At 42.3% G+C, this 60,948-nt stretch overlaps 2 protein-coding genes and 2 long non-coding RNA genes across 53 annotated transcripts in view; 3 read left to right on the top strand and 1 right to left on the bottom strand.

The window, feature by feature from the left end:
- Positions 1-764: 764 nt before the first annotated feature.
- On the top strand, positions 765-21,116 carry LOC116653857 (uncharacterized). Its single transcript, XR_004308427.2, has 3 exons — positions 765-864; positions 1,304-1,399; positions 20,989-21,116. It is a non-coding gene; the product is annotated as an uncharacterized LOC116653857 (long non-coding RNA).
- GOLIM4 (golgi integral membrane protein 4) lies at positions 9,022-35,175 on the bottom strand. 6 transcript variants are annotated; one of them, XM_085513352.1, is made up of 17 exons: positions 34,314-34,937; positions 24,237-24,311; positions 23,425-23,474; positions 22,574-22,627; positions 21,918-22,089; positions 20,691-20,773; positions 20,147-20,230; positions 18,467-18,505; positions 17,185-17,343; positions 16,522-16,854; positions 15,363-15,601; positions 14,825-14,904; positions 14,259-14,371; positions 13,153-13,320; positions 12,351-12,419; positions 11,255-11,335; positions 9,022-10,894 (listed from the first exon to the last, which is right to left on the bottom strand). In XM_085513352.1, the coding sequence occupies exons 1-17, from the start codon at positions 34,498-34,500 to the stop codon at positions 10,733-10,735; spliced, it is 2,148 nt and encodes a 715-aa protein (XP_085369478.1). In that variant the 5' UTR covers positions 34,501-34,937; the 3' UTR covers positions 9,022-10,732. The 6 variants fall into 6 exon arrangements, with proteins under 6 accessions (XP_085369478.1, XP_015727503.2, XP_015727504.2 ...); XM_015872017.2 differs by having other exon boundaries at positions 21,918-22,068; XM_015872018.2 differs by lacking the exon at positions 18,467-18,505 and having other exon boundaries at positions 21,918-22,068; positions 34,314-35,175.
- On the top strand, positions 35,064-45,810 carry LOC146758876 (uncharacterized). The gene is made up of 3 exons (XR_014933405.1): positions 35,064-35,202; positions 42,880-43,036; positions 43,451-45,810. It is a non-coding gene; the product is annotated as an uncharacterized LOC146758876 (long non-coding RNA).
- Positions 45,811-58,139: 12,329 nt separating this feature from the next.
- LOC107318346 (uncharacterized) overlaps positions 58,140-60,948 on the top strand; it is a 183,110-nt gene continuing 180,301 nt past the window's right edge. For 41 of the 45 annotated variants that reach the window (XR_014933380.1, XR_014933377.1, XR_014933378.1 and 38 more), the window contains exon 1: positions 58,547-58,665. Coding sequence is in view for 2 of the 45 variants with exons in the window: in XM_085513310.1 (XP_085369436.1) it covers positions 58,577-58,665 (89 nt within the window). In the remaining 43 variants the exon portion in view is untranslated. Of the gene's footprint in view, positions 58,403-58,546; positions 58,666-58,763; positions 59,152-60,948 lie in introns of those variants that run through there. The other 4 variants (XR_014933382.1, XR_014933374.1, XR_014933376.1 and 1 more) reach the window with 3 other exon arrangements.

The following is a 60,948-nucleotide window of genomic DNA, read 5'->3' as shown; positions in this document are numbered from 1 at the left end:
GGTCTGGTTAAGGAGCAGGTTAAGGACCTCAGACCTGCTGCACTTCACTCATCTTAACATTTTACCACTGATTATAATTTGAAGTATTGATATTCTGTTTTCCTCTGCTGGTTTGGGTTTGTTTTGTGGTTTTTGTTTTTTTTTTTTTGTTTGTTTGTTTTTTTTTGTGTGTGTGGCTTTGTTTGAACACTACAACAGATACATCCCCGAAAGCACAGCTTAAGTTTGGAAAGTATGGATCCGTGCCTGTAGAGAAATTGGAATATAACATCAATTTAACTACAGAGAGAAGCAGTTGTGATCATGTCCTGTGCTTCACAGAAACATTCTAGGTAGCAGAGTGCCTAATTATTATGATGGCAATGGGTTGGTGGTTGGACTTGATGATCTTAGACATCTTTTCCAAACTCTGTGATTCTATGGTTGTATTTGTCAGCTTGAACGTGCTGGAATAATTCTGAGACAAATTTCTCTCCTGATAGAGTCCTGTTTATTGTAGTTGGATGTATTTATCACACAGATGTCTGCTTGATATTGAAAAGCTGAGCCCAGCCTAAACCTGCCTTTAAATCCTAGGTCTTCACATTCCTATTTAAGAGAGTAATATTTGAGTGCTGGAGGAGTTCAGGTGTTGGCTGCAGGATAATTTCAGCACAACACAGGTGAGTTCATCAGGACTAGCCTGCCTGAGTCCATACATAGCTGCAGAGGAGATGAGGAAGGGGTGGATGAGCACTGAAGAGGTGTTTTTGCTTTGTAGTGTTATGCTTTGATTGCTCAGAAGATGTACTACATGTTTTCTTTGTGTTTGTGATGCAGTGTTCAGTTATCTTCTCATTTGCAACCTCAGAAGTACCTGAAAAGGTAATGTCTTCTGTTGTATTAACAGTGGGAAGAGTTGAGATGAGTAACTAAAGGCTCAAACATCTACTGTCACAACAAAATATAATGTGGTACAGTAAGTGTGTATGTATTTAATTAACACCAAGCAGCTTCTAAGTATGCGCAGCTGGAAAGGGCAGCTCGTAATGCAAGAACAGGATTGGGGCCTTAGGAATGTGGGGTGGATTGGTTAGTAAAAGCATATAAATAGTTATTTATGAAAGGAAGAAAAATGGTGTTTCTGTAGCTAACTGTAGTGGGAGGTATTATGTGGCAATATTAGGAGAAAAAAATATCTGAGTTTCTGCTTCTAACACAGAGCAGATAAAGGGTTATGATGTGAATGACTGGTAGGGAAGGGGATTGAAGGGGCTTTGTGTAAGTGCTTGCTCATGGTGCTTCCTGTGCTCTGCTCTCTCAGTCTCACTGTGGTTGCTGAAGTTCTTCCTGTTGGTCTGGGAACAACTATCAGCGCTCAAATGGAAGCAAATAAGGAGGCAGTATGGTGCTATAACAGGTGAGCAAATTATCACACACCTTCTCATAGACTGTAAATCTTGGGTTATTAATTACTGAATGTGACTTTGGTGGAGGAAAGCAGCTGGAAAACAAGTTTCTTTACAGAAGATATATTGCTGAAGGTTAGCATTCTCCTTGCATTTATCTGCTTTCCAGTAATGCAGTCTGCTTCTCAACATGGGACAGAATGCTGATACACCCTTTTTGGCCATTGTGATGGGAATTAAGGCTGCATTTTATGCTCTGCAAGTATCGCCTCTTCTGTCTGCTGCAGCTCTAAATCTTTCAGAAGCAGGCGGCTGCTGCTGTGTTCCCATTCAGGCTTAGCTTCTTTTTGTTTCTAAATACAAACTGACTTTGTAGTGAGTGATTTCTGAGCTCAGGAAGCATGCTGTGGTAAAGAGGTGCATTTGTGAAGCCATCTACCTGGAAAAAGTTGTGCCCTGGGAATAACAGATGGCTGTGCCTGTGCTGGTGATGGATGGTCATGGAATGTCTTTTTTCAAAGCACTGCTAGGGTTGGAGCTCCCTTAGGAGTGGTCTGAATTAATCCTTCCTTTTCCAGCCTTCTTGTGTAGTTTTAATTAAGTTACAATTCATCACTTCCTTTAAAATAAATTGTTTTACTAATTTACTTGGAGGTGCATCCTTTAGCCTAAGATAGGGCTGCACGGATGGATGGTGTGCTGTTTGCAGTAGAGCCAGGGTACAATCTTTCAAAGAAGATGAATGGGGTTTCTCAGATATGCTTAGCTCTTGTTCTTGTCTAGAGACTGGCAAAGGGCAAACGTACGTATCACCAGCCCCTTCAGGGCTCATTCCTAAAGCAGGAGGCTTTGCAACTCCCTCAGTACTAACTGTAGTTATTCGCTATAAAATCTCCTTTTATTAGTTTCAGTGCATAACTCTGTTCTGACAAAACACAGTGATTGGAAGTGAAGATATTCACAGAATTGGCTTACAGTGAGACAGATATCTGTGTGAGCACTGAAAATTGACGCAGCAATTAATATTTAGGGGGGTAAATAATATGATCTAAATTCTCCACCAATGGAAACAAGAGAGAGTGGAGCTGCAGGTGCCGATGAGCATCGTTGTCAAAAGCTGAAATGAATGAGAAAATAAAAGAGGTTTGTTTTTTTTTTTTCTTGTGGATTGAGCTACAGCAAAAAGAAGCACTGACTTCACAAAGAAATCTGTCTTTCTTTTTAGCAATAATAATCAGCTGCAATTTTCTGCTCTTTATTTCTTCCTTAAGCCCCTTTGGATCTCCCAATTGACTGCACTGTCAATGGCACATCTTTAAATGGAACATCTAGTTAATTCTAAGAGTATCCGGACTCACAAGGTGCCATTTCTGCCCAGAGATACTCAGCTCTCAACAAGTACCACAGAACTGAGGAGTGCCACTGAGGGTGATCGTTAAGGGTATGGGCCTCTCTGGTCCAGCCTCACCCAGAGAAGAGCAGGTTCCATGCTGGAAGGACTTCTGGTCTTGCACCTGACTAATGCAGCTCACAGTTGGTCCTTATTCATGACTGGTTACACCCAGGATCTCTATTTTCATAGAATATACAAGTGTATTAAATACAAACTGCACAGTGCAGCACTAAACTGTGATTGGAGAGCAGTATTTAAGTGATAATGTCAAAAAAATAGAAAGGATATGCTATTTGTTCAGATATCAGCTGACAAGCTGGAAAGGCGTTTAAGACAGTTTTACCCACTGCTTTTCCTTGATGTCGTGACAACCAGTGTAGGCTTCTCATCCACTCAGCTGCCAATGGGGATCACGTTGTTATATACAGGGAAAAGTATTTATTGTAGACTGGTTTTGAGGGCTTTTGTACTTAACTTGTACCACATAACAGAGATTCCAGCCTGCTTCTCTGTTTCATAAGCCTCTCACAGTAAAGCATTCACATATATATTTTCTTTATTGAGAGACACCAGAAATTCCACGTACACTACACAGCAAAACAAAACAAACAACAAAAGAAAAATAATTATTGCAAGCTTAAATTGAATGCAATAATACTGAGAAGGTGTTTCAAAGATGGTGAATCACATACAGGAAAGTTACTCAACCAGCAGCTGCTGTCTGAAAGAGCAATTTTGAAGTATTTCCACGTTTTCATGCTCTTTTCTTTGACCTTTAGTTCAAGGCCATCTGTGCTGAGCTACTGACTTTTCTTGGTCCCTTGAGTGGCTGCTGAAGATAGGCTTCAGTGTACATAATGAGGAACAAAACCTGTTTTTAGAGCTCCCCTCTTCCAGATAAAGTGTGATAAAACTAATTTAGCCCTTGAAGGAGCAAGTCTATTAGCCTTTTGATAGCTAATTTGATTCCTGATAATTTATTGTGCCACGTGAACTGGGAAAACAGATTCAAATGCCTTTTGGAGGGCAGTAAGAAATCATTATCTGGGAGAAACACCATGGAAGAGGAAAATAGTTGAAGATCAGGCAGAGATGGATGAAAACACTTGCCCAGCTGGGGCTGCATGTGGGTTTGACAGACTGAAGGAGGGAGCTGAAGGCAAGAGCAGTGTCTGGGGAGAGGATAAGGCTGGGAACTTGGCTGTAAGGGAAGTGCATTCGTGTTTTGGGTTCATCTGTTGTGTTGAGACTTTGGAAGCTCATGTTTTTCTCTGTCAGATAAAAAGATCTCCTTTGCACAAGGAAATTAGAAGAGTAGGAGGTGAGCCTTAAATCTTTTTTAATATTTTCTGAACCTCAGGGATTTGTGTAACTTACTTAATGCTATCTATCATCCCTGTGGACCTTTAACTGATATGGCCATAGAGTTCTAATTTGTGTAGATCCCCTGCTGGCTTTTTACTGTTGATGAATCTGGAGGATGGCACTATGCTGCTGAAGCTAGCAGCCAGCATCAAAATGAGCCATTTGTATGGTAATCCAGAAAGAGAATTCATTGGCACGTGCTCGGCGTCTGGCATACGAGGGCAGAAAAATATTCTGCCAGCAAGTCAAGGGAGCAGCAAAGCTACTCATGTTTGCAGGACATCTTGCATATTAACATGTATTTTCCCCCTGATTCAACCATCCCAGCAGCTCAGTGAGCACAGCACAGCCTCCAAACTCCCAGTCTTTCAAATATGCATCTTCTCTCATAATGTATTTTGTAGTGCTGCAGTTACTGCCAGTCTTATTTAATGGCTGCCATGTGTTAACACTTTCCCTAACACAAAGCCAGCTAGAAGTGCCCCATCTTTCTGCTTTGGTTAGGATCTGGCCTGGGACACTAATTTCAAGGCATGTGGGAACCCTGGTCCTATTTCAGCTTGTTGCCTTGTCATAAATTTTGTTTTCAGGCACGTTGCCTCCCTTCTCTGTTCCTCCTTTGCAGTGCAGCAGTGATGTTTTAGTGAATAAATTGTTTGTTTGAAGCATCAGGTGATCCCCACAACTCAGGTATTTGTGCAGCTTGAGCAAACGATGCCATGTTCCCCCCTGTATCCCCACATACTGCAGTGTGTGAGGTCAGCCCTCCAAGCACTGCTGTCAGGTCTGTAGCATTGCATCCTCGCTTATGAGCCATGAAATAAAGCCCATCTCCCTGGCAGTTTACTGCCATGCTCTGCCATTGATTTTTATGGGAAGTGCCTGTTGTGTCATCTTGGAATCTAATTCTGTTTTCTTTCTCAGACATCTATGATCTGCCAGTCCTTTGTTTAATGGCTCAGTCAAAGGCCCACAGAGTGTTCCATGGTATTTAGATGGGAGACATTAGCATAGCATGGTTGCTTTAATGCTCTTATCTATTAATCTTTAATATGTTCTTATTGATCAAGGGCTTGTATGACAGCAAAGTGCTGTCCCACCCATTTATAGAAACAACAAATTGAAGCACAGAAGGGAAAATAACTGCAAATGTCAAGCAGTATTCAGCAGCAGAAACACAAAAACATTTACTCTGATCCTGAAGTTACAACATTCTGTTCATCCTTTTTCCTTTTGAGGTCTCTTTGGGTGGAGGTGTTCAAGCCACCTGTATAGGAGCTGCATCCCTCCTGCAGCATGTTGCTGGGCTGGGGAGGTGCAGCCCTGTCTGCCCTGAGCCTTCACTTACAACCAGGAGAAATGCAAAGGAGCTAAATTAGCTTCTAGGGTTAAAAAGCCCTAAGGCTATTTGTTAATTCATGAAGGTAAATTGTTGGTAAGATTATGTGAGCATGTGGGAACAGCTCTTGGGGTCATTAAAAACAAAACCAGATTTATCAGCTGCTCAGATGTCAGTAAGCTTCCCTTACAAGAGTGGACATCGTATCCTGCGAGGGAGTTAGAACGGGCAGGGAAGGTATCAGCCTTTGCTAATGCAATATTAAAGAGAAATCCTCTCTACTTAATCCTCTTATTAGGTATTGCATTACGTTGGCTGTTGGCATGCTTGCTGCCAGTAGGTAAAAGCAAGTCCTGCAGTGATCGGGTGTTTTCTGAGAATGCTGTAAGTGGTTTTTATGGGAAAAGATGGTGCATCAATCCATTGGCATTGATGCTGTATGAGAAATAATATCCATATGGGCCCAAATCTTGTGAGGGATTGAGAGTCTGGTGACTGCTCTGCCTTGTGGAGGATGGATGAGGTCAGTGGTTCCGCTCCCTGGAAATGGGGCTGTTGAGTATTAGCCGGGTGATACCATGTGTAGAAGGGCTTTGTGGAATCAGGATTCGAAGCCCCTTCATGAGGGTGGATGCTGCTTTCTCTGTGCTTTCCTTGTGTGCATTTACCGTAATTCTGCAGGTTTTAGAGGCAGGGAGGTGTTTGGAGTCTGAGCTCTGTCAGCAGCTGATGCTCTGCAGTGATATGGCAGCTTATGGTGGTGCTGAGCCTCTCTACAGATGGGGCGTTAATTGGTGGTTGAATGATCAGCAAACAGAGACTGAGACAGAATTCTGTAGTGCCCTGGGCAGACAGATCGACAGCTGCCCAGCTCCTGGGTGGAGCCAGCTCAAAGAAACAGCATTGGAGAGGAAAATACCATCCTTGCAGGCATGTAACCAGAAAGCAAACTTTCTGAAAGCCAAGATCTGACTCTGTGCTGCACTCATGTTGAACTGTGCTCTCTCTGAGAGGAATGAAGCGCAGAGCTCAGCTGCCTTCGAGCAGGCTGAGATCATAGAAACATCAAGGTTGGAAAAGACCCCCAGGGTCATCAAGTCCAACTGATACTGAGCAGCATGAGCAAACAAAAGCAGTGAGGTTCGGTGTCAGTGTGTGCTTGGCTGTGGGAAGTTCTAATCGCCATAAGAAGTAGCAGATCTTTGGATTTGCAATTGATCTGTATCAACATGAACCAACTGAGTAAAGCATGGGCTTCTCATACAGAAAGAGGCTTAAAATACAGGCAGGCTGTGGTGGTTTGTAAACCTTGCATGTGTGATGCTGTACGCAGGGTGAAGAGAATCACACCTTTAACACACCAAGGAGAGTCAGGTGACTCTTCTTGGAAGCCAGGGCTTCTGGGTCTTTAGAAGCTCCCCAAAATACAAACAATCCTTATTTTTCTATGCTTTCCCTTCTAATTACCCCTTCTTACCTTCACTCCTTGCTGGGTGTGTCAGGGTAGATCTGAGCGTTCAGGTCTCGCCATCCTCTGACACCAGTGGCACAACGCTCCCCAGCCCGTGTGTGAATTAATTTCCTACTCTCATTGTTACACAGCTTTGGCTATTTTATTCTGATAACAGATAACAGTACAATTTGTTCACTAATTAAGGCTGCCTTTTCCAAAATGCCATCTCTGACATTTTGCTAGGCTGGCATCGGGCAGTGTACAAAATTCCCTGTGAAATTTAACCTTTCATTAAAGCTAACCTTCTTTATCTGCTTCAGTCCATGGCTGAGTTCTTAATTGCATCTTGCAGACAAATGTAACGCGGTCAGATTTGGCATGAGCAGCGGCTCTTGCAGCAGTAGAACTGTGCTAACTTACTCTTGTTGTCAGCCAAAACCCTCCATAAGGAGGAAGATGATTCCATCAGACACTATGTGAATTCATGGTTAAAATCTGCAGGCTGTAGAGAGATGCCAGCATAAAATTACACCCTGAGGGGGCCTTGTGTTGTCAACTGAACTCCCAAACATAACAGAGTTGGTGATTCCCTTTAGTGATCTAAAGCCCTAACGAAAGCTTAAAAATACATTCTTCATAGATAATGGAGTTATATCACTTCAGGAGTGATAATGATGAGGAAATAATGAATAACTTTGCATCTAAACCTGCAAGAACTTGGGAAGGACAGCCATGTTGGAGCCTGATGATGTGTCAAAGGCTCTGAGTGCAACTTTCTATCTTGCTCTGGACACTTTGCTCTGGGTTTCTCTGTCCTCTCTCTTTGTGATTATTTCCATTGTAATAGTATACATTTATTTCCTGCTGGTAGCAGAATAAAAAGAGTAAACACATCTTATGTGCTCAGACTTGAAAAGCTGCATGAAGGTCATATTGATCGGTGATGGCTCTGAAGCTCCTTTGTCATGGAGCTGCAGCCTTGGGGCATCTCCAGTTTGTTTTTCCACGCGTATCCATTAATTTGTTGATTAGCAAAATAGTTGCCATTCCTTGTATCCCAGAACTGTAGGGATAGCAATGGGGATAGCATTTGCATTCATACCAGCTGCTGATCTACCAAATAGGACCTTAGGGTCTGGTGCTGAGTGCTGTGTGTCAGGCGAAGGGGATGGAATCTGGCAGTTCAGGGTGAGTGGCTATAGATGTTCTCGTGTGGTTTGTGCTTATGGAAACTTTGGGAAGTCGTGCAGTGATGCTGTGAGCTGTGCCAACATCCAGCAGCTGGGCTGGGAAGCCCTAGGAAAGCCCCACCATGCTGTGCTGTAGTAGGAGCTGGGTGTTATGGGTTGCACAGTGTTGTTGTCAGCTAAGGTTAAAACACTGTTTAGAAAGTTGAGCTTTGGTCAAGTATTCTCTGCAGTGAATAGGCCCTTGGTGAAGGACAGAAAAAGCTTTCATTAAAATATTCTTGGCCTATTGACAGTAAATGTGAACTTGCTTTGTTTGCTGAAGTAAATATTGCATCTGCTGCGTACACTGGCTCATACAACATACAATAGGAGCCCTTATTCTGCAGCTCCCAAGTCTGGGCAGAGTTTGTCACTTTGGACTTTTGCTGGAGTGCCATGTTAGCCAAGCAAAGCCTCAGGGTCTGAAGGAAAACAAAAGGGAATCATCACAGCTGCTTAATAACCACACTCTGTCTATCCACCAGCATTAAAGCTGTCATATATGTCCTGTAACAGGTAATGCTGCTTCCATTAAAATAAATGAAGTATATATTGTGCGAGACAGAGCCCTTTGTATTCCCATGTTCAGCATTAGTTTAATAGTTGCACATCTACCTCCATAGTTACAGCCTTAACCTTCTGCCAAGGGGTAATGAAGGAGTCACAGGATGAGGGAGGACTCTCCTATTGGAACACACAGTACTGACTGGTTGCTACACCATGGGTTGGGCAGATGACAGCTGGTCATCTTCTTTTACTTGCTAGAAAGGTTAAGAGATGATAGAAAGGTGAAGAGATGATGTGTTCATCCTCCAGCACTTCATGCTTGTGAAAAATCAGTGACTATATTCTAGTTTATTGACTGCTGTCAAGTTTTATTATGCCTCAAATAATTAAATACTGCAACAGTGACATTAAAAATACAGGCCAATTTACCAAAATAATTGTATTCTGCAGATTATGTACATATTATACATTTTACAGTATCATGTAAACTTTTATTTATACATAAGGTAACTCTGATGTGTGGTAACTGGAAACCCAAAGTACTTGCTGACAAAAATATTCCTATGAAACATAAGCACTGTGTCTGAGATATTCAGGAATATTACCGGGAATGGAAACCAACTGTAAAACATAACGTAATTGAGTTAGTAGAAAAATGAATTAAATTACATTCATAACAGAAGTTAAACTGAAACGGTTGCTAAGCGTTGTTGTTTAAAAAGGGAAAAATCCCAAACTTTCTCCTTTTATATATTAACACACACTTCCTAAGGGGAGCTACTGCGTGCCTCATTTCCAGCAATGGGGCATGGCCTAGGAAATCCTGATTCCCACTCTCCTTAAAACATATATTAAATAACTACAGTCTGTACCAATACAAATATTGTATATATTCATGCACTGTGATTATGTTCATAGTAGCTCACACCAAGGCACCGTTTTTGTGTCATTCCCCACCCCTTTTCTGTTACATGCAGTGCTAGAGATGCTGCCGTTCAAAAAACTTCTGTGGGATTTGTCTCTCATCTGATTTTTCACACCGGAGGACACAGAAATTCTTCTGGCTTAGACTTAAAAATAATTAAGTAAAAGAAGGTAAAGGCTTCAGTCCAACATCTGGTGGTGAATCACACCAACTCATTTTGAATGCCTTAACCCTCTCTCCAGTCTCCAGAAAGCATGACATGAAGGTGATCTAAGTACAGTTGGTAGGTCACATTTTTAATATATTAGCTAGGATGACAGAACTGTTCCTTCTGTAAATCTTAATTCATGTGACAGCTGTAGTGTTCTGATTTGTCATGAAGGATCATCAAGTCTAAATCGGTTCCTAGCTGGCATCTCAGCATAGCACCATTTACGTTATCTGCTATGTAGTGCATGTAATTGAAGTACCTAGGCATGCTCATTAAAATAAATGCATAATTTAGCTGTATATAAACAGCTGCCAAAATGAACAGCTGTTAACCTGGCTGTATTTTGAAGGCTTGTAAAACTTGCATATTTTATAACTGTCCCGCATCTGTAAGAGGTTTGGTCCCACAAACAGCTGGGTATGTGCTCATCTCCAAGGATTTGAAGAATCCCATGAGGTTGTAATGAATGAAACTACCTGTGGGCCTTCAGGAGCACTGCAGGTTGTGCCTCGGACAGGTAGCTGGCCAGCCATTAGTCACGAGTGGTGTCAAGGAAGACAGAGCTGGATTGACTAATGCTGACTGGGTTTAGGCACTAGATGTATTCCTTCAGATGTTGAGCATATCTGGAATTAGACCAAGTGTTCGTCAGGCTTGGATAAAGTGGAAATGTATCACGGATTGGCCTCTTAAAACATGCCCTGAAGGATGAAAAATGAAACCTGCATGATGTCTGCTTATGTACATCTTTAATAGAAAAGAAATCCTAATCTAGAGTATCAAAATACTGTATTCATATAAACGTATGAGAGCATCTAATAGAAAAGTAACAAGAGTAAAACACAAAGTTCTCTTGGGATTTAAATATCCCAAAAAGGTTTTTCTTAAACTCAGGAATGTGTGTGCTACCAAAAAGTGAGGACTACATCTCCCCTCGTCTCCGTGTTTTTGCTGCAGCAGCTCCACGTTCCTCCTCTTCCTCTTCTTCCTCCTCATAATTTTCCTCATGAACTTCCTTCTGAGGGTTGTTCTCATCTTGCATTTCTTGCTCTTGATCTGTTTCTCCATTATTCTTTTCATCTCCCTGATTTATGACAAGAAAAATAATCAGATTCCACAAAAGTGGCAGTTTTTTCATAGTTTATTCTGGGGCAATGAGAGGAGGTTAAGGAGAAAAAAAAAGGAAATGAATTGGTTAGAGTTGCTGCTGCTGCTTTCCAGGTATAGGAAAAGCTTTCCATAGGTGTCCAAGCACCAACAGTGGATGTGGAGGTGGAAGGATGAGCAAAAGGAAATTCAGATAGAGTGTGAAAGTTTAAGATCTATAGCCTGAAGAAAGTTAAAACCATGATTATGCAATGTCACTGTGACACGATCACAGCTGTGTTAAGTGTTTAATCCTGTCATGTCACCCACTGAGTTTAAGGGTTTACACAGCACTTACGTTTTCATCATTTTCACCATATGGCTCCTCAGCATTGCGCTCCAGTTCTCGTTTCTTCTCCTCAGTCAAATCTTCCTGAATCTGCAGAGCACAGAAACGTTCTGTACATTTTAGTCTTTTATTTTTTATTTATTTTTAAAGAAGCCTATGGCATAAGTGTGCACATCTATTCCTAGTTAGAGCATCTTACCTCATTTCTGATTACCCATTCAGTTGCTGCTTTACAATTAATGCTTCCAGTAAGGACGCTGGTTCTAGTCCTTTAGGAAAGGTGCATCAAATTATTTCCTGTAGCCAAAGTAATTGCTAAGCGCCAGCCATTCCCAGTTCCTAATGACTGGTTTGATTTAAGTACTGTATTTTGAACTGTTGAATTCTAAGTGCATAGCAGCTAATCCCCATTAGTGAATAATGAATAGCCGTTTATATTGCTTTTTGTAAATCATTATGTATGAAGTAGAAAATAGCAATTGATTGGGTAAGTACTGAAGAACTGCAGAGCACAATGCAGGGTAGTGTATGTTAATGTGAATGCCATTCAACATATGAAGGAAAAGCTCCCTTTTCTCTCCTTCTATTTCTCCAGTTCAAAGCAATGTACCAACAGCTTCCTACCTATTTGACTCCAGAGCAGCAGGGACTAACTTGCAGTACTTAGAAGGAGCACAGATAAATCAAAGTCGGTCTTAAACAGTAAATAATTGACCAAGAAAGCAGTTTGCCCAGAACAACAATGTGTGATTAGAGGTGCAAAGTTAATGAGGTTTGCGGTGACCTTCAAAGGGTTTTAGGTTTGCAGGATTTTATCCTTGCATTGTGAATGGCTTAATCTTTTCAATTATTTCACAATTAATATTGTGTTTCAGGGAAGGCTAACAAATCACAGCACATAAGCAGGAATGACACTAAATGTGTCTGTGTCCATCAATGCACAGCAGAGTAATGGCAAACACTAGCAAGGTTTCATAAAGTCAGAAACTACTGTTGGCAACGTGCTTTGGGTTCACTTTGCAGTTATAAAAGATACCAGCCTTGAAAGTTAATGAACATTTGCTATGCTATCTGGTCCACATATGCCTTACATCTGTTTTCTTACCTCTTCCTCGCCCTCTTCCTGATATTGCTCATCCACATTATCTTCCTGCTGGTCAGGATTTCCTGCCATCTGCAGAAAGATTATGTGAAAATTCAGTTTTTGTGCACGTAGCCATTAATTTTAGAAGACAAAGGGTTAAAGATTCTCATTCTGGAACTAAAAACTTTATGTAAAGGCAAATAAAAATATAATAGGATAAGAAGTTACAGAGCGTTCATTAGCATTAATGATAGCCTGGCTGTAAGATTTAGACTTGCTCTAAATTAAAAGATAGACAGTAGAATGATTATAATAAAAATCACTTCATAAAATTAAGCAATACTTTCCATACTAATTGGGAATGAAACAGTCACACCAATACAGACTGATGTCGTAAAAATACAGATTATCTCTAACTAGAGGAGCTTATAGTGAGAACATAACTGAAAGGCGCAGCATTCACTGGAATGGCCACAGAGGTACAGGATGTCAGTTCTTACAGCTGATTGAGTGCTGATGGCATGGAGACAGCACAGCAAGGAAAAACAGAATAAAAGCATGGAGACTACATGAACAGGGACTCCAGCAGCAGTGGTTTGTGTGAAGGTCATTACAGAGGCCCCTAAGAATAAGGCTATGGAACCTTTCTGGGCAAAGCTAGTCATGAAAGACCTACTGATGTATCACCAGGAGTAATTTCATACTTTCACCTATGCATGGTTTACAATAGATCTTTACATTTGGAATTTAAGTGTTCTCTCATCAAACGCTACTATGGTGCTTTTACAGAGGACCCATAGGTGCTTCCTTTCCCTTTACTGACCACTAGGTGCTCTTCCACTCCGGGATGCCCTTGTTTCTCACTGTTCTGCTTGTGCTTCTCATTTTCATCTGGTAAATTTTCTTCTCTCTCTTGTTCAGCCTCCTCAAATTCATCTTCTCCCTGATTATTAGGGTCATCAGCAGGGTTCACATCTTCCATGGCTTCCTTCTGTATTTTTCAGATATGAAAATTAAATACATATTCATTTAATCTCACAGTCAAATTCCATTTCACTTGAAAGCTACCTTAGCACAAGGTATGTTAGAGCCACGTAGGCTGCTGGACTCATCTGTTTACTGAATATCTGAAAACTGACAGTGCCTTGAGGAAGACCAGGTTAAAAAAATAACTAAGAACTTAATATACACAGTTTAAAAGAGATCTCTTGGTATCAGTCTGTTTTATAACATTGACCTCATCTTTATTTAGTCTTCACCATACTTTGCCGTTCAAAAATGAACATTTTCTTTGTGCTTTTCATTCAGTCTTTCCAGTATCTTTATAGCCAACAACACAAAGGTCCTTTAGAAATATTTACTATACCACATTTGCTGATGGGGTGAGGAGGAAAGATGACACGTTTTATTTTCCACAATACCATGTATAAAAATTGAACTTGGGGAAGGCACGATACTGATTCTGCTGCATCTAAATCTCTGTGCAACCCATACTGGGACTGCTGGCAGTGCTGAAGTTATGTTCTCCTTTCAAGAACTCACACTTTGTGGTACTGACAGGATTTTGATCTAGTGACCACTGATTCCTGTGGAAAGGTTCCAGCTGGTTTCAGTGGTTATTAAGTTGGCTCTCCTCCTCTTATCTAATAGGAATCAATTTATCCAAAATCCTTTATTGTACCTAACGTGCGGATCAAAAGAATTTACAAAAGTAACTGGCTTCCAACAAGAAAGCTCTCTTTCATTTCCTCCCAAATTAGACACAGCAACCTTAAATAGATCACGGATGTAGTTTCAAACTGTCAGACTCGTCTTCCCAGCAGACCTCTGCTTCACCTTATTTCTGTAATGTGTAATTATGTTAGATGAGACTTCTGGGTTTTCATTTCAGTAGCAATTGCAATCCATAGCATCTTAATTCATACTCACTGCTTCATCAGCCTGCTGATTTTCTCCTTGATGTTCTGGTTCGTGCTGTTCATTTGCGTTGTTTTGATCCTCATCCTCACCTTCATCCCGGTGCTGGTTGTCATGTTCATAAGCTGACAAATTTTTGATATTATTGTACTACTGCAGTTTCTAGGTAGCCCTTTTAAGTGTCATATAGTAGCTTCCATATGTGCTCTTAGCAGTAGGCAGCTTCTCCCTGAAGAGCTTACCAAACAGGTAATGCCAACAGAGCTGTTTTACTTATAGAAGGAAACTAACACTAAAAGATCATTAAATTTGAAGACATCAAAGAAAATCATAAGGCAAAGCCATAAATGTAACAGAGACTTAAAGTCCAGTTCAAGGAGCTTAATCAAAAGGACACCTTTCAGAAATATGGATATGATCTTTATAGTGAAACCCGTATTTCAGTCAGTTCTGACAGTGTTACTTGAGCTTGGGGTTTTAAACTGCTTCTTTTTTCTTTGTTTATACTTCATTTGAATCTGAACTGAATGTAAAATAACATGAAAACCTTATGGAAGGGAGTTCAGAGGGAACCTTACCTCCTTCTTCTTCCTGAATACCTTGCTCTTCTTCCCCTTGTACAATATCATGGTCCATGTTATCATAACGAGCCTGCTGACTGAGAAAAGTAAATGCAAATTCATTACTTCAGCTTCAAAAAGCATTTTAGCTTCAAGAAACAAACCACCATACTGCACCTCTGTCTCTCCTAACTCCTGCCAGAACATTTGACACTCTAGCTTTATATTAGCTGCTACTTTTTAGAATCACCTTTCCTGAAAGACAATGCCCATTATAAGATGAGCACTCCCTATACTAACCTGTGTGCTCTCATTTCTCCAGATTTCAGAGGCTTTCATGGTAAAAGGGGAACCCAACCAACCCCCACTCTGAATAACAGCCATTATATTTATCCATAGAAAGGGGGATATAAAGCTAACTTCATTTAATTTCTGGACAGCCCAGACTTGTATTAGATTTGCCTCTTTTCAGTGATGGTGTGAGGGATGTCATAATGCCCAGAGCACATACCATGCAATGCCCAGTCCATTACAAACATACATAAAAGATTTTAACCTCAGTCGGTTCTTATAGAATTTTTCTCCTTGCTCTGCCTCTCTCTGTAGCTGAAGCTCTTTTTCTTGAAGCTGTTGCTGCCGTAATAGCTGCGTTTGAAGTCTTTGCTGGTGCAGCGATTCCTGATGTTCCCTGAGCTGATTGGCTTCCTCTGCTCTTTGGGCTGCAAGCTGTTGCTGCTCCAGCTGCTGTTCGTAGGCTGGTTTATATCTTTTTGTGACAGCTTTTGTTGGTGTTACCTGCCAAAGAAATGTTTTAGTCACAGGTTAAAATCCCATTATTCAGTGATCAGAAGCAGATGTGAAGAAACTTCTGACACCAAAAATAAGTGGGAAAATTATACAGATCCTATATGCAACGGAGAAAATTGTAACAAAGTTATTTCATTATTTGTTGTCTTTGTTTAAATTCAAAGCAATTTTTTTTAACAAACTTTGAGAGTTTTAGGGGTGTTTGTGGAGAACATGGTGAAGAAGATAAGAAACTGCAGGAAATTTTTCCTACTCATTAATATAAAAGGAATCAGTAAAATCTGTATTCCATTAGAGATCTGATCTAGAACATAAATCCAGCACTCAGTGGTTTTATATAGAGCTGCACAGAACAAGACTTGCCACTGCTCCACACTGATTTCCCCTGATTTAATTGTGTTCACCTTGCAGTTTGAATTCCCTCTTAAATGGCAGTGAACACTGAGTTGGAAATGCTCTTATAGAAGGAAGGTATATCTGAAAAGGAAAGGCTGTAATTTGCTAAGATTGATCAAATTAATATGGCAGAACACCTCCTCATCAAAGTGCTGATCACAATTCCCTTCCAGCTCAGGCTATTCTACAATTCACGCTCATAAACTGTCTACTTTCCATTACCTACCACAGGCTTCAAATTTAAAAGAGAACACAGGATTCATCATGATTTTCTTCCACCTGTTGCTCTTTATCAGCAGAATTAATGTTAATTAAGCTGCATTTGGCAAGCACAGCAGTAAGCATGTGCTGATCCTAAGCGTGTAAGTGCTTTGAATCCCAAATTTTCTATAAATGCTACACTAAATTTACCTGGGAACAGGCAAGTGAAGTACCAGGGCCAGAAAAGATGAGCAATGCCTCCATTTAAACAGTGAATTAATCAACCAGTAGGTAAGAAAAGCGCTCCATACCTCTGATGGAAGACTTTCACCCAGTATGTTGGTTTCTTCTTCTTTCTGTTCCTGTTTCTTCCACTCATGCTCTTCTGGTGCTTGGTCCTGTTCCTCTTCTAAGTGCTGAGGCTGACCTGCCTGCTCCATTTCTTCTTCTTCAAGTTCTTTTTTGCGTTCCTCTTCAGCCTGATCAACACGTTGATCGTCATCCTCTCCAGCTTCTTGTTGCTCCTGAATATTTAGTTCTTTGGCATGCTGGCCCTCGTTAGCCCTTCTTTGTAGATGAAAAGACTCAGCTCTGTCATCTCTCTCCTGGGTATTTATTTCTTCTCTCTCTTTTGGCTTCTCACTCTGGAAAACATTATACAAGTACAAGATATTAGGGATTTCATCTTTTCAGGAGAGCTAAGCACCAGATACAGATACCTGTATTTCCACCTGCAGTAGTGAAACTGTAGTCAGGAGAGCCAACTGGCTGCCTTAGCACATGCTGCCCTTCCTGCCAGAAGGTATCAGTACCTGATTCTTGGCTCTGCATACCTAAGCAAGTTGTTACACAATACAACAGCATCATCAAGTAGTCCTGTATGCATGTTTCCAATGGAAGTTAAGCACATAGCTAGTATTTTACTGAACAGAAACCATTTCCTACAGCTCATATAGGAAGTCTGCGCTTTATACCTCTTCATGCTCTCCAGCTCTGTGGTGTTGTGGGAGGTCACTGTGAGGAGATGGCGCCTGCACCTCTGGTTCTTTGTTTGGTTCCGACTTCTCAGATTGGCGGAAACTTGGTATTTTGTTCAGTGTGTCCTTCAGCTGTTTGTATTCCTCCACCTGGGACTGAAGTCAACACATTAATTACACCATGTCCAAATCAACTTCTTAATAAAACGTAGCGATGCCAGAGTGAGCTTGCTGGCAAGACATATGCTAGAAAGACTCAATATTCACATCACAGCAACTACTAGCAAGTAGCAGGGATGAGACCTTTTAAGAATGGTCATTTCCATGCGCTAAACAGCATTGATTCATCATAATCTTTTCAGCCAAAGTGCACGTGCATGAGAAGATTGTTGGAAAAATCCCCATAGGACAAAGGTGAAGATTTGTTTTTTTCATGCCAAGCAGGAGAACTGTCACAAGGAGATGATGCATTTTCCTTGGCAGATTAAAGCAAAGGGAAACAGAGCACCCCAGCTTCTTTACTGGTAGAAAGCAGCACAGTTCTTTTAGTACATATACACATCATGAAAATGCCAAATCCTCAACATTTAGACAGGTGTTACAAAAGACAACAGACAAGATACAGAACTGAGGCAAGGAGAAGTTACAGAACACCTTCTGTGAAAGGAAAAAGGAAAAAAAAAAGACCAAATATAAATTTCTTAACTCTTCCTAAACTGTAACAGTCGGATGTATTCTGATTTGCAGTTTAATGCTGCATAAGACCAGAATATTTTTCTCAAGCCTTGAAAACCAGCATGAGAAGTAAGGACTGGTCACTGCCTATATGACAGGCATAGAAGAGAGCTCGTCACAAAGTAAAATTTATTGAGAAATGCAAGATTTATAAGTGCTGACCAACTCTTATGTGAGAGGTAGTGCCCCACAGCAGGGTCCCTCTGTCACTCCAGTGGAGGTGGTGGGAGCATTTATTACTCTGAAGTCAGAGTTGTGCTTCGTAAGTCATTTAAAAACTCAACTTAAAATCTGGTTACGTTGTATGTCATTCAGTGTGTTATGTGGTATCATAGCAATCAATAGTACAGCAGACAGGCACGATGCATCGATGAACAATGCATAATACTCATACAAAACAATATCCACAGTGCTACAGATTGACATGATGCATTGCATTACAGCTCCGAAGCTAGGCGCACCTCGAAGCATCCTCAACAGACTAAGGCAGCCGTTACAACAGAGGGGCCTAAAAGCAAAGCAGAGCAGAACGCAAAGTAATTACTTTCATCATTCCAGAGGGATACTTCTCTGTCCTGATTAACTGTTGGAGAGTCCAATGTGAAATTTTAGAGGAAAACAGAGTATTTACTCAACATAAGACAGATACATAGGTCTTTGATTTTTATTTTTTCCCCCTATTCGCTGACCACGCAGAGAGACCAATGTGCTGGGGTATTTAAACTGTGCATGTCTCGATCAGACTTCAAGTACTCCATCTCACCATACAAATCATTGTAAGCTGAACATTGTGATTCAGGGCCACAGCCTGAAAGGTATTAAGGCTGGCAGAAAGACAGGATTTATAAAAATGTATAAAGAGTCTCTCTGGCTGTTTGAGCTATGGAAAAGGACAGAGATTACAATGCCTTGAAGATTCAGGTCACAAATACATTAGCGCTGTATTGACTACTGATGTTTAATGTCTAGAATACACCTAGAAATAGCAGGGTAATGTACAGAGCAGTATTTCTAAGAGATAATCCCTTGTGCACTTTCTGCAGCTGATTTGTAGGAGAAACTGTGAGTGTGCTGAATACCTTCTGTTCTGAAAGGCTGCAGGAGATCCTCCGCTTAAATGAGGTTCTCCAAATGATCAATGACACATTCTGCTTACAGACAGAAAGGCTTTGTGTGACACAAAACTAAATCCGAAACCAGGAGAAGTAAAAGGAGCCTCCCTTTGGCTTTGGTAGACCTTGGCTCTGGCTCTGCCCTGGGTGAGTTTCAGTTATTACAAATACATACCAAGTAACTAACAAGGACAGTGGAAACAGAGCTTACAGTCAGCTTCCAGCATGCTTAATGCTGGAAATTAAGAATCTTCATACAGTCTATGAGAGACTTTCCTGGTCTCTCCCTGTCTTTAAAATATCTGCCTGCAATGCACAAAAAAAAAAGAGAACCCCAAAAAAACCAAAACCCTTTTAATGCAAAGATTTTGTGGACCTTGAAAACCATTTAGATGAAGAAAGTTAAGTCAGGAATAAAAGTAACTTCCCACTGCCTCGTTACCTTCCCTCTCATCTTGCATCAGTCTTCCTTTCTCCAACATTACTCCCAATTTCCAGTTCTCTGTGACTTACACATGCTGTACAGCTGACTGAATTTGCCATAGCCTAGCAAAGTTTGGGCTACATGGGTGGTTCATTTGAAGCCAAGATTTAAGACAATGCTGCAGATTTTAAAATAAAAAGGAAACTAATTTGAATTTCAAATGGAGCTTGTATATCTACATACATATATACCAAATCTTTCTTGCACTGATGTACAAAGCCTTACTCGTATACAAAAAGAAACTTGATTAGACATCAGCACCAAGGTCTGTAAAAGTGATACATGTGAAATCAGAGAGAGAAAGATGTTAAACTAATAGAAGTTCTATCAGAGACAGAAAGAAAGGAATTCTACAGCTCCCGTAAGTGCAGAGATTCTCTTCTTCCCAATAACACATGCACTCTTGGGCCTACAAATACAGCTTTGTATTTCCTGAGAGCCCTGTAAGTTGTTGCAGCTTCTTTAAAGCAACCCTTAAACTCATGCATTTCTCTGCAGTGTGCAGTGTTGTGCTAATTGCAGATTCCCCATGCGAAAGGCTACATGCATAACAGTTACAGTCAGCTGAACTAGGAGAAACTAGCTGTAAGGAAGGTTAAAGCTAATACAAGCTGCTTTCCTTTCTGACCTGTGCAGCAGCTAGTGCACTCTTGTGGTCTTCCAATGTCACTACAAGCTGGTTGTGCTGGGAGAGTAAGTTCTTATGCTGTTGCTATACACACAAAAAAAAGAAGAGCATGACATGTTTTACAAAGTTTATTCTAAAGATAAGTCGAGTAGCCTAGGGGGTTCTGAACTACGGAGATCATTTGATGCACTGCAAAGTGCAACATTCTTTATGGCAAACACACAATCTGCTACTTACAAAGTCAAATTTCCAATTCTAATTTCTACACAAAACCCTTCTCTTCCAATTTAATCTCTTCTTAAATATATATATATACACACACACACACACACACACACATAAATATATATTTAAAATGATTATGTTCTGTAAGTTCAGGTGACAAAAACCAAGAAATGCAGTTCAACCATATTCCTCTCCCTTTTGCCACATTGGAGAAACGACAAGTCTCTGTCACAGCCCATTTGTTGCATGTTAAATCTTGGGATTTTTGTTCTATTTCCTAACTAACTGTTCTGGTAGCCCTCCTTCAAAACAAACCTACCTTTACATCTTGTAACTGGGTATGAACATCTTGGTGAGCTTTTCTCAACTGTCTGTTCTCCTCCCGTAAATTATACAGGGATTCTATTTAAAAGAAACAACAGAGGTTAAACCCGGTCAGGTTTATAATACTAAAGAACCACAGCAGGAACGACCTAAGAGTCTACACAATTCCAATACTAAATCTGGATCAGCAAAATGGTAGGATTTGCTTTCCTTACATGTCTCGCTTATCCTATAAAGAATCTTACATTTTCAAGCAAAAAATAACTGTAATATTTGGTTAAATTTTATTACAGTGCACCCAGCCTGCAACTGGAACTATGCATTACCACTCATTCCAGGGACTGCAGATGGCAAAATTCATTATGGTAATGTGAATCTTTAAAATGCAGAGAGGAAGCCACCCTCCCCTCTTCCCTCTTCCCCCACACTGCATCTGGTGAGTAAGAGTTTTCTTCCAAAGGACTAAGCTATTATTTTGGAAGAGGTGCCCAGATGGCCAGCATATTTAAGGAGCTTTATGTTCTGGGACCAGGGAGAGGGGCATCTCTTCCCACTTCTTACATTATATTGATGTGGAATATTGCAAGCAGACACAAGCAAGCTCTGCCCACACTCCAAGCTGTTAGGCTGCAATCCAGCCCAGCCCCAGAGCTCGCTGTGTGACTTCACTGGTGCCAAGGCAGAACTAATACACACAGCCCTCGCCTGTGAAATACTGTGCAGACAAAACTGCAGAGAGCTCCAAAACAAATTCGTGTGTTAGCGACACATGGGAGAAAGTGGCCATGATGGGGAGCCCCTCATCCTTCTGTTTTATGCAATTGTATAATGAGGATTGGAGAGTTCTGCAAACTTCAAGACATCTTTCTAAGAGGAAACTGGTCACTAAATATAAATAAATGCCTCATCTTCTACGCATGCAGGTGCAACATGTTTCAGACATGCTGAGAAATACAAAGAAAAGCAGATCTGTGAGAAATGAGGTATGAGAAGGCTCTGCATAAAAAGGCATAATTAGATATCAGATAGAAGTGACAAAAATTATTAACTTCCTTTTGTAAAGAAGCGATTTCTGAAAGAGGCCACAGAAAATCATAATGAAAATAATAAGTCTGACACAGCTTACACCTCCTAATTAGTGAGAACAGACATTGTGCCTCTCTAGCTCACATCACACAAAACAGACAGACACACACTTAAAATACGGACAGCCAGCATATACCCTTCAGCTTAGAGATCTCCTGCTCTTTTTCCTGCTGCAGTTCTAAGTATCTCTGCTTGTGATCACTGAATGTCCTGCTGAACTCTTCCCCTTGTTTTCGGTGATCCTCCTCAAGGTTAGCGTGCTGTTTCTTTAGTTCTTCGTGTTGACTCTGCAAATACCAAGTTGGACACTGGAACAGCTCTGCATTAGCATATCTGGCTAATATTGACTTTGGCAGTTTATTGAATAAGTCTAAATGAATACGAAGCATTCATAACAGGAAGTTTATTACTCAAAGCATGCAGCCTGCGGATCCTCTCAAATACAAAATGATCTCTGTGAAGAGCAGTCTCCTTTTCTAGGGCTATGTCACCTCACCCAGAAGTTGCACTGTCCCATGGGGAGCAGCTGAATGTGACTAAAATTCCTTAGATGCCAAACTATGTAAAGTCTGATAAGTTGCTGCTCCACACAAGTAATCGCATTCGGTAAGATTACATTACCCAGTGGAAAACCTGATTACTAAACACCATGGTAAATCAGCTTTCAACAGCAGTCATACAAGGAAAGCACCATCAGTGTGCTGACATTTTGGAATGAGATGACTGATGCCATATACCCTTCAAGCTGCAGAATACCAGTGTCTTATGAAACTGGATAGCTCAGTTACCTACCTTCAACATCTGGTGCTGGACACTCAGTGCACTGTATCGGCTATTTGAATCTTGCTGTAAAACAAACAAAACCAAACAAGCACACATTAGTATTAATCTGAACAACACTGTTATTCACCTAGCCTCAAATACATGCAGTTATCTAGGAGTCATAAACCAAAGGGCATAACATCATCAAGAAACAAATTAAGCTTGCTTTGAAACATAACAAGTGTGTATATACATACATGCACATATATATATATAATATATTATATTATAGTATAATATATATATTAGTACTTACTGCAGCAACTATGCATTTTAATGTACCCACTTTCAGCCTGAAGCCTCCACAAAATACCGGCTCTACAGGTCTTTGGGCCTTGCCAAAGACAACTCTCCTTCTGGGTTTGGTATCTAAAACACTTTATCATTTGGGTTTTTTAACGATTTCATTATTATTATTATTATTTATATGTGGTTTCCTGTTCAAAGACCATGTGTTAGAAAGCTGTCCTTGTTCTTTTCCCTGTGAACCAAGAAATGGAAAGGTTTCTAACACCTTCTTATTCCCCTGTCCCTTTAAAACTACTAACAGTGTTTGAACAACTATAATATAAACAGGAGAATATCTTTTAAAGTAATTTCCTGGAAAGGTATTATTACAGCTTATTAGTTGTATCTCTTACTGCAACTCACATAATTAAGAACAGCAGAGGAGAAATGCTGTGAGAGCTCCTTCAATGAGCACTTGTAAGACCTCTTTCTTTGAACAGCTGTAATTGCAGAGCGCAGCCTTTATCTTGTAGCCCACATAGCATCAAATATGACTGAAATCTCAAAAGCTGGTACTAGGACTGATAACTTACCCTTCCTTTATTTAGAGTTTCCTGTGCTTCCAGTTTATAAACAAGAAAATCTGTAACATAAAAGGAAAAATTCTCATTAAGAACAAAACCCAAAACTCTAGAATCTGTACTTAAATATACAATGCAGTTGCAATACTCAAAAGATCTTCAGAAACAGAGGAACTTAACAGAACGTTCCAGTGTTGAAAAGGTATTTTCATTCATTCAATCAAAAATAAAAACATATTTAAAGTATTTGTATGAGGTATAGGAGTGAGAAGTTCAAAGCCACGGACACAAATCTGTTATACAGCTTCTCTCAATAGCTTCACTCAAAAGGAAAAGGACAAACACATTGTGTGTGATTCTGTGATTTTTCTATTACAATACAGATGTGTGCTTTAAAAAGCGAGAAAGTCAAGACTAAGCTGAAGTATAGCAAAACAAAACACAAAAAAGGGCCTTTTGCTTCAGTTTGGGATATAACAATGACAAATTGCCTTTGTGCATCACGAGGCAGCTGTCCAGCAGATGGCACCAGGCAGCCATCAGGAACCCCATGCACACTACATCATTTTTGGAACCTTTGCTACAGCAGTTATTTAATTCATTGGCTGAGTCATCAGTTTGAAGAATAATGGAGACTCGCGTAGTTTGCCATGTTGTGGTGATCCGCAACGAGTCCTAAAAACACAATCCACAGATCTGCCAAGGTGGCCCCACTGATTTATTATACCAGTAATTCATTTGAAATACAACAAAATGCATCTGAAATTACTTTTCTCTTAAATACCCAACCAATCACAGAAAGAGAAGGGAAAATAACGTTTTACCTTCTTTTGCTTTCTTATGTTCAAGCCTTTCCTTTTGCAGTGATTTTTCTAATCTGGATCTGTGCTCATATACAACTAAGGAGAGAAAATTTGTATACAGTTCAGTTCATGAGTGATAGATGCAATGAAAATAAAGAAAAGAAATCCAACCCCACCCAGAATACTGCAAAGCATCAGCACAGAACGTGCCCAGAAAATACAAGCAGAATGAGGTCACAGGGTTAAGGACTGCTGACATTATTTGAGCTCATTTTTCTGTATCTGATATTGAACATGACATTTGGATCATCTCCACTGTATATCCATAGAATGCAGTAACTATATGGTATTTGTTTATGAGGAGTCAGCTATGGTTGTTCTACAGAAAACCTACCCGATCCGTTTTCCTCCTAGCGTACAGATGTACAAATTTTCTCATTCTTTCCTTCTCTTCTGCCTTGTTTGTAAAGAGATGAGGACATAAGCAGGACAGCCCTACCCCCAGCACTGCCACAGGAGACCCTGCAGCATACAAAATGCAACAGGAGAGAAGCAAGACAGATGCACAGAGCAGGATGGCTCTGAAAGGTGCAGCAGCACATTAGATTTGCTGTTTAGTCTAAGATATGGAAAACCCAACATCAATCCCTAAGTTCCTCTGCAAGCTTGGACAACTTGGTTTTCTTTTTAATTGTAAAGCTTGGATAACAAGAGATTTGCACCACATGGCAGCCACTCTGGGTCACATCTCAGTACCAACAGACCAATGGTGCCATCCCTTGAGAGCTGACACAAGCAGACCCCTACCAAGGAGTGCATACCTGGAGCTTGCAGCATGTCCTTGCCACTGTCCCCAGCAATTTGTGACCCTCAAAGACCATCTAAGGCAATGGCTTGCTTATGATATTCCAGAAGGGGGTTTCAGTTTATGAATTTATCCAACTGGTTAATTTAACAAGCACAGATATATCTAATTTGCATTCCTCAAAGGAGCTAAACAAATTAATGGAACCTGTGATTTTTCCTTTGAAACTAGGAAACACATTTGCTGAGAAGTAGACCATTGGTGAGTGTAAGCCTTCAACAGGAAGCCTCAAACAGGGATTTTTATCTTGGCAGCCACAGAAAACCCCTCTTGCACCTTAGAAAGCATTTGTATTCCAGCAAGATGCATTCTGCAGGCTCACTGTCTCCTGGCTTATCTCAAAGTGTTTACATTTTGGCTTAGGTGACAAGGATTGATTAGCAATCCAGCTTCTATCTCTGTTTTGCTATTCATCATCCAAAGCCAAGGGCATCAGTCAAGATGAAAGAATGTATCGACATCCTCTGCAACAAAACAAGCATTTCATGAATATTCACAAAGTGACCAGCAAGTAAGTTTCCAGAAAAGAGGAAAATGGCACCGTGACAGTAATGGTTCTATCTGAGCAGTGAAGATGGTGAATGCTGAACTGCATTGCAAAAGGAGCAGTGGTTGTAGCATAGCAACTCAGGAGAGAAATGAAAATCCATCATGGTTTCCCCTCCCACGCAATCAGGAGTGGAAATAGGCTTCTTGGCAATTAGACCAAACCACAAACGGATTTGGAGGTAACATTTCTCATTGCACTGCTCCGTCTGCAAGCGGATCTCCTTCAACTCCTCCCTGTGTTTTAGCAAGTGTGGGGACAAGCCCTGCACAATAAAGCCATAATGATAAGGGCAGGAAGAAAGGAGAAAAGGAACGCCACATCTCAGCTTTTAGGAACCACATTACTTTATACCTTTCACATCCAATTTTGGCTCTGCTAAGCTCTGGCTGCCTTGCCTTCACACAGCACTTCAGAGCAGTGCTATTAACGTCCCTCTGGGTGGCACATCCCTCTGCCACTTCTGTGCTGAAGCCTTTGAAAGACTGGAACAAAGTTCACCGTGTCCTAAAATAGCCTTTTAGATGGCCAAAAAGCAAGTGAGGAAAGGGCTGAGGGGAAGTTCCTCTCCTCCATCCCCTCCTACTTAATTTGCTCGTTTTAACACACTCAGCAACACTTCTCTCTCTTCCATAGCAAGGTGATGTAGCCTCAGAGAGCAAAGCCCAGCAACAGAACCAGTGAGATCAGAGCTAATTAAGGCATCTTCTGTGTTCAATAATGAAATGTTCAGCAGTTCCTGAATTAAGATTTAAGACTTCTCTATCACCTTCTTTTCTGTGAAAGGGGAGGAAGCTCACATCACCACGACCGCTGCTGAACGTTAATTGCAACACAGGAGTGGAGAGCTCTGATGAAAGCAAGGTTATTTAATACTCATGGTTGGTCCACTCTGGTTCACAGTCAAACTATTAAGAAAAAGAAGCTGTTATTGGATGCATAAAAAGTATTTCCTGTTTGTCATTGTCAGCAGTTTTTCAGCTACATTACTTTGGTATTTGTACTGACAGAAGCACAACCTGAGAGCATCTAAAACACCCCAACTCCCATCACCTTACACACCGAGAATACGCTGGGATTTAAACAAACACAATTCAACAAGTCTTATTAATTGCAGCATTATCATCTCTTCTGTACTTCTGCAGTCTTTCTCTGAGCTGAGAGTAATGTCATCTTTGGTTTAAAACCAGCAGATTTCAGTAGTCTTGGCAACATCCAATGGTATTTTGTGTCAGACTGTGGTGGAGTTGAACGGAACCAGCAGAGTGTGCCCTACCACGCTGGCACCTTTCTAGTAATGCTAAGAAGGTCTGTACAACACAGACATTCATTATAAAAACACTGTTACATCTCCAATTCTCATCCCTGCAAAGAGAACTATTTGAAATGTGAACCCAGGAAAATAACTTTTCTGCTCAGAGAAAACCCATTTCGATTAGACGAGCGAGAGCCCCTTCAATCCATGCAGATTTTCTAGTCCAATGATAATAATTACAATTTTAATCTCAGAAGAGATTTCTTGACTCATCTGATGCTAATGTTTCACGCTGGGAGAACACATGATTAATACAGTTCTGTGTGCCATGAAGGCAGCAAATCTGGATTCAGATAGTGAAATCTCACATGCCACCAGCAACCATCTGACCAGGAACACTCTCTTGCAGCATAGGGAGCTCTTGGATGAGCTCTCTACCACTGCCCTGCCCCTACTGCAAGTGCTGAAGTAGAGCCACAGTAGGCTTCCCTACCAGTAAAACTGTATTTTATACCAAAACCAGACAGCTACAATATACCGAACAAAATATTGAAGCTATTTCATATTTTATGCCCTGTATGTTTTCGACTTTTAATTTACAAAGAACTGAAACAGAAGCCAAGATAATGTGGAGCTGATCATGCGTGAAGAACAAGCATTCTTCTGGCTTAATTACCCAACAGTTTTGTACACAGGCAGGGATGGACTGCTCTCATTTTGTTCATTGCAAACCACAGCCAGTACTGTCTGCAGTATCCCATTTATGTCCCCTCTAAAACAAACTCCTACACTTGGCAGTTTTCACAGGTGAAGAACAATCAGATAACAGCTTTGTCAAATTACAGCCAGTTCCCACAAAGGAGCAGAATTTCTCTTGGCAACTAAACCGTGTGTTGGTAATTGTACTCAAAAATAACCACTGCCTTGACCTAATTCTCCAGTCATTTGTGTTGTGCGTGGCATTAATGATTCTAAGAAAGCGCTTTGTACTTAACAGTGGGATCTCCTGCTTCCAGCTCTGCAAAATCCAACTCAGTCCCTGCTGTGTTGCCGGACAAGAACCATCACTGATGGTCCCTCTGGAACCTGCCCTACATCAGGGGGTTTTACCAACCTCTGTACCATTGAGTGTGGAAACAGACTGGAGAAGATATCAGAACCAATCGTGATCGAAGTTCAAAAACGCTCTGGAATGTGTGAAGGCTTCAGATAAGGACATGAAACTTCTACATGCTTATCAAACCTTCAGCTTTGCATCCTCAAATAGAAAAGAGGAAAACCCAAAGCACAACATGCACAAGTGCTGCAGATCTGAAAGGTTTTGCTTGCATGCAGTTGTGAAATGGGGCGGTGCTGGGGAATTTGGCACACTAATAGAGTTCAGCCCAGAAAGACACGCTTCTAGTTCTAAGAAATAGTTTTGGCCTCCGTTCAATTATCAGGATGATGTGAAAATTAATTCCCAAACTGAAGTAAACATCTAAATTAACAGAATCCTATTTCAACCTGCCTCGTGGACTCTCTTAGAAGTAAGAAGTTTCCTCGAGGAAACAAAAAGGTTTAAAAACAAATCCCAAGCAAAACCAAGCAAAGAGGTGGGACGAGGGAAGGTATTTATCACGTTGGAGCAGCAACCTTTTATTTTTAGCAGCAGCTATTCCAGTTTGAGAAGGATTATTAAACATGATTGAACGTTTAATCCCTAGCTGCTAGGCTCCAGACATGACTTTTACTTGGAAAAATGATCATATTTTCCATCCCAGAGGAGATTTCCTGTACACTCCAAAGATTTCTTCCAGCCTCTGGTGCCACACATGGCTGTGATACACTCGGTCAGATTAAGATCTCACCTCCCACATGGCATTTCATGTACTCCTGTCACTGCTAAAGTGGTTTTGTTAGTTTTCTTGTTTTGAAGTGATGAATGCAAGTAGTTCACACAAAACCTATTTGGTGAATTTAGATTCACATTTTTAACTGTATTTTTATGATTGCATTTGTAAGATATTCTTCTGCCAGACACAGCTACTTGGCTGTTCAATTCCTCTGCTCCTAATGGTGCTCAAGTTATCCTTTAAACTACACGGGATGATTAGCAGATGCCCTTGTAGAATAATTCCCAGAATCATTTTGTTTCCTTTCTCATTTCTTCCTTCCATTATCCTGCCATTTCTGTCATAACACAGGAGATCACTTTGTAGAAAACAAAAAAACACGCAGAAGAGCTCCAGAGACAACAGCTTCCTCCTTCACATCACCTCTGACTGTCTGGCTCTGCTCATCCATCTCTCAGCTCCAGGAAACAACAGCCTGTTCTTGCTCTCAAAAATTGTCTTGGACTCCTTTCAACTTTATGAAGAACTCCAGTGATTCTAATGTCAGTAAAATCCTATGTATGTGTATTTTCCATGTACATTTTTTTTCATATATATATACATATATACAAAAATTAGCAAAAACTTATACTGAAATGGTGTTGATTACCCACACACCGCAACGGTCTGTCCCAACTGACACCTACATCTGCTGGCTTATCATAACGGAATGTGGCAGAAAGTGACACAGCAGCTATAATTATCACCTTGCAAAACTGCTCAACCACTTCCCCCAATTTGTTCTGCTATAATGTAGGGGATAGGAATCAGCTTCAGGTGTATGGTCTGAAGAACTGCATACAGAAATGAATTGTTTGAGTTAGTGGTTTGTGATTTGTTTGTTAGACAGAAGCTTGCACCCAAACAGACTGCATTCCCCCAGCACTGACCTCAGCCTCCAACATGATATGAAAGTCATGCCTTTAACTCATTATTAAAGCAAACAAGAAACCCACCAACATGAGTTACCCAATATAAAGTGAAAATATTCTGCCTTAATCACTCTGTATATTCTTTTCTTCCCCCAGTAATTTCAATTATTTAAGCTTTCATTACAATTGAACCTCAGAACAGGACCTGATATTATTTCTGTGCAAGGATCCTATTGCAAAATTATTGAACTATACTAACCACAAATAGCTGGAGATATCCTCACAGCCATATAAGAGATGCTACAATGAATACTCCAACCTCAGAGGGGATGGAAACTATCATGGAGTCGCTCCACCTAGATACATTGGCTGAGTATCCTGTATCCTGCTCAGCCAAAACAACCAGCCCGATGAGACAATGTGTCTGGCACGTTATATTTAAGACCTAATCTTACAATTGTAACTGAACCTGGAGAGTATGTAACCTCAGACATGAACTGTAAAAAAAATGTTGTCAATATAATTGCAAAGGCTTTTCCACCCTCTTCCACTCTTCCTACGCTGTGTGCTTAGCACAGCAAGCCATCACCTGAACTATGTAGCTGATGCATTCTGCACATGCATGTGCCTCTGATGAAGTTCCAGCAGGTCACCTCCCAAAAGGGGCCTCAGTTCAGGCTGAATGGCCCAAGAGGCACCAAGGAACTCTACTGGCTTTTCAGCTGGAGCTTTGCAGAACTGGATCAGATGGCTTTGTGGAAAGCCACACGTTGTCTGCAACTGTGCCAACTCTGACCTCTTGAGTTCAGAGCCCCTGCTGGGTCGCTGCCCAAGATTACAGTACAGTCCCAGACTGCAGAGATCGCCTGAAGGCAGCAGATACATCAAGGCTCTAACAGAAAGATCAGGAAAATGAAGGTAGTAAAAGACACTAGATGTAGGCTGTCATTAGGATTAGGGATTAAGACAGATTAAATAGATTAAAACAGTACACAAGGAATTACCTAATGCCCAGAGGATGGGAAGACAGAAGTTGTGAGAGCTAGAAACCCATTTGTAGATGCATTAATCTCGAAGCAGTCCAAGATACAATCAGGTTTGTCTACAGCTGTCAGCACATATCTGTTTCAGCAATGAAGTCCGTTCCTATACAGTCAGCAGCTTAAGACTTAGTTTGATGGCATCTTTGCAGGAGGCAAACAGCATCAAGTTTATTTTTTTTTATCATTTTAAGAAATATTAAATAAGATTGTCTCCGTGTTTCAATCACATTAATGCTCAGAGAATGAGATTTAAAATAATCAGCTTAACAGGAAGATCAGCTTCTCAGCAGAACACCTTATAGATAACAATGGCTTTGGGTTTTCTTAGCAGCCAAGAGATTTTGTTTCATCTCAAAATGTAGCCTCTGGTTAATTCCCATTGTGAAGCAGCCCTACTTTCTCCTGCCTATCAGAACTTTGTTAGGAGGTAAAAATGCCAAAATTTGACATTCTCTTCCACAGGGTCCTGGTGGATGAGAAGCTGGACACGAGCAGTGTGTGCTTGCAGCCCAAAAGGCCAACTGTGATCTGGGATGCATTAAAAAAGGGTGGCCAACTGGGAGAAGGAGGTGATTTTCCCCCTCTACTCAGCTCTTGTGAGGCCTTATCTGCAGTACTGTGTCCAGGCTTGGGGCCCCTAGTACAGGAAGGACGTGGAGCTCTTAGAGTGGGTCCAGGCATTCAAGGCCAGACTGGATGTGGCTCTGGGCAGCCTGGTCTGGTGGTTGGTGACCCTGCATATAACAGGGGGGTTGGAACTAGATGATCTTTGAGGTCCTTTTCAACCCAAGCTATTCTATGATTCTATGATGATTCTATGCGGCCTGAAAGCCATGCTCTTGACTAGAAAACCTGCTACAATGTGAACTGTCTGAAGGGCATGCCTAAGATCTAGCCTCTAACCAGTTAACCTTCCCATGCTGCCTATGTCAGCCACTGTTCCCATCACATCCTGCCCTTATTTCATGAGCAAAAATGCTCCTCAGCTGAGTAGCACAAGCTGCGAACACCTGAAAGAGCAGAACTCCCTACAACAACAGCCATATGCACCGCTCCTCAGACCATTGCACACGCTAAATGATTTTGACATCCCTTCCAGCATCGCTTTTCAGCTATCTGTACTTCTGCACATTTAGGTCTTGTCTTTTCTCCCCTCTTTGTACAGAAGATTCAGCCTGCTTCACACATCACATTTATGAAGCAATGCCGTGCAAAGCATAAAAATCCAAGACTGGCTTTTCAAGGAAAATCAGAAAACGTTGCACAAATTTCACCCAGAAGCCTCAACAGTGTTTATCTGTGTGCAGTCAGGAGAGCAGCCCTTCTATAGGTCTGATCAGCCCCAGCTAAACCCAACCACATGCAGAGGATGGACATTATTTCACTGCCATCCCAGCATCTCAGCCCAGCAGCCCTTCCAGGAGCACTGCCAGCCCAGCATCCTCAAAAGAACAACTCCGTAAAGTTGCCTTTTTCCCCCTTTTTTAAGTAAATAAAAGCCTACTGATGAAATGCTTGCTCAGGAAGTACATGTCCAAGGTTGAGTTCTCTTCTCTGCTGGTAATAAGCTTTAAAGTCTTATTCAATCAACCAGAAAAAAGCAGAAAGAACTGAGGAATCAACCAGTGTGAATACACCCACTCTTTCCCTCCTGGCAATGCAATGTAAGTGAACCAGCCCTTCCAGCTCCTTCCCATTTAAAGGATTTTGGTGCACAATTCAAGACTCAACATTATCTTAGAGAAAACAATTACGTCACATGGAAGAGATAAGCTGCGCTGCTTCAGTAATAACGCAATATTCATGAAAGAATAAATCCAAAAAAACCTCTTTTGTGTCACAAAGGATGGCAAAAAGATGTAGCTTTGGTATTTGTAGGGCTGGTTTTATTTGGTGACAGAACATTGTTGATTTAAAATCTGGGCTATTTAAAGGTTCAAAGTGCAGTCAGATGCTGCACCTGCAAACACAAGGTTTTCTGTTAGCACACTGTGTTGTTTATACATCCCTGTTTAGAACAAATCCCCTCATCTTGCTCCATATGAAAGAGGTTAACAAAGCAGGAAGCGTTCAGAAATGGCTCTAGGTTTTGTGTATCAACAGTTAGTAAGGAGTCGGTGAATCTTCAGGTCAACTGGGCACAGCCCCCCGAGCCCTCTGTGCTCCCATCACTAACAAACTCCTGCAGCAAAAACACTGATGATAACACAGAATTCCATTCCAAAGAGCATCACACAAAATCTACAGGGATTCCTCCATGAGCTTGTTGGGACAGCTGACGGTACGTTTCCAAAGGGGAACACATGAACTAACAATCTGCATTCAACCTATGCTCCTCTTTGGCATTGCCAGAGCAACAGAGGAAGCTGGCTTGTTGAATTTTAACCTGAGAACAAGATGTTCCTGTTTCCCCTTCAAATACCGTTGGCAAATATACAGAATAGCAAAAGTAGCCTTTAAGCCCTCAGCCACACACCCACCTCCCAGCCAAACAAGTACACCACGCTGGCAACTAAAATGAAAAGTTTTAACTATTTTCTGTTAGAATTGAAAAACAAAGTAACGGAGGCCTTGAGTCACAATGAAACACGTCCAAGTTACAAAGTAATGTAGGATTATTCTATTAGACTCTTCTATCTCTGTATAAAACCTACATGCTTCTAGGCATGCTCCCACACAGACAAGTCTGGTGGAAGATCACCCTGAAGTTAAGTAGCATCACAGTTGTTAGAGCAGTTCATTCATCTGCTTTACACCATTTTAAGGGGGAAAACACATTCCTAAAGCTTTCTGAAAGTTGGCTCCGGACTGTATGTGTTGGGCTGATAACCTCGCACTTCACAGTTAGACAAGTGCTGAGGTCCTGCACCCCCAAGAGTGCTGATGCTTCACATATGTGTTTGCTTCTTTGCATCTGGTTCCTGCATGTCAGAGATCAGCAGCTTTTCATCAAGTACACAAAGCATACATCTGGTGCATCCTTAAACCAAGCTACGTAAGAACTTGCATTTATGTGACAGCTTTAAGCCAAGAAACTCAAGGCTGTTTCATTACCAATGCAGTTTATTTGAATTTTACACTCCAACTTCTTTTTTTCAGGGAGTGATTTATTACAACATCCCTCACTCTGTTGGAGTCATTTCCACGTTACCTGTCCTCCTGGAACTAGAACTTTGTGCTTCTGCAGCCAGAACAAGTACAGCTGGGACAGCACAGAGGCATGGAAGTCCCAGAAGTTGGATGTTCTGTATTGCCGAGCAGCAGCATAGCTGCCTGTTACACCCGTACCAACAGCTTCAGTGTGCTGTGCATGCCTTTGGGATTGACAGGCACCCTACGCAATGCATGGGAGCGAGGGATGCTTGGATGCTTTCCTATACCTACTGTAGGGAACCTGCTGTAGCAGGAGGACTGGACTCACGATCCCCAGAGGGGATCTGTATCCAACCCTTAGGATTCTGTATCAGAGCCATCTGACCCTGCTGGAGCTGGGGGGTCTCACACAGCAGGGCAGCCCTACAGCTGGCTGGGAGAGGAGGGATGGAAGCCTCTCAGGAGCAAAACTTTGCAAGCAGTGGGAAGCCAGGCTCCTACGGAGAAGGGAGATGCGTGCAAACCTCGGCTGTAGGCGGGCAGCAGTACCTTGTAGCTGGGCCGAGAGGGACTCCTGGTGCTGCTGGTACTTGAGCGCCGTGGCCTCAGCCTTCCGCAGCTGGTTCTGCAGCTCGTAGTACAGCATCGCCCCGTAGATGAAGCCGAACACCACAGTCAGCAGCACGAGGGTCTGGAAAATCCGCTTCTGCTTTCGGGAGCACATCCCGTTGCCCATGTCCCCGGCGGGGTCCCGGCTCTCCCGCCCCTCACGGCTCAGCAGCGGGAGGCGGCGGGCGGCGGCGATGAGGCGGAGACATCGGCGGCCCAGGATCCGCGCCGGGGGTGAGAACGAAGCGGGGTGCGGCCGGCCGAGCACCTCAGCCCCGGGGCACCGCCGCGACGCCCCGGGCGGCCTCGTGCAGCCTGCGGGCCCCGCACCTCCAGGCGGAGCCGGCCCGCATGCTGCGCCGCCCGGCCGGCGGGAGGGGGCGGCCCCCGGCGCTGTGGCTGCGGGGCGAGGGGCGGCTCCCTGCTCTCCTCGGGCGGCTCCTCCGGCCCGACCCGGTTCGGCCGCCACCTGAACAAAGGAAACTTCCCCGACCCCGCACTTACGTGTCACCGCCGCTTCACCGCAGCTCCCCGCCGCGGGATCCCCGAAGGAAGTCCCGCTCCGGGCGCGGCCTCATTGGGCCCGACCGCGGGGCTCTCCCCTCCCTTCGGAGAGGCAGAGCCGGAGCGCATTGGGTGCACGCTGTGTCCGTCCGGCCCCGCCGGGCGCTCCGCTTCCCTCAGCCCGCCCCTCCCCTCACGGAGCAGCGCCTGGGAGGGGGCAGCGCCTCACGGAGCTGTGGAAGAGGATGAAAGAGCCCGACTGTCCGCCCTGCTGTGAGCTGGATGCACCCAACAGCTCGGGCCTTCAGCACCTCCGGGGATGGAGGTGTGCTGCCCTCTCTAGTCTTGGCTTTTGCCTTGTCCAAGAATCGAGCTCAGACCACTGCTGAGTGCTTGTGTGTTGTGTTACATTGTGTTATGTTGGGTTATGTTGTGTGTTGTGTTGTGTTGTGTTGTGTTGTGTGTTACGTTGTGTTACGTTGTGTTATGTTGTGTTGTGTGTTGTGTTACGTTGTGTTACCTTGCGTTACATTGTTACGTTGTTACATTGGTACGTTGTGTTACGTTGTTACGTTGTGTTACGTTGTGTTTTGTGTTGTGTTACGTTGTGTGTTGTGTTGTGTGTTGTGTTATGTTGTGTTATGGTGTGTTATGGTGTGTTATGGTGTGTTATGGTGTGTTGTGTTACGTTGTGTTACGCTGTGTGTTATGTTGTGTGTTATGTTGTGTGTTGTGTTACGTTGTGTGTTGTGTTGTGTGTTGTGTTGTGCTGTGTTATGTTGCGTGTTGTGTGGTGCAACGTTCCCCAGTGCCACTTCATGAGTAAAAAAGGTGAGACAGGCCTCATGGCATCTATCCTTAACCACCGTGATTACAGAGCTGGCAATACTAGAGTTCTCTCCGCTGTTGTGTTTATTACAAATTAAAAAGAAACACCCTGCTCACCTCAGGCTACACTGGTAGTAATATTAAGGAAATCAAAGACGTGCTCCAAAGTTGTGTTTCTAAGCATATTCAACTCATTGATTCATTTTTTTCACACAGGGATAATTCTGGCCTTAAAAGAAAGCAACATGAAAGCGGTTTAAAATTTGTTATTCAAATATCCTGCATGGACCAATAATTAATAGCAGTTGGAATGTATTTCACATTCTTATTTGTTGCCTTTTAATGTAATAGAGTACCTTGCTTTCCTAATAACAAGGTGGAGGATTGAAGTGTTGAAACTTGTGAGTTGGGCAACTGGGTGGTCATTGTAAATGCTTTGAAATAGTGATACCTACAAAAATAATAATAATCATTTTCTTTTCCCCTGCCTTTAGGAAGCTTCTTGAAAGCCTTCAAGTTATATGTTGAAACTTTGGTTCGAAACTGACCCATTTACACTAAATATCAATTACTTCCCCAAATTAGCCTCAGTGGGCTTCATGGTATCACCCAGAATGCAGTTCCCCTTCCTCTCCCAGGGTCCTTCAGTCTCATCCTGCACGCTGCTGCTTTGCCAAGTCATTGGGATGGGATATGTTCATTGAATTTCTCAACTTCTTGGGTGTTCAGCTGTTGCTCACATTACCTCCTATAGAATCAGCCTACACCTTTAGTTTTGATGGCTTTGTGCTGAGGAACAATTAATTGGCTGTCCAGCAACTGCATCTGCATGCAGTAGTCACTTCTGGTTATCATTATGCTTTATACCCATTGAATAGACATCATAAATTCAAGAGGACACTCAATTAACATTGTTATTTAAAACGTGTTCCAAATACATTTAATTGATTATGTGGTAAATCTAATTTATCTGCTGGTAGAAATTGGCAATATCATTAACAAGTACCATGGAAAGGAAAAAAAAAAAGGAATGAGTGTCTCTCTGCTTTTTTCTAATCAAATATTACCTACATTCTGTAATGGCTGCAATACATCTCATCTTTAGCTCATGTAAATTGTGATTCTTCATGAGCAAACCAATTAATTAAAATGAAGAATTTATTGGGTGCCTGGGACTATTATGTGAAGCTATTAGGCAAATCCGAATTGGAAGTCCCAGAATAGAAAGGTTTGGACTTAAAAGAGACTGTAATATATTAAAATTGCATTAGTTGCTAGGAGAGGAATGTTACTTTGACTAATTACTGAGTGAGTTACAGTCAAGGAAAGATGGGATCTGGCTGCTTCCTGAGCCATGTTGTACCATAAGAAACCTGCTCTGAGTGTGCAGCAAGGAATCCACGGTGAGACATTTATATAGGCTGTTCTTTCTCTCATTTTAACCTGGTTTCCTAAGAAAATGAGGCTTGTGCAATCAAACCATCTGTCCATCTCTCCTGTGTAGGGCCAAGAAGTTGTCCAACTCATTGGCCAATTTCAGATAGATTTTAACCGGGACAGAAAAATGTTGAGCAAAATTAAGTTCCTACAAGTTTTGAGACATTAGAGGAGGAATATGTAAAGAATAACCCCAAGAGTTCCCTAAGAGAAGGAGAGACAATGTGGTCAGTCTCGATTGGATAGTGGAGGATCAATATGGAGGAGGGACATCCAGTTTGTTTGGAACATAGGTTCTCACTATCAACCACAAGACATGGGAAGCTCAAGAAGGTTGGCCATAAGAGAACAATGAGTTTTTCCTGAATGACTCAGTGAACACAGCAGTTAAACAGATCAGACTGCAGATCTTTATTATTTTTGATGAACTGGAGAACTGAAGTTATGCAAATGTACAGTGAAGATTGTCCTATACATCTCACAGCCCAATCATTTAGTTGCCAAAACTTAAGGAATGTATTGGCAGGGCGTATGTCATTGCTTCTCCAGCTACAAAGCACATTCCAACTGCAGATGTTTAGGCAAGAGTGACATTTCTGTCCTATGACTGAAGTACTCTAATGCTTCAGAGATTGTTTTAACACTCCATGTCACTTATTAGTTGCCAGGAACTGAAGAAACAAGGAGGTTGGACTTCAAGTAGTGGTTGCTTGTGGTAAAATTGAGTTTACCCTTGTGTGAGGTCACAGTTTGTGATGTGAGGGGAAGTCATGAAAACCGAGCTGTGTGTATCTGCCTGTGTCTGAGCATCCACCTCAATAACCAGATGAACTCTGTTGGTTGATGAACTGATCTGAGGACAAGGAGGGGGGGGGGGGGGAGAGGCTGTGTTTTAATACAGACAGTACTATGCTTCTTAATATGCAAAGAAATGGTGACTGCTGCCATAAAGACTGTTCAATAATAATAGCTTAAGAGACATATTAGGACTCCAGTTTTAAACCATTTGTTAAATCACTAATTGTCTTTAGGCAATGGTCAGATGATCCACCTTACAAGAAACTTGCAGTTGGAAACCCCTGCATTCCTGAGGGCTGGCATTTTCCACAAGGAAAATAGTAATATTTGAGCAGTGCTGGAAATAAGAATGTTTGTATGGTTGAAGGGATGATATTTAAGTTATTAGGCACTCTCTGACAGCATGTTATTTGCATAGCACAGAAGTGCTGCGAGGCAGGGATCTTTGTGTGTTTCGGTTCTGTTGTGTTTACACTGCAAATCAATCTGAACCACTAAGTGAAATGCAAACAGTGATAATGCTGTGTCTGACTCAGGCAGGTGGATGTGCTGTGCAGTGAGAGCAGCTGCACACAAAAGATGCACTGTGCCTCCAATGAGCTGCGGGCAGGCAGGAAGAATTTCTTTGGGGAGCACCATGCAGATATAAGAAGCATTTTGGCACAGCAGCCCAAGGGTGTTCCTGTGTGGTACTGTTTGGTAGCGTGGGGAATCCTGCTTCCTATCTGAATGGTTCTGAGAGAGGAATGGACTTCCCCATTCTACCGTTTCAATAGATAGCAGATGGATGCTGTGTTTTATGAGTTAGAGGAAAATACTGACCTTGGGAACAGTGACTACAGACACTGGTGCTTTTCTGGTACACAGAGTAATCCCCTGTGATGATGTTTTCCTGGTGCATTTCCCATTGTGCTGGCCAGACTAGGAGCCATGGCAGATGGAGGAGTAAACAGTTCAGTGAATTCTGAAGTTTTCCATCCCCTGTTTTTTTTCCAGTCTTGTCAGATGAGTCTGTTTTTTTCACCATCTTTTTGTTTTCCAGCGCCTGAATAAAAGCCAGAGTCTGATATCTGACAGCTGGGAAACAGTCTGACCTTGCAGGAAAGAGAAATCTTTGGCACTGCAAGATAAGGACAGTGAATGATGAACTAGTGCACTTATCATTGACAGTGGTATCTGTGACAACTTTGCTTTTTCTTAAGGATCTGAAATGGCACTAGTAAGTAGAGTTAGGGGAGAACTGTTTATATTCTACAGTTAATTCAAGGAGAGAAAACAAGCACTCGGGAATCTAGCTATAAAATCTGAAGACGTGCAGATAAAGAACTTCAAGTGAAACTGAAATGTAGTCAGCACTTGAACGTCCATGTTCACCTTCATTTCCATGTTCAGAGGAGTTCCATCTTCATTAGTGATATTATCTTGGCCTTTCCAAGCCTGAAAATAGAAAGCTTTTCCTTGCAGCCATCCCTGCAGTTCTCCCTGCCTACCGACCTGCAGGGAAATAGTAATTCCCACAGAGGTTGGGTTTGCTTTGCATACACATGTAAGCAAGGCTGACAAAGCCAGGAGCCTCCAAGAACCTTTTATATGAAGATGCTCCTGACAAAAGTAATCAACAGTTATACCAGGAAGACTCTTGAATTAGTGTAGAAATGACATCAGAAATGGATGTTTTTGTCTGTGAAGAAGTGTAGTTTGCCTTCTGGCTTAGGTCCATGCAGCTCTGTAAGCTCAGGAAAGAAAAGATCTCAGAAACTTTTTGGTTTTGCCGTGGTTAATCCCGATGAGCTCAGTGTTTGGAAATGCTGCAAAATATATAAATAAATTAAAAGGGGAGAGAAAACCTGGAGCAAAGGGAGGGAAATGCTTAGTGGGTGGAGAGAGGAAAGTCAGAGAGTCGATGCCACCTAGTGGGTGCTCCAGGAGGGCCAGCACCAGCCGGGCTGCAGCATCCCTGGATGCATCCAAGGCCAGGCTGGATGTGGTTCTGGGCAGCCTGGTCTGGACCCTGCACATAGCAGGGGGGTTGAAAGTATATGATCATTGACATCCTTTTCAACCCAGTCTGTTCTATGATTCACACCCCCAAAAAGCCACATACAGGTCAGGCCTTGAAATTAAGAAATCACTGATAGGGGTGTGAGAGCACAGAGAGCACAGCAGCATCAATAAGAACCAATAAGTCAGGGAGGGAGTGAGGAGAAGAAATAGCTGGTGAGCCATAGGGGTGACAAAAGGGAGTCAATGAAATCCCTGCACAGCTGCTGCAGAGCTCTTTGCCTGCAGTGTGACACTCAGCCCTGGTGCTGCTGGAAGTGGCAGGGGAGATGTGATGCAGTGTGCATGTGTGATTTATTCATCATCTTCTGCACTGTAAGTGCTTGGAGGCAATGGAGCTCGTAACGTTTTACAAGCATTTACACTGCACGTTTACACTGTGAATAAAGCAGCACTATGGCTGCTAATAAGAACCTTTCTTTGGAAGTACTGCATTATAGGTAACAAGCCTTTAGAGTAAAATCTACTCACTGGTGATATCAGCATTCCACAGAGGATGAATATGAAGGTTCCATGCCAAGAGGTGTCTGGGTAGAGGGGGTCTCCCCCTCAGCAGAGAGAGAAAAGCTGAAATGTTGCATCAGGGAGCATCTGACAACATGGAAAAATCCTTCTTCCTCCCCACCTATTGAACCCTTGTGAGGAGGGTTTGAATTGCGGGCAGTTTGCTTTGCACCCATATGAATCAAAGCTGTGTTTACCACAAGCGAGGCTGATACAGGGCAGAGAAAAGAGATATCAGCTGCCTGCTGGGACAGATGGCTGTTGGCAGTCCATTTGTTTCAGCACATACCCCAAATCCCTGCAGTGTCGGGTATGCTTGGAAACGCAATTCCCCATTGTTTCTCTTTAGATATTTGGTGCTTTTTGGAGTCTTGCTTGTGCTCACCTGCAAGGGGGGGCATGAGAATTAATGAGAGTAGCTGTACATGCAAGTTGATTGCAGTGTGTTGTAACTACTAACTTCCAAAGAAATCTCCTTTTCAAACCGAGCCCCACAGAAGTTCCCATACTTAAACATAGCAACCATAAAGAGCCTGGATTCTTGTTTTGGCTGTTCTTACATACTGCAAGACTGAAGAAAAAGCCTAAACATATAGGGAGGAAGTGACACAGACACACTGCATGTGATGAGGGCACTAAGTGAATGGAAAACAGAAAGCAGAAATTTGGCAGAAGCTGTAGGAAGATTAAAGTACATCTGGAATAGAGCTCTTTTGCTCCAAGGGGTTAAAGAACCCAAATGACTGAAAATCAAAATACATCATTGAATATTTTAGCTATTGAATACCAACAATGAAGAGAGTTTATTCCTTTACTCAGAAGAGAAGCACATTATGTGATGAATATTATGTATATGAGACAAAGACCGGAATGCCTGCAGACAGTTTTGTCAGTTGACATACCAGTTCTGTTAAGTTCACCATCAGATTATTGAATATCATATACTTAAGATTTCACTTTTACTTTCTTCTGACTTCACAATTTAATATGTGATCCCTTTGTTTTCCTTGCCTTATAACCTGGTGTATGACTGGTGTCAATATGCAGCGATAAAACTTCCTCTTAGAGTCAATCCTGAGAAACTCCAGTAATTTTATTGTCAATCTGGACTCACACCAATGCTACAGTGGGGATTTTTTTCTTCCTCATCTTTATTTCCACAATAAACGTAAGAGGCCCCAGCTGAAATACAACAGCCAAGCTGCATTTTGGAGTAGTTTGAAGTGCAGAGCTAGACCTGTAGCATGCTGTCTGAATCTTTTTCTAATTAAAATACTCTTGGTCTACTGTTACAGAGCTGTGGAGCTTTTGAAGTCAGGCACTTATTTTTCACTTTTGTAGGGTATTTTGAGGGAAGAGGGATGTGTGTGCTTTGGGGCCAATAAATGGAGTTGGAGAGGTAGGGTATAGTAAGCATAGATGAGATTGCATTGCAAGATTCTTGCCCGTTCCGGAGTTGTTCACCCTGAAACATGGAATTTTTGCTGCATTTCTCACATTGATATTTGGAAACATGTTTCAGAATGGGCTGTCTGAACTTTCCTAGGCTGCCTTTTTTCCCTCGGGTCAGCATGCTCTGTCTGTGAGGGCTCTGCTCGTGTGTTCCAGAACAAATACTGAAACTTGTTCAAGAAGTTTTATATGATTTCCTGAAGATGCTGGGATTAGTAAGAATGGTCCATCTTCTTTATCCATCACTTACAGCCAAATATGCAAACATTTGTCTATGAATATAGACACTCAGACTGGTCTGAAACAAAACAGGATTTTCTCTTCATGGAAAGTGATTTTCCATGTTTTCTGAGTGGGAATCATGGAGTCACAGAATCACAGAATGGTTTGGGTTGGGTATCTGTGATACTGTGGTTCCACTGCTAACTCAGACAGTCTGGATGGTGCTCTGAAATGCAATTTTTAGGCAAATAATTTGTTCAGACATGATGTTTGAGCTATTAAATGCCTTCTCAGGTCAACCCTCTGTTTGTAACAGAGATCCAGAACATGCATTGAAGCTCTCCATCCTATCAGCATGTCAGTGGCAGTGAATGGAAACCTCTATGTAAATCAGTGGCACCAGTGCTTGTGAGAAATCGGTTCACTTTTCATTGAGACAAGGAGCCCTCACTGTAGCACAGTCAGGTAATACATTAAAAAGGATCAGTATATTTGTCCGCCAATTTTAGCACCTTATAATGAGAATATATAGTGACAGAAATATTTCTTGTGAGTAAAGTGCTGAAATGTTCTGGCCCCAATTAGCACAGCGTGGTCGTGCCTGCTATTAGGTTGCTTTGTAGTCATGAGGGATTGGTTACTTTAACACTGCTTGGATGGGATTAAATGTTAATTTTCACGTTGTGTTTATTCATTGCAGTGTATGGATGGCACTGATGTGTGAATTTCTCAGCAAAGGCAGAGTAACCTGCTGGCTACAGAAGAAGCTGCTCTTCGTGACTATGGAAAGTGCTTCTCTCTGACTGACATAAACGTTTTCAGAGTGGCCCTGCATCCAGACCTCGGGGCTGAAGCTGGTATGAGATTTCTCCTTTCTCCCCTCCTTCTTGTTAGGCAGACTTAGCTCTTTAACTATGAATTTTTGCACTTTATGTTCAGTTTATCCTCAACAACAACAGCATATCAGATCGGGGGGGGGGGGGGGAGGGGTGAAAGGAGGAGAAAAGAGGAAAGGGAGGTTGAGAAATGGAAGCAGTGTGGATGTCCTCCTGTCACAGAACTTCATCCAGAAAGTGCTTCTCGGTAACCTCCGTGCAGATGGTGCTGTAGGCTTCCAGTCTGTGTCCACCAGATGGCACCAAGTCACTGATGCATGTAAAACCTTCTGCCTATATCCCGACTGTGATGGGCATTGCCATGGTTCTGATTCGAGTGGTTGAAGAGAGCGAGGTGTGCCTTGGCTTTATCTTTGTCTCTCTTTTCTCTGACAGCACTAAGTCCTTCGAGATCTGAAGCGGTCTGTTTTTGTTTCAGACTTAATGTGATGAAAGGTTTTCCTTTGCTGCTACATAAGGTGACTTACAGAGATGGAAATAAAGTCCTGACTCACAAAGTTCCTGAAATCAAGGTTCTCTAAGGAAATACGTCTTCCATGGGTATATGTGAAGGTGCTGGGACCTGAAGGAGTCTTCTGGATGTGTGGATCTTTGTGAGAGGTTCTTTCTGCCTATCCTACCCTTCCATTGTATCAGGGCCCCTTTGTTGGAAGCCAGTGCCCTTACCCACCCATCCCTGGCTCCTGTGTTCTCTTGTGTGTCTCAGGCTTGCTATAGAGCTGAATGGGTTCTGTTTACTGCAAGGTGCTGTAATATTAATGCTTTCATTCTGTCACAAACTGTACATTTCTAACAGCTTCAGTCAAAATTCTGGCATAAAAAGCACATCTGATTTCTATTGACATAATCTGGCTTGTACATTTAGAGGTGGATTAATTGGTCACCAAGGCATCCCGTCCTCAGAGTGTGTGTTTGGTACACACGTAAGTAAAGCAAGGCTTTTTTTCTGTTGTGATCCCACTATCTACACTGGGTAGATTCTGTCATTTAACATGGGCAGTGTGACTGAAGATGTTAGCTACCCAAACCAACAGCTTTTAATGTTCCACAAAGTAGTAAATTCACTCTTCTTCCACGTGACCTGGGAGTAGGTTCTGTTTAAGAGAAGAAAAAATGAGTCGTAAATTGTTATTTCAGAGCCAGTAAATGGATGACAAATAGCAAACAGAAAAAAATATCCTTCCCCAGTTTCATCAGAGAGTTCATCCCACAGTCCAAAGATGTTTACTATGCCTTTAGACAGGGAATTATAACAGTAGGTTAACATTCATCTCAGTTTCCCAACAGCTAATGCACTTTCATGTACTGGTTACATGCCCCTAGAAAAAAAGTGAGAACATTCTATTGTACTACACCTGGCAAGGACAGCAGGATGAGCCTCAAGCTGTCTGCTCCAAGCATCCTGTCTGTGCTCTGTGTGTCTGTGTTCTGCTCTGAGCATTTCATTTCTGCTTCTGATTTCTTTAGACACATTGCATAAATGCCTTTTGCTTCTCTCTAAATTTGAGATGATCTTTCTCATCTTCACATGCGTTATTTATTTATGCTGTAAAGATTTTATCTCTCACTGTGTATTTTTTCACAGCTGAGCTCATCTGTGTGGGTATTCCTGGATGTTAATATAATGGAAACAATGCTTGATTTCCATGATTTTTATTAATATTTTTTTCCCTGTCTATAAGATTTGGGAAACTTTTCCAGAACTTTAAGGCAGTATTTGCCAGAAGGTTGTGAAGTGTTTCAAGATCACCAGGATGATCACACTAAAGCAGTGCCAAGTGCAATGCTAACACTGATTATTACCTTGGAGTTGCAGGGGAAGCAAGTCATGGAGTGTGAGTTCACAGCTGGTGGAAGCTGGGCTGTGTCCTGGCAAGCCTTCCATCCTGCCCCTCAGCTCTTCATCCTATTTTCACTGCCCTGCTATCCTTACGTGTGGCTGAGTTGCCTGTTTTCAGTGCATTCACACATCCCCAACTCTGCTCTGCAAGTGAAGCACTTTGGTTTATGTTGCCTCATTATTTTCCTTCATGGCACACTATGACGCAGAGGTGTTTTCGCAAAGCTTAATTGAAAGCAACAGGTAATTGTCTGACCTGCACTAGTTGGATGTGACCTATGAGGTATCACTTTAGAAGACTTGGACTGCCTGTAAGGCTTGCACACAAATATTTATGGCAAATTGGTTTTAAACCTATTGTAAGAGGGCTGCTGTAGCTCATTGAGATTATTCATTTCTCAGAATTTCACCCTTCAAAATCCAGGTTTTACTTCACAAATAAAATTGCATCAGTTCATTTATGCTGAACAGAAATTTTACTACCGAGCCATCCCACACTGATCAGAATTGCTCCAACTGGGGTAGAAAGTGGAATTCTGAATACACAGAGACCCAGCAGGGCAGCTTGAAGTAAGAGCTTTGCTCACCCACTCTTCTCATGAACAGCTTTTAAGGGCTCCTGTTTGTGGAGGAAAAATCCCCCTAATTGTGACTGCATCTAAAACATATTTTTCTTTTCAATGGACATCTGTTGTGCTAAAGAGAAAATAGGGCTTAGAAAATACTGATGACTCTGTAGCTCAATATTATTTTCTCTGTATGTTCTCAGAACAGACCATGTTTGTCAAAAGTTTTGTTAAGCATTGGTAAGTGTTGATGTAAGTACAATATGCTGAAGTGTGTTTGTAGAAATCACATAATAATTCATAGAAATATAAGCAAAAGACAGAGCATCTACAGCAATCTGGAGTTCACAGTGCTGGAAGGGAACTCTTAATTGTTAGAAGAAATTGTAAATGCTCCTGGAATGTAACTTCTGCAATTTATTTCTCATCTCTAAACTCATTGATGGTGCTTCATTGGCAACTAAAAGCAAATCAGCGAAGGCATGAGGAATGTGCTGAACAAGGTCAAGAACATTTGAAGGCAGCAATTTCTTTCCTTGATGATGTAAAGCACAGACATTTCAGCACCTCCGTAAAGGTCAGGATGATTCAGGGTCAGCCTTTAAAGTGCTAGCCTTAAAAGAACCATAAACACAGAGCGGCCCAGAGCTTTCTGGTGCTCAACTGCTTTATAGCTGATTACTCCAGAATGAGCACGGGTGGCAGCAATCGTAAAAAGCCCTGCTGGCTTTACACCTAAAGGCACAAAAACTTTATGATGGGTTTTTTGAATACCCATTTTCTTTGAATGTTGCAAACGTGCCAGAAAAGCTCTGTGCATCACAGCAATTTCTTCAGCATCCTGCAGTTAAAGATGGGCTGGACTGGGCTGTGGTGGCCTTTCCTGCAGCCTCAGCAGACACTGAGCACAGTCCTGTTTTCTGAAGGTGACACCATAGGCATTTTTTATTATTATTATTTTTGTTGTGTTTGGGTACCATAGAATCACAGAATGGTTTGGGTTGGAAGGGACCTCAAGGATCATCTAGTTCCAACTCCCTGCTGCAGGCAGGGCTGCCAACCTCCATCTGTCCTGCAAGACCAGGCTGCCCAGGGCCCCATCCAGCCTTGAACACCTCCAGTAACGGGAGGTATCCTGGGCAGCTGTTCCAGCACCTCACCACTCTCATAGTAAAGAACAGCCAACCTAAATCTTCCCTCCTACAACTTAAAACCATTTCCCCATGTCCTGCTCTTATCTACCCTTTCAAAGAGGTGACTCCCCTCCTTAAGAAAGTCACATTTCTTTCGTGTGCTCTTTATACTGTGGAAATGTAGCTGTGTGTTGTCCATCCTCATTCCTAGAAATGGCAACAGGAACAACGGAAACCATTCTTAACAAGTGTTGAAATGATTCTCTGAATGCTACAGGAGAGATGCAGTGTTTACGTGATGGCACTGTGGTATATATATTTAATTGAAGTATCCTGGGAGGAGGTTGGTTGGTGAAGTGTGTTAAAGGTCTTTTATCTGCATGGATGCTTCACTTTGTCAGCTCTGATTTACTAATCTATGGATTCCGGAGCCCTACCTAAATATTAATGGGATCGCATCTGCCCCATAGGGCCACAGTGCTAAAGCTGCAGTTTGCTCAGCAAAGCTGTCATCCTCGGCGCTAAGATCAGATACATTCTTGGTATCCTGATCTGTCAAAGGCTTCATGATTAGGAGTTTGTTTTACAAGGCTAAGGATTATCAAACAAAATCATTGCACCAGGGAACGGATGGAAATATTCACATTGTCTGAGGTTTGGAGTGGCACATCACACAGCAGAGAGTGATTTCTAGAGAGCAGTAGTTTATTATGAGTTTATTTCCCATCATTAGGCTATCCAAGTGCTCACATGGCCTTCATAAGTCACAGCTCATTATCTTGGGAAACAGACATATTATTTCTGAAAGCCACCCAGTCAATAAATTAGCTTGGAAGAAATGATAGTTCCAAACACCTTTACAATAGATTGCTGTCATGCTTGGTTCCTATCAAAGAGAAGCCTGAATTTCTGTGGTGACATATGGATTAACTGAGCCTTCCCTGCTGTGAGAAAACAAAAGACAATTGGTGAGGCATGGAGCAAGCTGATCTTAGAAGAGAGACATCAACAAAGGAACATGACAGCATGAAAAGACGGAGTACAGTCTGCTGTCCACATTCACAAAGTCATTCCCTTATTTCAGCATACGTCTATTGTCTATTTTTCCCCTCAGAGTAGGTAACAATGTACCTTAACTCTATCAACTCAGGAAACCTGCATCTCAGACAAGAGGAGGAGATGTCAACAGGAGTTTCTTCTGGTTTTGCTCACACATTTGTGCTTACCATTGAGCTGCAGTTTGCTCACACAGCATCAGCAAGGAATCATCCTCCAAGCACAGCTCCTGTCTTTGTTCTGCCTTTCATTTGTTCTTTCACATGTCTGAAACCAAACTGAAGTTTCAATGTGATGCAACGGAACGAGCTGATCTGTGATATTTTTATCTTATTATTTATTCATGACTATAGCCTTTTACCTGATGTACTTGTATTCGTTGCATACTTAACTCTGATGTATTTAAATAGCTCGCTCCATACCATTTAATGTGACCTTGTAATTGCCAATTATATCTTTACGGTGCATCTCGTTTCTGGATAGAATGTGGAGACACAAAGCAGCTGGTTCTCAGCTGGTGTAGGACGGCGGCTCTGCTGGATCACATCATGTCTTTCACCAGGCACTGAGGATCAGTGGCTGGTTGAATGGAGGAGGATGGAAAGCCCCTGTTTGACAGCAGAAGCGACACAGGAATCCATGCTGGGTACCTGCTGGGAGAGCAGTGACATGAATTTTGAATGTCCTGAAGTGACTTTTTAAATTTCACTTTGGATAAATAGTGATCATTAACTGCTCTGCTCGTCCAGGTGAGCTGTATCTGTATGTTGATATTTACCCCCTGAAAGATCTGAGATTTTTTTGTTCTGGTTCCTTCAGTAATAAGTAGCATTTTCTTGATTTCTACTTTCATTGACAAATAGACATTTGATTTCTTCTCCCTTTAAAAGTATCTCTCTACTCTGAAATACAGGATTTCTGTATGAAGAAAGAATAATAGTCTATTGTAGGGATTTTGTCACACTGATTGTTGCTTTTAAGTATGATAATTTAACCCTCAAAAAGCAATTTTCAGAGCTCTTTGTCCACTGTCCTCTTGCCATTGCTGTCCATAGAGAAAGACCTTTGAGGAAGACAAACAATAAACATCGCTAAAACTTCTCCAGACTGTCGTCAGCACAGAACCAGAGAGCCTGACCCACCCCTCACTGATTCCTGTTTTAATTTCCTCATTCATCTGGACTGTTTTTCTAGAAATAAGCAAGAGAAGCTGCTGTGAGCTCCTGCACAGTGCCCTGCACCTAACCATGGGATGCAGGAGCAGAAGGAGCCTTGGATGACCCTGCTTCTCTGCCCCAGTGCCAACCTCTGTCTTGAGCCCATGAGCTCTATGGCAGCTTGACTCTGATGGCTTTCATGTAGCCATAGCTTTCTGAGCATGGGCTAACAAATCGATCTAGATAGTTTGTATTTAAGCTCAGAGAGAGTAGAGATTTAGGTTGAGTTTTGTCTTCTGGGTTTGTTGGATAATGTGAATGGCTTCCTTATAGATAACAGCTGCCATGTGCTGAATGTCCATTTGTTTTTAGTGCAGTAAGATTAGGTCCTGCCTCTATTTTCAAAGTGCTAAACAGCCTCAAGTTAATTAACTGCATTTAAAACTCTCTTTGCGACTTTTTTTAGGTTGCCTGTGAGCAATGAGAGCAAGAAAGTAAACCCAAAGTCTTATTTCAGGTGTTGTACTAAGGGACATGGCTTAGTGGAGAAATACTGGTGGTAGGTTAATGGTTGAAATGGATGAAGTTGGAGGACTTTTCCTGCCTTATTGATTCTATGATTCTGTTTGAATACCTGAACTTTTGAATTCTGGTTCCTGTGCAGACTTTCAGCTAAGTAAAAGCAAGCCTTAAAATGAACAGAATATTTTACCCATTAGAAATATGTGTCCGAGAACTATCACTGTTGTGCTCCTCACCTGAAAGAGAAGATGTAAGAAATTCTCTTTGACTGCAAGGATTCTGGCTCTTGAATGCTCCAGCAGCCAACACAGCCAGTTCAGGAAACAAACATCATTTTCAGTGAGAATTAAAAGAAAATCAATATAAAACCACTTTCCGTGCTAGGTTTTAGCACACTGCTGTAATTTCTGGTATCTGGAGCAGAATGGGGACCAGTAACCAGGCACTGCTACCCGTAGTTAAGTGACCCAGGAGGAACAGCAGAGCCATAGAGCCATCCCACTTTGTCCCTCTCATGTCTGGACCAAGCTCCTAATGTCAGTGTTGCACTGCCTGGGTTCAAGTTATCAACTCTAATAAAAGCTAATTGATGTTAAGTGAATGTTGTCTGTCATATCAGCTTTATGAAATTAAATGTTTCTCTCATATTTTCCTACCCAGAGTTCAGTAACAAAGTGGAAAAAATGTTACAAAGAGTGAAGGAGTAGGAGTGAGATTTTATTCGTTTGTAGCAAACAGTATCCAGGTCAAAAGTACATTGTGCAAGCATTAGATCCATGGAATCAGCATTGCAATTGCTGATCAGCCAGAGTTTTCCCTGCATGCCTCATTGCTGGAGGTGAAGGTCTTATAAAGCAAATTTAGGAGGCAGCTTCGCTGATGTTGCATGAAGGTATTACAGAACCTGCCCACTTCTGTTCACCCACCAGTGCTAACCTTGGTAGTTGTGCTTTATCAGTCAAAGAATGGTTTCAAGAGAAGTGTTTTAGAAATGTAGCTGGGCCTTCCTTTTATTCAGCCTCTAGGTACTTCTGAGTGATCTAAAGGACAGACATTGCCCTCTTCTTAAGGGGAAACATGATAGCATGCTCTGATTTGGGGGTCAGACTGCCTGTTATTGTTGTTGTTATTTATATTAGCATAATGATAAGGACCCCTAAGCAAGGTTCAGGATTCTGTTGTTCCTGAATATAAACCAAAAGATGATTCCCACCTTTCAGAAGCAAAAGGTTCATTTGTTGGAAATCAGCAAACCTTAGTAAAGTTTCCAACCTCTGAAGCTATTTCATGCAGCTGCTTACAGTAGAGCCTCATTTTCAGCACATGAATTACCGGAGAAAAGATCATTGTGCTATTCTTGTACCTGAGGCTGCAACACACTATGGTTATGGTGATAGGATTCTTAATTAAAAGGCTGAACAACAGCCAGGAACACAGGACTGAAAGGCATCACCTGGTGACCAAATCCAGTTCCCTCTTATCATACAAAAACATATTTTAGAATTCATTTAATTAATTACAAAGTTCCACTGTTTAGCTTGCTTTTTTTTCTTGTTTTTCCAGTCACTTGCAATAGGAAGCCATTCTAGACACTCTCTTGTTAAATGCTTAAACATTCCTTCATAATTTCCTGCTTAAACATATATGGCTGGTTTAGCTGCCTTGTTCTTATGCCAGCATTGTCTTTTCCTTTTGCCAACATTCAAGTGTGTTGTTGATACTTATCCTGTCCCACCTCCTTTGCAGTGTGCTTTAAGAGGTCAGTCACAGTGATCCATCTCTCTGCCCCAGCCTTCGTTCTTCTAGTCACAATAAGCCTTACTTGCAAGCTTGTTGTTAGCCCCAAAGTGTATCACCTAAAATCTTGTATTTTCTGATTTCTTCCAACCAGCCTCAAGGTGTTCTTGTTTTTCCAGCATGATATTCTCTCAACATCCTCTCTGAGCTTTTTCACCATCAAATGCAGTGAGGCCATACCTATTGCTTGTCCCATGGCACAGACAGCAATGCTTTTCTTCCCACCAGGCTCAGCCCTGAGAGGTTCACTACTGACCTTCCCATAAGTGAAGAGTTCTCTTCTGATGATTGCTCACAATGACATTCTCCTTAGCTTTTCGTGCACTGTAGGCTGCTTGATGTCAAAGTAATGATGCTCCACGTGCAAGAAGTGCTTCATTGAAGCTGTATAGATTAGAGTTTACACCTAAAGAGCAATTATAAAAGAACATTGATTTAGTTTGGCATGATTTTCCCTCATAACTTTTCAGAATTTGAGTCCATAAATATTTAATTATAAGAGAAATAGCTGAGAAACAACCCTCAGAAATTTCTGATTTTTAGACAGGTTTTGAGGTCAGTCTAAAACAACTCTAACCAAAGACACTGCCCTTTCCAGCGTATAATCGAGCTTGATTTGCTGCTTTCTTGCTACTCAGATTAGTAAAGCAGGTTTGATCTGTTGTACTTCACCCACTCAGTGATTTTGTTGGAGCGATGACTGCGCTTTGGGCCCTTATCTACTTCTGAAACACTTTTTCTATAAGTCTTTGTAGCATTGCAGACTTCTCCAGAAGTCAGTAATAGGTGTGGGCATTGTGCCTGGCAATTCCATTCCAACAGTGTTTGGTTATGGTTGGTATGATCACAGTGTGACCTGGTAAGCTGCAGATAAACAGACACACAGGCATGTGTGAAATATTGGATTGCCACCTTCGTGCTGCAGCCCTGTGCTCGCTGTTTGAGGAAGCCTGGTCAGCATAATTCCCATACTTGGAATGATTTTATTTGCATTTAGCAACAAATGCTGATGATAGTGCTGATGCTAATATCTGTCTCCTGTGAGATTTGAAAAAGAAAACTTATCAAACCGTTTTCAGTTCATCAACTCCCCATAGACAAGAACGTGAAAATCCTGCCTTGTAATATGTAAATACTGATATATATGTGCACAACAATATCAGGCCAACTCAATGTATTCAAAGAGCTGCTCAAGGATACTTAAGATTTCTTGAGAATAAAGGAAATGAAAACCTTTTTATGTATATAGTTGTCACAAAGAAGAGCCCTCTGTGCCTTTCATGTAGCCACGCTTAGGAAAACAGAATCCCTCTATTGCCAACTTTCTTAATAGTTCATTTATCTTTTCAAGAGATATTGGTTGGTAACTTGATAGGGAAGGACGGACGGATGCTTGGAAATACCCTGTGAGGGTTTCAGTTTCCTCACATCTTTAATCTCTTACTAAAGTCAACTGAGCAGTGCTGTTTGAAGAATAGGTGAAGGAGTCTGAGTCTGACTCATTTTGACTAAAACAAATTCAAAGGGAGTTTTAATTATCAAGATCATGTGGGTCATTGTTGTATGAGAAGGTGAAGGGGAGCAGGAGGAAGGGAAAAACTTCTCTTTCTATTAAAATATGAAGTTGTCTGAATTTTAAATCATGGTATATTCTAAGAAAACTGAAAATGAGGGTCAGCTCCTGTGCTTGCTACTGATTCCAAACTCATAGTTCTGTCCTCGAGTGTTAATAGGAAAAGATAACCATGAGGTATTCAAATGTTTTGTTTAGATTTCAAGTTCAAGTTTCCTAACTCCCGTGAAATCCTCCTGATTCCTGTCAATGGTCAGTAAGCACATTGGCAGTGGATTCATCTTGAAAGGAAAAAACACAGGCAAGGCTCCTTGATGCCATGCATACGGCATCTTTCAAAGGCCATAAAAACATGAAGAATGAGGAAAAAGCTCTCCTCTTTCATTTCATCCTTCCCTCCTTCTTTTTCTCTAAGCCGCTACGTTAATTAGCTGTCTGACTGATTACTCAGTCAAGGACTTAAGAGATCAATGGTGACAGTAGCCAAGCAGATAATTCAGAGGGAAAAATGGCCAAGTACAGCTCTCACATCTCAGAATGAAGTGTGATCTAGTTGTGTCAGCAGAACTGAGAGGAAAGTTATGCACAGTTATACACAGAGACGCACTGAGGAGTTTCGATTCTTCTGTGACAAGTTGTGTGAAAGTGTATTCCTGGGATTTAATTAGCTCCTAATTGGAAGCAAACCCACAAAACTTGTATTCCTTTGAATATTCGGTATTTTCGGTAGCAGTGATATGCTCAGCACTGTGTTAGACAAAGGAGACAACGCAGACTTTCCAAGGATCTCACATCTGAGATATGTGAGCAATTCCAAAGGGACGGGGAAACCCTGAGGAGAGCTCTACTTCTGAGCGCTTCTTGCCTTTGATATATTTTGCAACTGCATTTTTGGCGATGCAGATTAAAGTTACCAGTCCCGACATCTAAAACCAAACTGTGAGGAGGCTGCCTACCCCAGAGGATAAATTAGAGCTCTTGAAGTATTAGTGATGGTTAAGACTGTAGTTCACATAAGGAGTTGCTGCAGTGTTGTTAGTGCCTGCGTTGTGGGGTTGAGTTCATCCCTTTGCGATCCCAGTGCAGCCCTGACACTGCTGCACTGTGCTACCAGTTATTATGCAAAAGTGAGTGATTTCATTACACATTTTAATCTTTTTTTCTTTTTTTTTTAGTGTATTTCTCTGTTGCAGTCTTCTCAGCGAATAACGTTTTGAGACCTCCTCCCCCTCAGATAGACCAAAAATAGCTGGAATTCAGATGGTGTTGTTTACCTGCCATCACAGGGATGACCTCAGGGTGCTCTCTGTATTTCCTCACTTGATGAGCTTTTAAACACTCCTAGCACGAGTTCCCCAGATTTGATTTCTGGGAGCACACAGCACACGGGTACCCTGCTGCATGTTGGAATGAGCTGCTGGTTCAGCTGTCTGCAGCTTTACAGGTGGGTAATAGAATGGCCCAAAGAAATTAAAGGATTCAGTAAAGAACTGTTAAAAATTAAAAGAAAAATCAACCACCCAAACAACATTTTCTCCTAGAAAATGACTTGTAATGTTTGCACTGCTCTGGGAAACCCTGAAGTGCCTGCACCCTCATTCTTTGCTCCGAAATGGAACTGGGATAGTTCTGCTGAGCCTCAGTTACATCTGGCTCTCACCTGTGTAGGGCAGGGAAGATGCAAAGTCTCCCAGATGTGTGATCTTAATTTGAATGTAAGTATGCTGGATCAGTTGCTCATTGGAGTGTCATTAATCCAAATCCAGAAATAGATGAAACTACTCCCAGTTGTTATTGCCTGCTAACATAAAACATACTTTAGGATTACACTGTCAATAGTCAGTTCTTACTGGGGTTTTGGTTAACTAATGTTAAAGCGAAAAGCTAAGAGATGAGGTCAGTGGCCTTTATATAAGTAATTGTGAACGTGGGTAACATTTTATTTTCTCCATCAGATGTAAGAGCTCCCTACAGAAATACATACTTGACTTGAATATCAATAGATTTCTACTTATTCTGTCAAAAAGAAATACTTCTTAATATATTTTTTTTCCTTTTAGAGAGGCTACACTGGGGTCAAATTTTCTTTTTCATCCCTCCCAGCCCTTCCTGCCCTCTCCTCAGCCCGAATACTGAACATCAATGAGAGCACACAGTTCTGTTATTCAGGGCAAATGGGAAAGCAGAGTTGCTGCCTGTTGGAAGGATGGCATAGAGGAGATCATAGAATCACAGAATGGCTTGGGTTGGAAGGGACCTCAAGGATTGTCTAGTTCCAACCCTAGATGGGGAATAGGCAGGATGGTGACAGCAAATTCACGCCCACACCAAAACTGTCAGTAGGAATGAAGCAGGGATTTTGATTCTGGGTTAATGGATGGGGTTTGGAGGCTTTTACTAGCAGGAATGATCACTGTCCTGATGTGCTTCAGGTAGCATTATTTTCAGTCAAACATGGAGTTAATTCTCCAACTTATCCATTCCCTGACAAGTGGTGATAATCAAAACTGTCTGTGAGCACCGTTATCAGAAACTTACTGTTCTGTGATGTAGGGGAAAATATCAGAGAATGATGCAGTGCCAGAAAGCTATTGGATGTTAAGATCCACTGCAGCACCAATATGTATTTATGTACCGCTTTTACTTACCTGTTGGATAAAATAATTTGAACTAAATTGTCTCACCTTACACAGCTGCTTTAGAAAATGTACCTCTGGAAGCAAGTCCATAATTAGGATTATCGGTGCAGGCAAGATCCTCACTTACCGCAGATTAGTGCTCCCCCATTCACTGCAATGGAGCAACGCCAATTTGTTGCAGCAGAGGAAGCCTCCGGTTGCCTTGGTACGCGGCTTCACATCTTTGAGGGCATTAACAGACCTTCTTTAATTCAGTCTTGTAGAGGACTTGCTCTGTTTGGCCAGAACAAATTGAAAAATGGACCCAGCTTCTCACTGTGCTCCTATGACCTTGTGAGCAAAAGGAATCCTTTAAATATCTTCCATTAATGAATTAAATTTACAAAGCTGCCTTTGTTCTGTCAGGTGGTCTGGCTTTGTAGGCCACCTCTGTTTCCTTCTTAAATTTCAGGTTAGCCACAGACTTGCAAATATTGCTGTAATTCTAACCTGGCTCTTACTGCTTGTTGTGGAAGGAGGAACTCCAGTGAGATGGCACAGAAAGGAAATATTTACCTAAAAATGTTTATATCTGTAGAGCTGACTGTGAAACATGGAGAAAAAAAGAGTTACAAACCATAGGGAATCCTGGGGTTAATAATATGAGTCTGAAAAAGAGCATTGTGCATTTTTCAATTAATCAATCCTCAGAAAGGCTAAAGGTTAATCAGCTGATGTTTTGAACAACACAGCAATCCATACTTTGTTTTTTAATGTTCTTTTGTCACACTGGTCTGCCTTCCAGTTGGCACAATGAAGGTGGCAGTCCCAATCTGAGGCTGTTGTAGCAAACTTCAGGAGTCCTGAGGATTCACGGATGGAGAATCTGCATCCACAAACAGGTACCATCTCTGCAGCTGGTTCTTTCCCAAGTCTCTCTCTCTCGGCATCCCTGTTTCTCATCTTGTGCATGGGAATTGAACAAAGTCCAAATCGGTTTTTGGAACAATCCTAAATCAGGGATACTGTGAAGACAAATGGTAAATGTCTGTTACCCCAGCTGCTAAGTTAATTACTGTAATGGGAAACATCTTGAGAGAAGCATTGCATATGGTTATTAGCAATTAACCCACCACTCCAAAAATCACAATTCCTGCTAATAACAGAACACAGCACAGTCTTTCTAATTACAGTCTCTGCAAGAGAATTTCTTCCAATCAGAAGGGAATGTTAAATCCTGGAACTAACTATGATGTAAAAAGGCTTGGAGATATTGAGGATTGGGCAGAAAAATGGGAATGGCATAGGGTGGTGTGACTCAGAACTGTAGCCATCCTCATTCACACATTCACATTTGGGGAGACACAGCAAGTTTCACAATGTCTTTGAAGGAGAATAATCATCAATGAATGCTAATGGGGAGAGAAGTACACTTTAGAATGAAGAAGATAGTATGAGACTCCACGAGAGATGCCAATGACTCTGCAGAACTCATGATCTCCACTCTGTTGTAAATATGCCGTTTGATAGTGCTTAGCAAAGGGTTGCACCTGAAACTGTACAAAGAACGTCCTGATCAGTGCAAGATGAGAATAATGGAAATTACGTATTTTCCACCTGACAGAAAGTCCTACAGTGCTACATGAGATTTTCTTTTTTTCTGACAGCTTTTATTCTGTGTGATTGGCTTAGATTATAGCTCACCTGCACAGAGTCGCCTGGGGGAAGCAGGACTTTGGCTGCTCAGTTCCAATGCTGAGCAAGACAGGATTTAATTTGTTCCTTTCACCAGTCAGGAACAAAACACTTTTGCCAACATTGCTTTGGTGGTGGGTATGAGACAGTTTATAGGTATCAGACTCAAGGATACACAGTTTTGTAGCAAATAAGTTTCATGACTGATTGCATCTGGTTGGTCCTGGCAGGGCTGTGTGATGTGAAGTAGTCAGTAATTCTGTACCCACCACCCTTTTTTCCTGACATTTCCCACTGCTCCCACTGTAAGAACTGGAATAAATGAGTCTGCTTTCATGTCTGCATTGTCTGTATCAGGCCTGAAGATTTAACTGACTCAGGCACAGTCAGATCAATTATCCCAATGGGCTTTTGAAGCTGCCTTCACAAATGCCGCTTCCCTGCAACTCTTACTCGTGTGAATCGTCCCATTAAAGTCAACAGCCCTGTGAGATGTTCTCAATTAAAAAGCAGCTGAGAATAAAACATTATATAATATTTGAAGAAGGGCACATTGAGCAAACTGGGTTTGCATTTCAGTGCGGGATAATGTCACTGTCATCTCCTAAAGCAAGGCCTCCACGCTGTCCTGTGCTGATTACAAGGGGCTGTAAGCCACACCATCCTTAGAACTCAGCTGTATTCCACTCCATGCCCCCATGCAAAGGTTTCATCCACTGAGTGGCCTTCACCAAGGAAGGCAATGGGAACTCTGCACTTCAGTAGACCCAATGTGCATGCTGCCTTTCCACTGTCCTTAATAACTGTGCATCATTTGGAGCCATCACATGCAGGTTTGAAATATTGAATAATTCTTGATGGTTTATAGTTGAGTTCCTTAAGACAGAACAAAAATTTAATACTAATTTACCTTTCCTGGAGAAACCATGGTCGGGCAATCAGATATTTTGCTATTTGGCCATGATGTGATCCTGAAAGTGGTCCAAATAAGGATGACGACTCAGGACATAATTAACACTCAGCCTTGACATAATGAAGGTCTATTATTTTATGAAGAAAGATTTCCCGGGCTTTAAGAAGTAAAATGATTAGAAAACGATGTGCTCTGTGGGAGGTAATGAGATTAACCCGACCAAGAGTCCTGCGGAGCTCTAACTGCTCCAGATGCAGGGAGAGGAGGGGAGGGGAGGGCTCAGCAGTGCGGTGCTGATCTTAGGGTACAATTCTAAGGTCAGAGAAGGGCTGTATGTCTCCTTGCTGTAGATGAGAAATCCCCTCGCATCTCTCCGCCACAAGAGTTAATTGGGGGCAACTTCAAGCGAGATAATGGGGGCAGGGCGCTCTGAGCTCCGCAGCGAGAAGCCGAAGGGGTAAGTGAACATATGGACTGTATGAGCGCAAGGGGTCCGTGAGGATTCCTCGCCGGGGTCTCTCCGCTCTCAACCCCGGTGAGGGGCGGGCTGTGGGCCGGGCCTCACCGCCCCTTTATAGGGTTTGGAGGGTGGTGGGCGGCTGCTGCTGAGAGGGGTTCGGAGCCGTGCGCGATGGGAGCGGTGTGGCTGTGCCTCGGGCTGGGCTGGGCGCTGGCGGCCCGAGTGAGCAGAGCGGAGGATTCGAGATTGCAGCGGGGCATGTGAGTGTGGGCTGGGAGGGGAGAGCGCTTTGTTTGAGGGCTCGGGGGCAGAAAGTTCGGGCGGAGACCAGGAGCTCTCCGGTGATGCTCTCGGGGCTGAGGTTTTTCTTCTTCCCGATGCTGCTGGGTGGCAGCGCTGAGCCGCGTGCGGGGCTGCTGTGAGCGAGGGCTGCGGGAGCGCTACCTGCGGTGCGGGAAGAGCAGCAAAAACAGAGGAACAAACCTCAAAGCCGCCCGGGAGCGGCACGGACCGCGTGCAAGCGGAGCTGAGAGCCGTAGCAGCGGCGGCCCGCGGCAGTTGGTGGTGAGCGGACACAAAGAGCTGCAAGCACGGCTCGCGGCCCCGAGCAAGTTTCGGAGGTGTTCTCGGCGGTGAGAGCCCTTTGTTGAGGAATGTGAGGCGAAACGCTCATCTTTCCGGACAGATTCTTTAGTAGGACAGACTGAAACGTGCGCGGAATCTCACGGATGAAGTTTTTGCTCGTTGTAAGTGTAAATGTGATGGCTGGAAACTGTTGCGTGCTTTGTGTAGAGAGTTTCCCCCTGCAGAGCTCCCCTGCATTGTTAGGAGATCGCGGACGCTCCGTTCTCCCCACCCCCAAGCGCTGTGAGAGCGGTCCTGAGGTGTTCCTACCTCCATCCCTGCCCTCTTTGTTCCTCCTCCTATTTACGTACTTTGTGCTCCATTCAACTCCATCCCGCTCTCGCACAATTCACTGCTTGCTGTTTGGTTTCCTTCTCATTACTTCTCGCGTAGCAAAAGTGAAACGTCTGAGTCTGTCGTGCAATGTATTCCCAGGCAATATCAGGCCAATACGCGTAAATGGCCCCTAGCAGACTAATGGTAAACCTTACTCCATTTTGTAGGGCTACGGTGTGTAAGAGAAGTCAGGTTAATGTGCTGAAGCGTTTCTTTGGGGCTCCTTTCTCTTTGTATAAGCAATTCATCTCCTTGAAGGGCACCGTTGGCCCAGACAGAGCTGTGGTTGCTTTATCAGTAATAATGTCCATCCAGAACTTCTGATGCTGAAGGTGGTGCCAGCTGTGAGTTGCCCCCGAACAATTTCTGCTAGGAATGGCATCGTACAAGAGTTATCTGCCATTGTCCGAGTCATTGGGAACAGCTGTGCAGGAAAACACATGCTCCTCTCCCTTCCCCCAGCTCTAATACAGGTGCCAAGCCCTGAGTGCTTTCTCCAGGTGGGCTATCCCTGAAATCACCCTAATTTGCATTGTTGAGTCTGAGCATGTGTTAAGTATTTCTCCCCTCTCCCTTTGCCCTGCTTAGCGACATTGGTGCACTCAGAAATACAAGAAGTCATTGCTTGCCCAGCTTGCACTGCCATCAATCACCTTTTCTGCTGTTTCAGTTTTGTTCTTTTGGCATTGATAATCTGTGGTCAATGGGATAAGTACAACAAATGCATCCCTTGGCACATTTTGTGCTAGATGCTTTCTTCCTTAGCATTTACTGTCTTTTTGAACGAGTTCCTATGTGGCTGAGGTTATGTAAGATATTTCTCCTCATAATTGCTCTTGTTTCGCTGCTAACTTGAGGGTTTGCTCCTAGCTAGAAATGCACGGGGTCTGTGTGGATGTTGGTTTTTCTGCTTCCAAGCCCCCTGAGGAGATATAATGCAGAACAGATCATGGGATGACTAACTCCATCAGCTGTGTTTCCAGACAATTAGCCCTTGATGATCTTATATTAGAACTTAAAGAACAACCAGGGTCCAAATACACATTTTCACTAAAAGGACATAGCATTGAGACCCTGAAATGAAGAATCTCAAAAAGCTTATTGTTAACAGTTCCATCTGCTGCTGTAAGACCAGTGGTTAAAAATTGAGGCACATCATGACATTGAAGCTGGTGATGTGCAGCTATGCAACACTGAGCTTACATTCAGGATTCTGCCTAACAGAAAACAGGGCTGGGGCAGGAATGAGAACTAAGACCAGAAGGTTTAAGCTGCTGTCAGAAGAAGAAAACCTTTGTTCAAGAAGTATTCACAGTATGTTTTGAAAGTATATATGCTTCCCCATAGTTATCCACATAGGACAGAGCAGGAGGAAGGAGTGGTTACAAGGTGAATGCCAAGAGCCTCACTTTGTGCACTGCTTGGACTCTTTCTTAGCAGGAATTCAGATGTGCCTCAGTGAATGGTTCCTCCTGCTCCCAGCTGGCACATAAGTGAGAGCTGCTTTGCGAAAGTCACAAAGTGCAATTTATCTTCCACACTCAGCCCAGTGCCATGCTCTGTGGCCTGGGATGACACATGAG

The sequence above is a fragment of the Coturnix japonica genome, chromosome 12 (assembly GCF_054131305.1).
Source record: "Coturnix japonica strain WE chromosome 12, WE-NBRP24, whole genome shotgun sequence".
Classification (NCBI taxonomy): domain Eukaryota; kingdom Metazoa; phylum Chordata; class Aves; order Galliformes; family Phasianidae; genus Coturnix; species Coturnix japonica.
This window is presented reverse-complemented; position numbering and strand designations above follow the sequence as displayed.

Coding starts and splice junctions, on each gene's coding strand:
- GOLIM4 (XM_085513352.1), bottom strand. CDS start 34,500: ATGGGCAACGGGATGTGCTCCCGAAAGCAGAAGCGGATTTTCCAGACC. Junction 24,312..34,313: donor CCTCTCGGCCCAGCTACAAG/GTACTGCTGCCC, acceptor TTCTCTCCTTAG/TTGTATATGAGCACAGATCC. Junction 11,336..12,350: donor AGGAAGAGGGCGAGGAAGAG/GTAAGAAAACAG, acceptor TGTGCTCTGCAG/ATTCAGGAAGATTTGACTGA.